The sequence below is a fragment of the Lampris incognitus genome, chromosome 7, assembly GCF_029633865.1.
Source record: "Lampris incognitus isolate fLamInc1 chromosome 7, fLamInc1.hap2, whole genome shotgun sequence".
NCBI classification, from domain to species: Eukaryota; Metazoa; Chordata; class Actinopteri; order Lampriformes; family Lampridae; genus Lampris; species Lampris incognitus.
This window is the reverse complement of record NC_079217.1, coordinates 14,210,883-14,271,830: the sequence shown is the minus strand read 5'-3', so window position 1 is coordinate 14,271,830 and position 60,948 is coordinate 14,210,883. Positions and strand designations below refer to the sequence as shown.

At 43.5% G+C, this 60,948-nt stretch overlaps 5 protein-coding genes across 5 annotated transcripts in view; 4 read left to right on the top strand and 1 right to left on the bottom strand.

Moving 5' to 3' along the window:
- The first annotated feature begins 255 nt into the window (after positions 1-255).
- On the top strand, positions 256-7,755 carry LOC130115912 (uncharacterized). The gene is made up of 8 exons (XM_056283770.1): positions 256-364; positions 471-526; positions 956-1,046; positions 3,274-3,945; positions 4,073-5,392; positions 6,062-7,075; positions 7,292-7,534; positions 7,751-7,755. Exons 1-8 carry the CDS (start codon positions 256-258, stop codon positions 7,753-7,755), a joined length of 3,510 nt encoding a protein of 1,169 aa, XP_056139745.1.
- Positions 7,756-8,306: 551 nt separating this feature from the next.
- Positions 8,307-18,624, top strand: LOC130115921 (breast cancer type 2 susceptibility protein homolog). Its single transcript, XM_056283789.1, has 14 exons — positions 8,307-8,794; positions 8,875-9,065; positions 9,298-9,485; positions 9,606-9,776; positions 10,008-10,362; positions 11,215-11,370; positions 11,454-11,601; positions 11,693-11,805; positions 11,965-12,166; positions 12,338-12,504; positions 12,611-12,749; positions 12,831-13,084; positions 17,555-17,695; positions 17,852-18,624. Exons 1-14 carry the CDS (start codon positions 8,392-8,394, stop codon positions 18,197-18,199), a joined length of 2,976 nt encoding a protein of 991 aa, XP_056139764.1. The 5' UTR covers positions 8,307-8,391; the 3' UTR covers positions 18,200-18,624.
- A 1,794-nt stretch (positions 18,625-20,418) lies between these two features.
- On the top strand, positions 20,419-35,736 carry n4bp2l2 (NEDD4 binding protein 2-like 2). Its single transcript, XM_056283810.1, has 6 exons — positions 20,419-20,679; positions 20,881-21,866; positions 31,655-31,779; positions 32,897-32,985; positions 33,092-33,168; positions 33,303-35,736. Exons 1-6 carry the CDS (start codon positions 20,677-20,679, stop codon positions 33,481-33,483), a joined length of 1,461 nt encoding a protein of 486 aa, XP_056139785.1. The 5' UTR covers positions 20,419-20,676; the 3' UTR covers positions 33,484-35,736.
- A 3,948-nt stretch (positions 35,737-39,684) lies between these two features.
- On the top strand, positions 39,685-53,838 carry trmt9b (tRNA methyltransferase 9B). Its single transcript, XM_056283769.1, has 4 exons — positions 39,685-39,919; positions 51,892-52,093; positions 52,331-52,504; positions 52,880-53,838. The coding sequence occupies exons 2-4, from the start codon at positions 51,940-51,942 to the stop codon at positions 53,836-53,838; spliced, it is 1,287 nt and encodes a 428-aa protein (XP_056139744.1). The 5' UTR covers positions 39,685-39,919; positions 51,892-51,939.
- Positions 53,839-60,783: 6,945 nt separating this feature from the next.
- hdac12 (histone deacetylase 12) overlaps positions 60,784-60,948 on the bottom strand; it is a 3,761-nt gene continuing 3,596 nt past the window's right edge. The window contains exon 7 of the mRNA XM_056283820.1: positions 60,784-60,948. This exon is cut by the window's right edge and continues 40 nt beyond it. Coding sequence (XP_056139795.1) covers positions 60,789-60,948 — 160 coding nt within the window. The 3' untranslated portion in view covers positions 60,784-60,788.

Genomic DNA, 60,948 nt, shown 5'->3' with positions numbered 1-60,948 from the left:
TAGGTAAGATGGTTTTTCTGTGGGTTGTTTTTCTCAAATATTGAATTATGTATTGATTATTTCACATTTGAAATGTAATTTGGTTTATTGGTTTTATCTTCACAGAGCTGCTTGATACCCCGAAACATTCAGTATGTGCATTTAATTTACTTCTGATATTTGTGAATTTTGATTCAGCATGTGAAGTGCTAATACTTCAATGTTTAATAATGAATGACCATGAAGCGTGCTCTGCCAATTCTTTATTTTATCTCCATGATAAAGTTTTCCCAGTACATAGCTGAACGACTTGGGGCTGACATTAATTCTGATGTCTCATGGACCAGTTCACTGAATACCCCAGTTTCAACCACCCTTATTTTGAGTATGCACATACTTAATACCTTGATATTTAATGTGACGTCATGGATGATTTCCTTGATCTGAGAGCACTTGTTCTGTTGAATGACTTTTTAATCTCTGCTATACAGACAGAGCAGAGGACCGTCCCTGCCCAGTGAGCCCAATTGCAGGCAAACATGTTTTTGTGAGTAAAATATGCAGCTTTTCAAGAAATGCTAAAGTCATACTTTTCTAAAAAAAAAAAAGCTATCATGCTATTATTGAGAGAAGAGTAGAATTTCAGGCTTTGCTGCAAAATTGGATCTTCTGCCAGGGTATTTTCTGATCAATAGCTATGAATTAATAGCTGACTGAATTCTTTATATTCGTCTTTGGTTTAAATTACATTTCGTGAGCTATCAAAACGATGTGCCGTATTTTAGAAGGTTAGTTTTTTTTTTCCTGTTAACCATTACAATCCCTCTGTCAAGTTGTATATTGTTTGAAAGTATGCAGTTAAGGTCTTTGTTTGAGAACAGCAGTAATGTTTTGACCTTGGTGTTAGGTTAGGGTTTCACTGGAGTACCAAATGGAATCAAACCTGGAAAGTAACCATTTTATTTCTTGATCTTAGACTGTGCGGAAGCTTTTCCCCTCCCTTTCAAACACATCTCGGATTGCTGATCCATCTCTTGAAAAGAGTGATGAGCCGACTATTCAACAAGGTAGAGAGCGAGTTGTTCCTTGTAATGTGTTAAATGTCTGAGATGGACAGATCTGGCAAACCCAAATGTGTAGTGAGGATGAACTGGGAACGTCTGGCGGAGGCCCCTGTCCATGAGGTCTTCAACTCCCACCTCCGGAAGAAGTGCTTGTGTATCCCAAGGGAGGCTGGGGACATGGAGTCCGAGTGGGCCATGTTCAAAGCCTCTATTGCAGATGCGGCAGGCAGGAGCTGTGGTCATAAGGTCATCGGTGCCTGTCGAGGTGGCAACCTTAGAACTCGCTGGTGGATACTGGCGGTGAGGGAGGCTGTCAGGCTGAAGAAGGAGGCCTTTGGGCTTGGTTGGCCCAGGGGTCTCCTGAAGCAGCAGACAGGTACCGGGAGGCCAGAAGGGCTGCGGCTTCAGTGGTCACAGAATCAAAAACTCGGATGTGGGAGGAGTTCAACAAGGCTATGGGGCAGGACTTTTGGTTGGCCTCAAGGAAGTTCTGGCAAACCATCCGGCGACCCAGGAAGGGGAAGCAGGGCTTGACTCAGGCTGTGTTCAGCCGGGGAAGGGAACTGTTGACCTGGACTGGAGATGTTGTCAAGCGGTGGAAAGAACACTTTGAGGAGCTCCTGAACCCACCTAACAGGTCCTCAGTGGAGGAGGTCGAGTCTGAAGACTCAGGGGAAGCCCCACCCATATCCCTGGTGCCGGGTGTGGATGAGATTCACCCTGAGATGCTGAAGGCTCTGGACATTGTTGGGCTGTCTTGGCTGACACGCCTCTTCAGTGTCACGTGGAAGTTGGGGACAGTACCTGTGGAGTGGCAGACTGGGGTAGTGGTTCCCATATTTAAAAAGGGGGACCGGAGGGTGTGCTCCAATTATCGGGCATCACAATGCTCAGCCTCCCTGGGAAAGTCTACTCTATGGTGCTGGAATGGAGGCTCCAACCAATTGTTGAACCTCGGATCCAGGAGGAACAATTAGGATTCCAATCTGGCCGTGGAACAACGAACCAACTCTTTACCCTTGCAGAAGTGCTGAGGGGGCCATGGGAGTTTGACCAGCCAGTCTACATGTGCTTTGTGGACTTGGAGAAGGCTTATAACCGTGTACACCTGGGCACTCTGTGGAGGGTACTGCGGGAGTACCGGGTACCAGGGCAGTTGCTACAAGCCATCCGGTCCTTGTATAACCAAAGTGAGAGCTGTGTGCGCATTCTTGGCACAAAGTCAAACACATTTTCGGTGGGTGTCGGACTCCACCAAGGTTGTCCCTTGTCTCCCATTCTGTTTGTCATGGATAGGATCTCAAGGCGCAGCCAAGGTGAGGTGTGTGGCTGTTTTGGGAACCTTAGAATTGCATCTCTGCTCCGCCTCCAGCGTGCACTGGGGCGGTTTGCAGCTGAGTGTGAAATGGTCGGGATGAGAGTCAGCACCTCCAAGTCTGAGGCCACGGTTCTCTACTGGAAAATGGTTGATTGCTCCCTCCGGGTTGGGGATGAGTTGTTGCCTCAAGTGAAGGAGTTCAATTATCTCAGGGTCTTGTTCATGAGTGAGGGTGGGGTGGAGCGGGGATTTGACAGGCGGATTGGTGCAGCATCAGCAGTGGTGGCAGACGTTGTGTTGGACCGTTGTGGTGGAGAGGAAGCTGGGCCGGAGGGCAAAGCTCTCAATTTACCAGTCAATCTTTGTTCCGACCCTCACCTATTGTTGTGAGCTTTGGGTGGTGACCAAAAGGGTGAGATCGTTGATACAAGTGGCTGAAATGAGTTTCCTCCGTACAGTGTCTGGGCTCAGCCTTAGAGATGGGGTGAGGAGCTGAGACATCTAGAGGGAGCTCAGAGTAGAGCTGCTGCTCCTTCGTGTCGAAAGGAGTCAGTTGAGGTGGTTCAGGAATCTGAGGATGCCTCCTGGGCACCTTCTTTTGTAGGTTTTCCGGGCATGGCCAGGTGGGAGGAGACCCCGGAGTAAACCCAGAACTCGCTGGAGGGACTACATGTCCAATCTAGCCTGGGAACACCTTGGGATCCCCCAGGAGGAGCTGGAGGGCGTTGCTGGGGAGAGGGACATCTGGAGTGCCCTACTTAGCTTGCTGCCACCGCAACCCCACCCCAGAGAAGTGGATGATGATGAATGAATGAATATTACTATCATAAGTTGAATTCACATTGCTCCAGTGGGAACACAAAACATTTTATAGCTTAAAATAATGTTGATTGTTTCTCTGAAACTCAACAGCTGTGGATTGCCTTCATCCCGGTCACAGCAGAAGATCCCTGGACCCTCTGCAGTCTCCACTGGACCAGAATGACAGCAGCTGGAGGCAGACACTACCAGATGCAACTGGCAATGGAGAAATTTGTATCACAGAGGCAAGTGTCCTTGCAGGAACTGAAAATGTCCCCTCCATATTCTTTACCAAGAGTAGTTCAACCTTGAGGAGAGTGAAAACCAAGGACAGAATCAAAAGGAAGCAAAACATCTTAACCAAAGAAAAAAATGACTGTTCACTAAATGTGACAACAAAAAATGTTGACTCGGGTGGAAGAATAGGCGATGAGGAACATAGAGAGGTTCCATCTTCCCCTCACATAGGAAGCAAGGACAACACTGAAGATACCGCAGTCACTCACTGGTCTCCACTGAGGTCATCTAACATTTCACAGTGTGATTTGGAGACATCTTGCAATGTTTATGATCCCACTAAACGGTTGGAACCCAACCTTAAAACAGATCAACCAACATGTGAAGGTGACCCCCACCAACTTAGCAGTCCATCAGTGAAAATCTCTGACTCTACGTTTACTAAGAAAACGAGATTTGTATATACCATTGAGAGTCCCAGTCCTCGGCTAAATGGAAAAAATATGCTAACTGAGAATCTCCAATCAATTCTGAATCCAGTTTCTGGTAAGACATTTTGATATTATTCAATGCACAACAAATCAAACTCATTATCAAAATCAGAGAGATGATTAATTAATCATTAATTTGAAGAAAAGGATTTTTACTTGTTTGTCCTTGTGCTTTCTCTCAGGACAAGAGTGTAATGTGAAGCAGAGTGAAAAGGCCTCAGATGAGGTGCAGCGTCATCATGTCAATGAAAAAATGTGTAATCGGGGGAACAAGAGTTCCCAGCAGGGAAATGGGGCAGAAAAAACTCAAGTTTCCTCATTGCCATCTGAAGGCCAGGATCTTGACATGTCTCAGCTTTGCAGGGCTTTTGCACAAGATATCACTCAAATATCAGATGTGAGTACATCAGAAGAACATACAGCCGAAGATTTCTTCTCCCCATCAGTGTGTCTGTCAGCAATGAAACAAAGAAACAAAAAACTGTTAAACAAGCAAAAATCATTTCAGAGAGTAACTAACCTTCAACTGGATTGTAATGTCATAAGTAACAAAGGACATGTTACCGCCCCTCAGCCAAAGTCCTCCAATCTAGAAAGCACAGTAAGTGGGTTCCAATCTACTGCTGTTGTCACTCACGTTACGAGCTCATCACCTGTTCTCAGCACAGAAAAAGACACTGAAAGTAAACCTTCCTCTGACTGTAAAACTGAAATCAGCGAGGTCACTCTTTTACAGATGTCAACAAAGGATAAGGGAAGCACACATTTGAATGACATTATGGAGGAAAATGTAGCTGATGTTTATCTGTCCAGCAGCATTGGCAAGCAAAGCCAGATGTTAGGCCCTGGTGCGGGGAGTAACCCATACTTGGAAAAGACACCCAAAGCCCCACACCCACCTGTAAGTGCAACGGCAATAGTCAATGGAAAACGTGCAGAACATAACAGTCGAGTTCATATCGGTGACCCACAGCAAATAACTGTTCATTCTCCTTCCCTCTGTGTATCTGGATTAGACAGTTTAGACAAAACCAAGTGTCTCTTAAAAGAGATTGGGGGTGAAAGCCCTTTGGGTGCTCAACAAGCCAAATGTATCCGTAACACTAAAAAAGATACTGGCATGACTCATGATAAGTCAGCAGAAAACATGCTCACTAATTTGACTAATCCTCACTCAAGTAAAGAGGGCGGTGATGTCCAATGCACCTTGACAGCTTCACAGCAAGCTGATGTCACAGAGCTCTGCAGGTTCTTGGAAGAAGCAGGTAGCGAATTTTTACTTACACAGTTCAAACCCGAAAAGCCAAAGCTACAGTCTCCTGATACCATACCCCACCCTCAGGGAGTAGACAAAGAACTGGACCATGATTTTCTCACAGTTGCAGATTTTGATGACAGTTTTAGCACTGATGCTGGAGAGCAATTGGCTGAGATGATGGCATCTGACAAAATGACATTACCTCCCCAGAACAATAAAAACAGCAAGACACCCACAAACATAAGTAAATCTGCTGACACTTCACTTTTCAATGGTGGTGGTTTTAAAAATCCATTGGCTTTTCTTGATGCAGTTTCTGTCCTTGGAGACACATCATTGACAGAAAAGCCACTCTCTGCCTCATTGTGCAAAACATCAAGGAATGTTGATTCCAGTGTGATCGGTCAGTTGAGCAGTAACAGCGGATTCTGTACAGCAAGTGGAAAGAAAGTACATGTATTTGATGATGCACTCAAAAAAGCAAAATATCTCTGGAAAGAATGTGATGCATTTAGGGATAACAGCATTTTAGGTGCAAGTATTCTCGCCAGCCCAGCTCAGGCTCCACATCGACAAAATGGGGGATTTCAGACAGCCAGTGGAAAAGGAGTAGAAATTTCAGTCACAGCACTACAGAAAGGAAGAGCCCTCTTTAGTGACAATAAACTGGACCTTGATATTCTCACAGATATAGATTTTAAGGAAAGTTTTAGCTCTGTTGCTGGAAAGTACTTTGCTAAGACAATGTCTGACAAAATGACCGTACCTTCCCAGAATAAAAATTGCATGACACTGACAAACCTATCACTCTGCAGTGCAATGCAAAAAGAAAATGCCTCAGCTGGAGATGTATGTTCCATTTCTAATCTTCCCTCTGAATGCATAACTGGTGTTGAGTCTTCTGAACCTACAGATTCTTTTGCCAAGAATGGACATCCTGAAACACACAACAAACTAGAGGGAAAAAAAGAGTTTATATCTGACATTGGATTTAAAACTGCTGGAGGAGATGCTTTAAGAGTTTCTGAGAATTGTCTGACCAAAGCGAGGGCTTCTTTTGCTGATTTAGAGGAATGTCCAGTGAACTTCTCAGACAAGCCAAGAAAGACTTTACCTGACAAACAAAGAGCAATTGGTCAATTGAGCAATAATAGTGGTTTCTGTACAGCAAAAGGAAAGAGAGTATCCATGTCTAAAGATGCACTTAAAAAGGCAAGGTCTCTCTGGAAGGAATTTGATGCATTTGAGGACAACAAACAGAAAAATGAAAGTTTAGGACCGAGTCATCCCACCAATCCAAATCTCTGTCCACCTCGACAAAACGAAGGATTTAAGACAGCCAGTGGAAAAGGAGTTGCAATTTCGGTTACAGCCTTACAAAAAGGAAAAGCCCTCTTCAGTAATTGTGATATAGATGAGAATAAAAAGGGAGTAACAACACATCCCAAGTTTCCATTTCATCAGACATCCCCAGTAGCATTTTCAGCAGAGCCATCACAGAAAGGAGTCTCTGTTTTCATGGACATCAATACAGAAATCCCAGTAGCTGCAGAAGTAAAGGATAGAATCCTCATGGATGTAGAGCCAGGAGATGCTCAAAATAATAGAGAGATAATTGGTTGTACTTTCCAAACCACAAGGGGAATAGAAGTCCATGTCTTGGAAAGAAATCTTTTGAAAACAAAAAAACTGTTGAATGAACTTCCTGATGGGGAATATGCTAATTCTCCAACTACTCTCAGGCCCTACTCAGGAAGGTCATTTGACGTTAATAGATCTGATCTGGCACAGGTTAAGACCCTGGAAACACTCAACCTGAACTCAGATCTTAAAAGCATTGATGGGGAAAAACCACAAATTCAAGAAACTAGCCCTCGAGCCATGAAATCTCTTCCCTGTCTTCCTAAGACTAACTGTGCAAGAGATGGTGAAAAAGCTCTTGAAAAAGTAGATGTTATTAGTTGCTGTGCTGTTATAGCAAAAAATAATGGCATGTTATTGTCAGAAAATGTTTCAAAAGAAACCTTTGACCTAAAAGAAGGTTCAGTTAAGTCAAGAGAGAAGGATCTTCATCAGTGTCCTGCAAAGAAAAAGCCAGTAAGTGTTTCTGCATCTATCTGCAACCATCTTGTGCCTGTCGGAGTTGGTGGACCGCAGGACAATGGCATGAGCCAGACCCAGACCAGCAGCTGTGACATGAATAATTTCTTGAGCTCAGATAAGTCTTCCATGCTAAGCTTTGGATCATTTGGCCTTGGTGGCGTCACTGTCACCCAACAGCAGTATTTTGCACAGGAAGCGATGGACTGCACAAAGGCATTGTTAGAGGATGAAAATCTAGGTGACTATAGTATTGCCATGGCTTCAGACAGGATGCCAACACAAGGTAATACTGACCGTGAAAAAAGATCTGTTGAGACAGAAGAAAGAGTGAGAAAACGAAGAGTAGAGGATGATGATGTGACTGGTAAGTTGCAAAGTTTCAATTTTTGTAATATTTGATCATAATGATAAACTACAATAGAATTTCACGTGCTTTCACATAACTTAAGAAAAGTACAGGATTATGGCAAAAATTGTGATTCTGACTTATTCCCCTTAGAGTGATCACAATTTAAAAAAAAAAAACCTTCAATTCATAATATAGGCCAAAGAGGTGTTAATGCACTTGCTACAATTGTTGATATGTAAGTGTTATTGTTAAATATGAAAACTAAATTTGTGATCTAGGATTATATATCATTAACTGCGCAGACCTAATACTTCTGCACTAGTATTTAAATGACCATTGTTTCCCAATATTTCAGACCAACCTCCTTTAAAAAGACTGTTACTGGCAAATAGTACACGACGTTCAGCACTCCTCCCTGTAAAGAGTTGTGTGCAAGGTAAAGCACTTTCAGTGTGACGAATAACTTGCTGTGCACGTTTGTTTTGTAATTGGAGAAGTTACCTTTTGAATTATTTTTTTGTTGATGTAAGGTGTATTGCACAAAAGGAACATTTCCAAGTATAGCGTCCCTCTTCCAAACATTTCTGGGCCATACAAGTAAGCCCCCCTTGAAACATTTAGTCTCAATTTATCAGGTAGTTTTCAGTTTTATTATTTACCTGATATTGCTCTGTATCATTTGATCTTACAGCAATGAAAAGACCAACATAGATACCAGAGCACAAAAGACAGAACTGCTGCTGGCAATACCACATTTATTCCGAGGAAAGGGCAGAACATCAAATCCCAAGATGGCATCGTTTGTCCCCTCATTACAAAAGAATACAAAAATGGCAACACCCAAGATCAGTATACCACAGGATAAGGGAAGAACATCTGCAGTGTTTGTCCCTCCTTTCAAAAAACAAAGAACTTGTGTCCCAGTGACCTCTGCTTCACCTCTAACCAAAAAGGATTACCTGCCCCATCTCTCAGAAACACCCAACAAAACCAACACATATGTCTCACCCATTATAAAAACAAAAAGCCCTACACAAATAATTGGTGGTAACAGGGACGAAAAAATTCAGGAATGGAATGCTGAGCCAACAAAAAGTGATGTTAAATCTGGTCCAAACCATTCTTTTGATCATGGAACTGAAGACTTTAATGCAAAGAAATCAGATGCGGAACATATGTTACTTGGAAGCCATGGTATGAGTTTTGCATGAGGTCAAAATAATCTTGCGTAACATGACTGATTGGGTCGACTAAATTGATTGGTTGCTTTACAGACATCTTTCAGGATCTCCAGAGCTTGCAGCTTGCACAGGACATGCAGGATATGAGAATCCAGAAGAAGAGGCGTCAGACCATTCGGCCTCTACCAGGGAACTTTTTCCTTGCAAAAACCTCAGGGGTTGAAAGGATTCACCTGATGGACGCTGTGAACAAACAGCCCCCTACAAAACACACAAAAAAACAAGTAAGGGTTACATTTCAACCAGGTTTTTCAGCGTTAACTGTTTGTAGGAGACATTTAAACCCCCCTGTTTGCCCTGTAAACATTGACACTTTAACATTCTTGCTACAGTTAATTTTGTTTATGCACTTTTTTGTTGCACTTACTTGAAGATAGGATCTGTTTTATGTAAACTATTCCCAGATTTTTGATTTTGTTATGTATATTGGGGTTTTTGTTTGTTTGTTTTTTTTAGCTCTATGAATATGGAGTCCACCAGCATGTATCTGACATCACCAGTGAGAACGCAGAATCTTTTCGCTTCAACTGCCAGCAGTTCTTTAAACTGGAAGCGCTCACAGACAGAGGTGTTGTTCAGTTAGCGGATGGAGGGTGGCTGATCTCTAGGAATGATGGGACGATGGGGAAAGAAGAGTTCTATAAGTATGATTCTACTAATGACTGTTAAATATGAGTTTGTGATTATTGTGGAACAACCACGTGTCCTGTTGTTTGTTGAAGCAACCAAGTGTCTTGTTGTGTTGTAACATACATGGTCCACAGAGCGTTATGTGACACACCAGGTGTGGATCCTAAACTGATCAGTCAGGAATGGGTTTACAATCACTACCGTTGGATAGTGTGGAAGCAGGCCTCCATGGAAAGGTGTTTTCCAGCAACACTGGGTGGCCTCTGTCTCACTCCAGAGCAAATCCTCCTTCAACTTAAATACAGGTTTGTCTCTTTACATCTTAGTATATTACTGTAGGGGTGTAAGTTACTTGACTTTTAAGTCATCTTATGATGTAGCACTCTTCTTTGACCTCAGTGTAAAGGTTACGAGGACAGTATTATTATTATTAGTAGTAGTAGTAGCAGTAGTATTAGTTATTTGATATTTAGTTATGTTTGTATCAGTGTTTCTTCAATAAATATGACCTGTTATCTGATTGTGTATTTTGCCAGATATGATGTAGAGGTGGACCACAGCCGCAGGCCAGCTCTGAGAAAGATCATGGAAAGGGATGACACAGCAGCCAAAACCATTGTTCTCTGTGTCTGTGGTGTTGTTTCCTGGGGTCAGGACCCAACCACCCAGACACCACGAGCCGTTGATACCAAAGTTGAATCTCCAGTTGGAATTATAATGTTAACAGACGGGTGGTACTCTATCAAAGCCCAGCTGGACGTTCCATTGACTGCCATGCTTCACAAGGGCCGTCTTGCAATTGGTGGGAAGTTCATCATCCATGGAGCTGAGCTGGTGGGATCCCAAGATGCCTGCTCACCTCTGGAAGCACCTGAAGCCCTCATGTTAAAGGTACCAAGAGGTTTAAAGCAAACCAAACAACCTACGATACCTATCTTTATGTTCTGTGTATGGTGTGGAGCATGATATCAAATACAGTGCTAGTAAGAGCATTGTCATGATCTGCAGAACCAAAGAGGGCCGTTATCTAAAATTTAATAATCTTGGGGTATGTAATAAGGTGAAATATCTTGAACGTTATATTACTGAACAAATGACAGACGATGACGATATTTATATGCAATGCCTCATGATGTATGCACAAGCAAACACTGTCACGCAAGTTTGGTATGTGTTCAGTTAGTGTGAAGATGTCTGTGTTCAGAGCATATTGTACACCACTTTATACTGCATACCTGTGGTCAAACTACAAAAAAAGCAAGCTTACAGAGACTTCGAGTAGCTTATAATGATGCAATGAGAATACTACTAAGAAGACCTAGATGGTGTAGTGCAAGTGAAATGTTTGTGGCTGTAGGAGTCAATACTTTTCAGGCTCTTCTAAGGAATCTCATGTATAAATTTATTTGCCGACTCAATGACTCTGATAATGTAATCATCATGAGTTTAAATAATATAAGATTCAGTGCCACACCACATGCTACCAATCCCAGCAGTGGGCCCATTGGTATAGCTGCCTCTGGGTAAGACACTGATTTGTTCCTTTTATGTTATTTTATTGTGTTTATTACTCTATATATTGTCTTGGGTTTACCTTTTACCAATGGTTATTATCTTTTATTGCTTCATTTATTTATTTATTTTTTACCATGTCTTTGTCTGTTGTGGACTCTGAGTCTGCAATAAAGTTTTCAGGTGAGCTCAAACCAAGGGTTAAAAATTAGTCTCGTCCTTTATTTTTAGATTTGTGCCAATAGCACCCGACCAGCACGCTGGAATACTAAACTTGGGTTTCATCGGGATCCCCGTCCATTCCTGCTTCCTGTCTCCTCTCTGTACGACACTGGAGGGCCTGTTGGGTGTGTGGACATTGTTGTGTTGAGAAGCTACCCAATACAGGTGCCCTTTTATTAATTAACCTATCGTCTTGGCAGATACTTTTTCGATGGTTTCTGAATGTAAAGATACTGTTTATTTCCCAGTGGATGGAGAAGAAACCTGACGGAGGCTTTGTGTTCCGTTGTACCCGTGCAGAGGAGAGAGAAGCTAGACGCTACGATGACAGCAAGCAAAAAGCTATGGAGCTCCTATTTGCAAAGATTCAGGCTGTTGTTGAAAAAGAGGAGAAAGGTAGGGCTTAGGTTTTAAATTGATTTTGACTGACGCTGTTTCAAAAGGAATTAATTTAGACATATTGTGATTTTTTTTTTTTTTCTTCCAGATACCAACAAACTTCGAGGTCAAAGACGGTCGCTCAGTCATCAAGACATTAAGAGTCTTCAGGATGGAGAAGAGCTATACCAAGCAATAGAGAATGACCCAGTTTATGTGGAGGTAATAAGATGTTGTAATTAAACACAATGGGTTTTCCAGTTAACAGGGCTACTTGCACACATAATTCTACATTGATATATAATTGTCCAAAATTGTCAGGTTCAAGGTTTTTCAGTGACAGGAATTTTACTTGCTTGTTTGTTTCTTGTCCCGCCCCAGGCTCATTTGAGTGAACAGCAGCTGGAGACCCTACATACCTACACACACACTTTAGCAGAGAAAAGGCAGGCTGAACTGCAAGAGAGATACCGCTGTGCCTTTGAGAATGCACAGGAGGACCCGGGTAGCTGTCTGAAACGAAAAGTTACTCCTGTGTGGAGGCTAAGCATTGTTGACTCCAGAGACCAGCTAAGCAGCAATGGTATGCCTGGCCATTTCCTTAGTGCTATTTTAGTTTTAACTTTTCTACGTGTATTGTGGCTTTAATCAGGTATGTAATAAGGGTAAAGTAGAAGAGTAGTTAAGATACTCTTCCATGCATCTGTTTTGTATTGGTTTGAAATCTTTTTTTCTTTTTCTTTTTTGCTCTCAGTTTACCTTTTAAATATCTGGAGACCATCAGCAGATCTGCAGTCTTTGCTGAAAGAGGGTGGTCGATACAGGGTCTATAACCTCACCACATCTAAAGGAAATAAACTAACTGTTGCTTCAGCTCTTCATCTTACTGCCACTAAGAAAACACAGTTTCAGGACGTACAGGTGGTGTAACATTGTTGGTACACTCATGTATCAAGCATATATATGTATAAGGTCATGGATGTAAACATATTAAATCATTTGATGTTTCTTTCTTTTATTTCATCAGACTACACAGGAATGGTTGTCTTTGCATTTTCAACCCAGGATATCGATCAACCTTCGGGATCTCCGAAATCCAGAATTCCACCCAGTTTGTGGAGAGGTTGATCTTGTAGGATATGTCATCTCTATCATAGATGGACAGGGTTGGTTACTTTTTTGTAATTGTTGTCTTTATGTTATTAGTCATACTTAAGGTGCAACTGACAATCCGCTTTCCACCATAGGTTCCTCTCCTGCATTTTACCTGGCTGATGGGGATTTGAATATTGTGAAGGTTCGCTGTTTCAATCCCCTGTCTCAGTATTGCCTGGAAGACCTTGTAAAGCCATTTGCACTGTTGGCTCTAAGCAACCTGCAGCTAAGGGCTTGTTCCTCTCTGATTCCTGTCTTGTATGCTGGAGATCGGGTCCTCATCTCTTCAAACCCCAAGGAAGTGCACTTACAGGAATCACTCACCCACCTCAGAAATTTGGTCCAGGTAAAATATAGTCCACAACTCAAAAAAACTGCTGTTACATTTGTTATTGCAAGTCATGTTTACTTACCAGTCATGTGAGGCAAGTTGTAAGAGCTTCCATGTTAAAATTAACTGTCACTGTTACAAATTTAGTGTCCTGCGATCCATTGTTAGTGAATTTGAACATACCCATCTAAATTTTCTGGATTCAAATAAGTCAAGTTAGATTTTCCGAGTAGTGATTTGTGTTGCTTGTATGCTCAACATGAAGCAACAAGGACATGAACATCGAAAGAAAGTTGAATCAGTTCATCTGCATACAACCTTTATTGACAAATATGTTTCATCACTCCTCTAATAATTAATTATTGTTATAATTGTTATTATCTAAGTGACCTCTTCAGTCTAAACTGACTGTAGGTATCCCCACCCTTATACAGTTGCATAAAGACCGAAACCAATGATCAGTTTAATATGCAAATATGGGCATAACCATTAACTAGAGTTTCAATGGCCATGTGTACTCTTCATAGAGGATTTGGGGATGTTTGCAATCACAGCATTGTAAGATGGTGACAGATGTACTCTTAGGCCCCCCCCTTCGGTTCAGGGGTGGTTCTTCCCTCTTCACATAGATGGCCTCTTTGACTCCTCATTCAAACCAGTGTTCCTGCCTATCAAGGATGTACACATCCTCATCCTTGAAAGAGTGGCCACTGGCCTGTAGATTGGTGTAGACTGCGGAGTCCTGGCCTGACGCGTTAGCTCTTCTGTGTTGTGCCATCCTCTTGGCCAGCATGTTTAGTTTCCCCGATGTACAAGTCACGGCAATCCTGGCACTTCACAGCATTGCTGTTTGTGCCGGGGGACCCGATCCTTGGGGTGGACCAGTTTCTGGTGCAGTGTGTTTTGGGGTTTGAAAGCAACTGAGATGTGGTGTTTGGAAAATACGCGTCTCAATTTTTCTGACACTCCTGCCACATAGGGAATCACCACTGGTTTACGCTTAGGCAGCTGTTGTCCTTCTCTCTTCGATCGGCTGGTGCACATGAATACATTGTTTAAAACAGAATATTTATCTTTTAATATCTAATCACATTTATATATATTGTTTCCATCATGAAACCTACAACCGGCCCCCTTGACATTGTTCTTGCTGCCCTCCTGAAGGATGCCTTTGAAATCGCCGGTCCCAGCATCCCATTATCAACAGCTCTCTGGCCACTGGTACTGTTCCAACCTGTTTCAAGAATGCAGTGGTCCAGCCCCTCTTGAAAAAACTCCTAACTTGGACTCCACCTTGCCTGTAACTACGGACCTATTTCTTTTCTTTGGGGAGGGGGAGGGGGGGTTCCCCCTTTTTCTCTCCAATTATACCTGGCCAATTACCCCACTCTTCCAAGCCATCTTCCGAGCCACTGCTCCACGCTTTCTGCCAAGCCCGGGAGGGCTGCAGACTACCACATGCCTCCTCTGATACATGTGGCGTTGCAGCCGCTTCTATTCACCCAACAGTGAGGCATTTCGCCAGGGGGACGTAGCGCGTGGGATGATCACACTATTCCCCCCAGTTGCCCCTCCCCCCTCAACAGGCGCCCCGACCGACCAGAGGAAGCGCTAGTGCAGTGACCAGGACACATACCCACAGCCGGCTTCCCACCCACAGACACGGCCAATTGTGTCTGTAGGGACGCCCGACCAAACCGGAGGCAACATGGGGATTCGAACCAGTGATCCCCGTGTTGATAGGCAATGGAATAGACCACTACGCTACCCGGATGCCCGCCCGCAGTCGAAACTTAAGCTCAGGGCTGACTGCGCCTTTGTGGTTGCAGCTGCTAGACTGTGGAATAGCATTCCACTCCATATCAGATCTGCCCCCTCCATCGACTCTTAAGTCCAGACTCAAAACTTAGTTTTATTCACCAGCGTTTGAGTCCTGCTGATGTGGCTGGTTTCTGGCTTGTGCCTATGTCCATGTGTTGTCTATTTCTGCCTATGAGCTATGTGCTTTGTTTATGTCGGTGTTTCTTGTATTTGTGTTTTTAGCTACCTGCTCTGGTCTGTTCAGCACTTTAGTCAATGTGGGTTGTTTTGAAATGTGCGTTATAAATAATTTGACTTGATTTCATATATCAGGGCTCTACACTAACCCCCCCCCCCCAAGAAGTACTTGTGCAACTAAATGAAAAAAAATTAGGTGCACAAAGACATTTAGGACAGTGACACATGTTCGAGTAACACAGAGTTTATTAACAATTACATATTTTTACTGCATGTGTGTGTGTGTGTGTGCATGTGCGCACTCCTCTCCTTGTGTGCAGTTATGATGTGAAAACCAGTGGAGGACTATGAAAGTGGAAGACCCTAGTATCTAGACACAGGCCTTAAAATATTGAAAACATTGACAGGGCTTTTTAAACCACTGAAATGTTGGAAAAACGGCTTGCAAGAGCTTTTTAAAACATTTGAAAGTGTTTTTCATAGGGGTGGGATGATTCACAAATTTCACAGTTCGATACGTCTCACGAGTCAGGGATCACAATTTCGATTTCATACGATACAGCTGATGCCTTGGTAAGCAAAATACAAAACACCATTCCGGTTCTCTATTTTTCATTTATTTTAAGAATTTGGCCCAACATTTTGGCATTATCAAGGCATGTATTCAAACGTAATGCAAGTGCAAAAGTTCTAACAACATTTTGTGCCATCTTTTCTTGTTTTATAACACAGTTGCTTTAATAAAACCAGGCGTAAATACAAAATGAGAAAATGTCAACATAAAATGAAAGTGCCTTTTTGACATTTCCCATGAAATGGCTTGGGAAGGGGCTCATACACCAATTAGTGCTCAAGTGAAAATAAAGTATAACAACTAAATCATATAATTTCTACTTCCTCAGGATGTTCAGTTGAAGCCAATGTCAAGTTCTTTTGTAAGAAGATCAATTTATCCACATTGTCAGATGAGAGACGAGATCTGCTTGCGCTGACTAGATCACCGGCTGTAGAGAAAACTCTTTCGCTTGGCACAGATGTCCTAGGGACAGACAGGTAGCGTTGTGCCAGCTTGGCAAGATGAGGGAATCTGTATTCATTTGCCTTCCACTAGTCAAGTGGATCTGAATCGACTTGAATGCATGGTGTTACCTTGTACGAAGCCATCTCCTCTTCCACAATCTTTGACAAAGGCTGTGCAGTTACTTGTGCTGTTAAGAGCTCACCAAACAGCTTGGCCATTGCTGACTTCTTCTGGGGGGGGGGGGGGGAAGACACCTTTCCAGGCTGTGATTCTTGGTCTGCTGTTGATGAACTAGGCATTTCTGCATCTTGGTGCAGACTCTGCAAAATAAAGAGAATACCAGTACTTGTATTTAGCACATTATTGAAAATAACAAGCATCTGAGTAAAAAAGGCTGTCTTTGGTATAAAAGATTAATTCTTTTAAATTTAGTGAAACTATATTAAACAATATAGTGATCGGGTGTGGGGCTACCTGCTCTTCAGCTTCTCTGACGAGATCGAAGTAGACTTTGTTGCGCATGGCTTCCTGCAGATACGGAAGTGACTTGAAGTGATGATCGAGGGCTGTGGTCAGGTTGAGGAAGCCGCTGAGACCCGTGTTGGTGTATCGCCCATCCAGGTCACTGCCAATGGCTGCTTTCACATCTCTGATTGTGCTACAATCCTCTTCTGTCGGTGCCATTGCTTTTAATATCTTCTGTAGCAGGAGAATCGTGGTAACTGAGGGGGCTGTTTCTGTGCTCATGAGGGACGTCACCATCTTCAGTGGTTTGAGGACCTGAATGAGCCCCAAATACACCTCATTATCTATCAAGATGCCAAAATGCTTCACATTCTTTTTGATGGTCTTATCCATCATATGGCAGCCTGCTGCTCCATGTACCTTTCCAGCATGTCATACACACTGTGTCCCATCTGGTTACAACATCATGTATTAGTTTGTGGTTAGGAATTCCTAACATGTCCTGCTTGGTTTTCAACACATGTGCAGCTGTGGTACTTCCCAAGTAGCCGGGATACCTGGTTGAGGGAGATGGCATTTTTTGCAGCAAGATTGAGGACATGGGCAAAACACCCAGTCTTGCGGTTCCAATCCAGCTGCTCCCTCGACTGCATTGTTTTTCATATTATCAGTGGTGACTGGGATTGACGCATTGGACTTCACCAATTTAGGCTAGGCCTTCTCCCCAACATCAGTGTTTGACCTCACTAATGCTCTTGTGGCTGAATGGGAGTGAATACCTGCAGTTTTGGAGTTGAACTGTAGTATTACCGTCACCATGTTTCCCACTGTTTGAATGTCTAATACTGCCTCTCTTACTACTTTTCCACTGTCTGGACTGAAACAACATACCATGCAACCACCAAACAAATGCAGCAAATATGTTTTTCGTTTGGTGAGCAATAACAAAAGCCCGAAAAGAAAGCATACACTCAGTATTCTTCAACCCTTCTTTTGGGTAGGGTCAGGTGAACTTCTTTAAGACTGCTGAAGAGAGGCTTTTGAACTTCAGCCAGTGTGACAGGCTGAGCTCCACCTCCCCAGCTCTGCAACCAAAGACTCCAGTTTGCAGAACAGATGGAGGACACAATGTCAAGACCTGTGTGAGTTTTCATGTATTCAATTTCTGCATATGTGTAAGTATTTGAGAGATGGAGAAACTATTGTTTCCTGAAAGATTATTTGACAGGAGGCGAAGTCAGCTTTCAATTACCACTTTATATCAACTATTACAATTGTGGTATTTCTGACTCTTACAGGTGCCATCTCGACAGTCATTCAGAAGCTTTGGGTCAGTCACGCTGTCGAGCAGGGACACTCCTCCAGCCAACTCCTCAATAGACACAGACCACAAGAGCTTGAAAAGAAGAAGGGCGCTGGACTTCTTGTCTCGTATCCCTTCTCCTCCACCACTCTCCTCCCTGGCCACAGTACATTGCCCAAGGTTAAAGAAGAAATTCAATCCCCCTCGGAAGTCTTGCAAACCTAGCACTTTAAAAACAGTTCAAACTCCAGTTTGCCAAACAGTGGATTCACCTGTTGATCAGTGGGTTAACGATGAAGAGCTGGCTATGATAGACACTCAAGCATTACATGGTGAAAACTGAGGTTTAGGTAACCTGGGATTAACGTCTTATTACTTTTAAAAACATGTTCTATAACTGACTCGGGAGTTCTTGGAGCTGATATTCTGTTTTTCTGTTGGTTTTGTTTTCAGGTTTTTGTAAGTCTCACTTGATTAAACAGAGGCTAAGTCAATTTGTCTGTTCTTCCATGCTGTTCTATCTTCTACCTCCTTTTCAATTTGGTCTGCCTTTTTTATCTACTATTCATAATTTTTATTTTTTGACGCAATTACTTTAAAGTGTAACTTCTCCCTCAGGCCTGAGCCTTACTCCACCCACTGCATACATTTTGAAGAATCCTAAAAAGGGGGGAGCGGGGTGAGACAGGAGTAGCTGTGTAGATCTGCTAGAAGGGCCCGGCGCGCATCCGGAGTCAGCGGCGCACACCGCCCGTTACCCCCCACCGGCCCGCAAAGACGCCTCGACCGCCCCTACGCGGATGTGCCGCAGACGGGAGCTGGAGAGGGAGTGCAAGTGTGTAGAAGTCCCAACTGGTCGGTTCTGTCAGCGTTGGCCTCGCAAGGTTCAGGGCTGCTAGAGGGCGTGTTGAGCCATTTTCACTGAAATGCCAGTGCTTATAAATGTAGTAAGAAATGTCAATATTAACATTCGCATTGATGTTTGATTACCGTACGGTCATAATTTAGTTTATAGCTAAAAAAAAGAAAAGAAGACACGTTTTAGTGTTAAATGCCTCTTAAATTAAAGATGTGACCAAAATATTTACCAACAAGCTCTGTGGTTGCTAATAGAGAGTTTTGGAGGAAATTGGCATTGTTTAAAACTACAATTCTGCAGATCATTACATTTGTCTGACCTTCTGGTGTCTTTATATAGTCTCTTAATTGCAGCTGTTTCAGTAATCCAGGCCGAAAGATTCATTCCAAACGTTCTAGGCTGTAGCTATACGAGTTGGGAGTGTGCGTTTGTGAAGGTCTGCTAATCCGCTTCACCTGTCATATCTGCGTACTTGCTGGTGCTTCTTCTTCTCTCTTGGTTTGCCGGCGGATCGCAAACAACTTTAAGGTGCATACAGCCACCTACTGTGCAAGAGTGTAACGTCATCTTACCCTCTTACGTTCGACCCATCAACCTTGTCAAGTCAATTTTATTTGTATAGCCCAATATCACAAATTTGCCTCAACCTTCTGTCACTTAAGAAAGTAAAGGGTGCCTTCCTGGCGATTTTAATCCCCTCTCCCTCTCCTTCTGTTCCCAGTATCCCCATCAGATTCCACTTGTCCCGCCCCTCGGACTTCATCCTGTAACCTTTCTCTTCCCACTTCATACATGTTACAGTGTAATATTACAGGTTCAGCGTTTTCTTTAACGCCACAGTTCTCACACTTATCAGAGTCCCTTTCCTCATTATAAACAAAGTGCCATTTACATCTGTGTGATCCAATCTTAGACTTGTTACGATGATTTCCTCCCTTCTGTTCCTTTCTTTATAGTTCTTTGTTTCTTTATAGTTTTTTTTTTTTTTTTTTTACATGGTGATGCTGGTCACGTGGCTTGGGTCCTGGGCTGTTCCGGTGGCGTCTGAACGCATCCTGCGCATCATCCATCCATCCATGAGCCATCCATTATCTGAACCGCTTATCCTGCTCTCAGGGTCGCGGGGATGCTGGAGCCTATCATATTCTTCATAAATTTTTATAATTCTGTTATCCTCTTTCAATGCTGTATTCTGTAAACTGTGTAAACACAACATCCATTGCACGTTGTCCGTCTTGGGAGAGAGATCCCTCCTTTGTTGCTCTCCCTGAGGTTTCTTCCTATTTTTTCTCCCTGTTAAAGGTTTTTTTTTATTTTTTAGGGAGTTGTTCCTTATCCGATGAGAGGATCTAAGGACAGGGCGTTGTGTTGCTGTAAAGCCCCTTCAGGCAAATTTGTAATTTGTGATATTGGGCTATACAAATAAAATTGACTTGACTCTTTTATGACAGACTTTTGTATTTTGTAATACCCCATTCCTTTCTGGTCTTCCTCCCACCTTTTCTGCCATATCGCCATTCCTTTCCTCTTAATCACTGCTTTTCCTTCTCCTTTTCCAAGTGGAACTGATACTGTTACGTCATTAAAAGACGTCACTACCTACCTTTGGCATTTGACTATGTTGAGGAAGTGACCGTGTCGAGGAAGTAAAACACTGTGCCCTGTCTTTTTTTTATCCCTGGGAAAGACCTACGGCGAGGAAATCTATTAAAACGAGCAAACACAAACGTGCTGACGATTTGAACTTTAAGGCCCTAGAAAGTTTCTATACACTTGGACAGAGATCCCAACGCTTGCAATGCAGATGACTAATCGGTAGGTGGCGCCCAAACAAGTTTTAGTAGCGCCGAAGAAGACGAACGTCATTTCTGTAAACAATGTGTGGTGCGAGTTCTACGCCGGGTTCTTTTGGCTGTTTTTAAAGTCCACTTTTGTCGTTAAATGTCACTTACTGAAGAGGCATGGTGAGTCTAGAATAATTAAATTACTCCTGTTTTATTGAAATTGTAATACAATTTCGGCTATATCTTATTTCAGCCATATCTTCGTTAGCTTAGCGTTTGCATATAGTTACCTAGGTATTACTTGGTTAAACACATGTGGTGGCTTTTCTTTAAATTGACGAGGTGCTAATGGGGATCTTTATCTTCTTCTCTGTTACGTAGACGTCGCGTTGTGATTCACCCCGTCCTCCTCCACACGAGGCAAGACCTCGTGTTGAAGGTCCACGGAAAAGTAAGGACTGCCGAGGAGATTGTAAAGATGACTCTACTGACACGAAGCAGACGCATAACGTGAATTCTGCTATGGGTCGCGTCTTAAAGCAGGTCGGATCCACCAGCTCCGTCTTTATCGGACCCGCGTTTTGCCCCAAAGTCACAGTCGCGGAGTCGCGCATCGAGGAGACGTTAAATGAGTTCTACAAAGAGCTCGAGGAGATCGACTCAGTGGACGGTACTCCTGGGAGCCCGCGAGGCGTTTCAGCCGCCGTTACGCCGCGCGGATCTCTCGAGACAAACACGGTGAAACAAACTTGCAACGCAGCCGTGGAGGAAAGGAGTCGCACGACTGGGTCGTCAGACAAACATGTTTACAAGATCAGCGCCGAACACCCGTCTCGACCGCACTGGTATCGAAATGAGCCATACCGTCCTAGACGACCGACGGCTCCCGCCCTGCATCACTGGGTTCACGCGCCGCCATTCAAAAGGCCGCCTGAGCCAAGGTTTTACACGCCCCCCTACTGCGCCCCGCCACCCCCGTTTCCCTGCGCGCACCCTGGTCCACCCAGGTTTGCCCCGCGTGTCAATCACAACGGGGGTTATTCTGACCCAACACAACGCCATGAAGAAAACGTGGACTTGCCACCAAGCCCCATGATTCCTCCCCCCTTTGAAAGAAGCAGCTTTTCTCATGGATTTAAAGGACATTCTCACAGGGAGGAGTGGGACTGTAACCACGGCAACGAGTCAAATAATGTAAATGTTGACTGGTCTCAGCTCGGCCGCGATTGTGATTGGCGTCAAAGACAGGATCTGTGTCAGAACGATGGTCAGCAGCAGCGATCTAGTGAGGAGTATGTCTGCGGTCCCTCCTTGGCCCTCATCTTGATGAGAGGATTGCCAGGGTCTGGAAAATCAACACTGGCAAGGTAAGTACCTTCATATTTTTTCAGATTAAAAACATTGTCACGAAAAAGTTTGTTACTTTGAATCTTCCTCCGGCTGCTCCCGTTAGGCCAGGGGTGTCACACTCCAGGCCTCGAGGGCCGCAGTGTCTGCAGGTATTTGTTGCAACCGTGCACTACACCACCTGATTTAACTGATTAGCTCACCTGCTGGATCAAGGAGGGAAAGGAACTAGTTTAATCAGGTGGTGTAGTGCATGGTTGCAACAAATACCTGCAGACACTGCGGCCCTCGAGGCCTGGAGTTTGACACCCCTGCGTTAGGCCCTCACAGCAGATCATCCGTTTCCATCTCCTCCTGTCCTCTGTGTCTTCCTCTGTCACGCCAACCACCTGCATGTCCTCTCTCATCACATGCATAAAGCTCTTTGGCCTTCCTCTTTTCCTCTCGCCTGCCAGCTCCGGCTCCAGCTTCAGCATCCCTGTCCCAATAAACCCATCATCTGTCCTCCAAACACATACAACACCTAAGTAATTACTTAATGCAGCTTACCTCTTGCACATTTTGATGAATGGACGAAAATCCTAAAACCAGAGAAAAAATGTAATGTTAAGCTAGTTGTAACGTAAGCTAACTATTTGCTGGCACTCAAGGTTTAACAGTTAACCTTGCTAACTTGGAAAAAACCCGCATTCACTTAATCAAGAACAAAGGCTAAAAGTTGTATGATTAACAACTGATTATTAAAATTGACACATTTGTCATAATGACTTTCTTACCAGTGATGTATTGAGAAAATCCTGTTGTTTCTGTAGGTAATTCCATCCCAAAAATGTTGGCACACAAAAGCGCCTCTTTTCGTATTATCTGCTGCGCATCATTTATTTTGACCACGCATGCGTACCTGTGCACCAGTTATGTGGACCTCTGTGTAAAGGTTTGCATGATTAAACTGTGATGCATTCAGGCAGTTGTGATAGCCTAGTTTGGTTAACATATTTGTTTCAGAACCTATTAAGTATGATTGGTCTTGGATGGGCTAGGCCCACCTGATTTTCTCTGTGCCCACCCACACTGTGATGTCTGCCTACGCCACAGGTACTCGCATAGTTGAAATGAAATTTGTCCTCCACAATTAACCCTTCCTATACACTAGGAGCAGTGGGCGGGGACCAACTCCAGTTCCAAATACCGTTAGCTATTAGCGTAAGTCTATAACATTTTACAACCTGAACCCAAGAATCAGAGATACAAAACAAGCTTATTGCTGTTATAACAATACTGTTAATGATGTAGTTGTAAGAGTAGGCTTAACAGTGTAATTCTCTGACATATTTCTGACAATGAACGAACTGTAGTAAATTGAACAAGGTAGGGCAATTATAATAATAGCAGCACACAATTCAGCAGCACACACTTATATAGAATAAAATTAACTGCAATAGAACAAGGTAGGTGGCACAATTAGCGCAGTTATAATAACATCAGCACAGCACACATTTTAATAAATGAACAGTTTCTTTCCAAACAGTCAAATAAAAATAGATAAATTAAAAGCTACTCATTTGTAATTTGGGATGGCGAAGGCATCCGCTGCTTATCCAAGCTGTCGTGCAATGTTAACTCCTGTATGGCTCACATCTACTACTTTGGTTTCCAGTACAGCAGAGTTCCCACTCCTGAGTTATAAAGTGACAGGTGACAGCTATGTATGCCTCCAGACTCACCGAGGTCCAAATGTCCATTGTGAAACTTAAGGCAGTTGAATTTTCAACGAGAGTTAAAATTTGGTCTTGCACATTGCTCTACTTCAGAGACAAGGGCGTGTGAAATACAGTGTTTGGGTAGAGTGTAGTCAAGCTGCATCTTCTTTATTAATTTTCTGACGCTTTCGCCTTCGACTATGTTAATGGGTCTCATATCCAATACCAATGAACTCTACTATGGAATCTGTTATGTCTCTGTTTCTTTTCTCTGTTATTGTTTTTTGGAACTGTAGGGTCTGTTGTGTAGTTTTGGGTGTGGTTGGTTGAGCATGTTGATGGCTGCAATGCCTGGGACCTATGGACGAAGCTTTTTATGCCAATAATTGTCTTAGCCCCAGATGTTCCCACATTACTCTGTATGTTTTATTTGAACTACTCACATCAGTTGCAACTATTTTCCAAGCAAAGTAAGTGCACGTTTTTATCAAGTGTAACGGTACTCAGTACCATTACACTTGGTAAAAGCTGTCTCCTACACCATTTCTGCAGTAGTTGCCCAGCCGTCCGGCAACTCTTCACTACCATCAAAGCACTTGCTAATCTGTCAGACATTCAGGTACTAGCCCTGACTGAAACCTGGATATGTCCAGAAAACACTGCCACACCGGCCGCACTCTCTGTTGACTCTGCTTTCTCACACACGACCCATTCTGTTGGGCGTGGAGGTGGTATGGGTATCCTCATTTCCAAAGACTGGAAATTCACTAAGCTTCCTCTGCTAAGCAACAACTCCATCCAGCTATCAATTTTCCAAGCCACTTATCCTAATCAGGGTCGCGGGATAAGCAACAACTCCTCCTTTGAATACCATACAATCATGGTTACTGCTCCTATTTATGGTTGCCATATACCGCCCACCAGGGTGTCAACTGGGGAACTTTGTCGTCATGTTACCCTCAGCCATTCCTGATGATGACACACCACTGATTGTCATGGAAGACATGAATATCCATACTGACAAAACCCAAGCGACTGACTTCCTGTTTCTTCTGTCCTCTTTTGACCTCAAACAGGTCCCCACCCCTCCCACACACAAAGTGGGCAATACTCTTGATCTGATTTTGACTTGGAACTGCTCCACAGCAAATCTGACTGTCACCCCCTACATCTGTCAGACCACTCCTTACTGGAACATCCTCATGTTCCTCCATAAATGGTCTCCATCTGCTGAAATATCTGGTCCCTTACACTGACCCAGCTTTCCAATGAGGTTTTGGCTTCCATGCCTCCTCATAATGAATTCTCTTCGATCCCTGTCAGTGAGGCTACAGACACAATGTTCCTCACTAGTCTCCTCTCTTAACAATTTCTGCCCTCCAGGATCCAAACCTGCTTGTAACATCCCCCCTAGTCCATGGCTCACTGAGGTCATCAGAGAGCAAAGGGCGGAGCTCAGAGCAGTAGAGAGAAAATGGCATAAAACCAGAGAGTCCACTGACCTCAGTGACTATCAGTGTCTCCTAGCATAATTCTCCTCCAGCTTAAGAACAGCTAAGACCATTTACAATCAGAACGTCTGTGGCGCCACTGATGGTCAAAAAATGTTTTTTAGCTTTTAACTCACTCCTCAATCTGCCTCCTCCTCCGACCTCCACTCTGCTCATTCCAGACATGTTCACCTCATACTTTACTGATAAGGTTTCTGCCATCAGTAACCAGTTCTCTGAGCCTGACCAACTCTGTCTGCTGCTGCCAGCAAACAGTGCTTCACTCACCTCATTCTCCCCTCTAACTGAGGAGGAAGTCTCCAAGCTTCTGCTGGACTCTTGTCCCACTAACTGTCCACTGGACCCGAAACCATCCAAACTCCTACAGACCATTTCCCCTGCACTTAACCCTGCAGTCACACACATCATCAACTCCTTGCTTACAACGGGTGTGTTCTCCACTGCATTTAAGCAAGCTCGGGTCACCGTGCTGCTCAAAAAACCTACACTCAACCCAGCCCAGGTTGAACACTACAGATTGGTTTCACTCTTACCCTTCTTATCAAAAATACTTGAGCACACGGTCTTTAACCAAGTCACTGAATTCCTTTCTGAGAACAATCTGTATAATCCAAATCAGTCTGGCTTTAAGTAGGGTCACTCTACCAAGACTGCACTCCTGTCAGTAATAGAATCACTGCATTTGGCTAGAGCTGCTGGCCAGTCCTCACCTTTATTGCTGCTACATCTGCCACCTGCCTTTGAGACGGTTAGCCACCAAATCTTTCTCTCCACACTTACTGAGCTTGGTATCTCAGGATCGGTCCTCCGCTGGTTCATGTCCTACCTCACAGGGAGATCTTTTAGAGTAGGCCTAGTCAACTAGGCCAAATCCGGCCCGAGGATTATTTTTTTCCGGCCCTTTGGTCAATTTTTATTAGAACACTAAAAATTATAATGCATTTTCCCGCGAAGAAAAATCTGTTTTTGGGCAAGAATGCGCTCCCATTCAATCTCCTCCAATGGGAGACTCCTTTGTCCTGCCCCTAACTGCTCCCGACACTCCTTATGTGCACACCACCAGCTGCCAACCTATTGAGTATGCTGCGCTAACCTGTTTGCTGCTGCTAACTAGCAAACAAAATAACCTCAAAATGTTGCTGTCCACATTGAAAAAGAGGAAGGTTGACAATGAAAATCGCCAGTTTAATAACGAATGGATAAATGTATATAGGGCAGTAATTTCATGCATAATGACTGCCCTATTTTGTATGTTACATAAACACATTGTTAATAAACTTTTGATACACAGTATTAGGGGTGTTTAGTGTTGTTTTTCATGTTCACATTAAGTGCTAAGATCCAAAAATTACTCTGAAAAAAGTTTGGCCCCCTTACCATTTACATTTGAATAAGTTGGCCCTCATAAGAAAGTAGTTGACAATATACATCTCCTCACTTGGTACAATCATACCATTGTTATGCTGATGATACCCAGCTCTTCCTATCATTCCTATCAGATGACCTCACAGTCTCGGCACAGATATCGTCATGCCTTGCTGCTAACTCTGCATGGATGAAAGAATGCCACCTTCAGCTTAACCTATCTAACACTGGGCTCCTTGTCATCCCAGCCAATCCATCCTTACAACAACAGATCAATATCCAGCTCGGATCAACCCAACTCATGCCCACAATTTCTGCCCAAAACCTGGGTGTCACGATTGATGACCAACTAATCATTAAGGTTCACGTGGCCTCAATTGCTCAGTCGTGCCTATTTGCCCTGTACAACATCAGGAAATATAGACCCTACCTGCCTGAGCATTCAGCACAACTCCTGGTACAAGCTCTTGTAATATCACTCATTGACTACTGCAGCTCTTTACTGGCAGGTCTCTCAGAATGCACTTTCAAACCTCCGTAAATGATCCAGAACACGGCGGCGCATCTGGTCTTCAACCAACCCAAAACAGCACATGTCACTGCACTGTTCATATCGCTCCACTGGCTCCCAGTAGCTGCCCACATCAAATTCAAAACCCTGATCCTTGCTTACAAAATAGATTCAGATTCATACAACTTTATTTATCCCAGAAGGGCAGTTCAGTTCCACAATCTACGCAGACCATACACAAAATCACAGACAAACGGCAATCAGCAGTATGTCAGAGACAATAGACAGATCAGTACATGGGCAAAGATACACAATGGCACCCTTGTGTGGCCATGCATACAGACTCACGAGGACCAGGTGAAGGATAAAACTTCACTTAAGTTGAAAGAATAAATAAATAAATGAAGCATCCTAAAATGCATTGCACGTTACATTCCACCACTACATTCAGTGAACGTATAGGCCCACAAGCCATGTGAAAAACAGACAAGGTATAAACCAACTATTGTGGTTTAAAACAAAATAAAGCATTCATTTAAAATTACTACTCTCGACATTAAACAGCCTGATAGCAGAAGGAATGGAGGACTTAGAATAGCGATTTGTTTTCCTAGGGTGCACTTTATAGTGCTGGCCTGAGGGCATTACAGTGAATTCACTGGACAGGATATGGTCAGATTGGCTACTAATTCCTTTTCTTTCTAGGCCACACATTTCTCCCAGAGGGAGCACAAGTCTCTGCTGGGCTCCGCTTATCTTGGAGCAGACTTTAACGATACTGTTTAGGCTATTCCTGCCCTTCACAGACAGCTTTGGGTTTATCACTGTTTCTCCTAAAATCAGTGACAAGTTCCTTAGTTTTTGATACATTGTCAAGAAAGTTATCATCACACCAATCAACAAAGGCAGGTAGGGCACAACTGTGATCTGACTCCAAGCCCTGAAGAAGAGACAAAAGTGCGATGCCGTCTCTATACAAAATAAAAAGCAGGGGTGAAAGAACGCAATCCTGGGGTGAGCCTGTGTTTGAGACCAGGACATTGGACATAACACCATTAACTAAAACCTGCTGGATTCTGTCTATTAAAAAGTTTAAAAGCAACGTTAAAAGCTGATCAGGTAAATTAAAATAACAAGCAAGCCGCTCGATCAAAATGTGAGGTTGCATCTTGTTAAAAGCCGAAGAGAAGCCAGCAAATAAAAGTCTCACACGAGAAATGGGTTTCTCCCTGTGCTTATGTACTCAGTCGAGGATAAAGAGTTTTGCATCCTCCACACCCTTGCCAACATGATAAGCAAACTGCAAGGGGTCTAGTTTGCCATCAAATAGGGAGACAACCTCATCTTATAAAATTTTCTCAAAAGTTTTTCATTGCAAGTGATGTAAGTGCAACAGGTCTGAACTCATTTAGTTCTCTGGAATTTTTTGATTTTGGAATAGGGATTATTCTGTCAATCTGGAAGTTTTCCAGATTGACAGTAACTGGCAATAATCGGCACACATCTGAAAGAGTTTAGTAAAGACCTCACTGAGCTGGTCAGTACAGTAGTGCAGAGTGCACCTGCAGATGGCATTGGGGCCAGCAGCCTTCCTTATGTTAATTTTCTTAAATAAGGCTGTGACACGTTCTTGAGATATCACAATATTATTCTGCGGTACAAGGGACTCCCTCAACCTGGAAACATTACGAGTAAAATCAGACCTTTCAAAGCGAGAGAAAAAAGAATTAAAATTGTTTGACAGATCAGCATCCTCCACTCCATTAACACTGATAGGTTGCTTGGTCTCACTTGCATATTAGTTAATGGAGGCCATTGATTTGATCCCTTGCCAGGCTGCTCTAAGGTCACTGCTATACTGCATTTCTATTTTTTCCTATACTTCATTTTGGCCTTAGCTATTTCATTCCTCACTTCTTTAGAGACAGCCTTTTTCTCGACAGGATCGCCAGTGTAAAAGATCCTTTTCTTTTTGTTAATAACGGATTTAAGCTCTGTAGTTATCCAAGGTTTGTTATTTGGGTAAGTAACAACCTTTTTAGTTGGGATAACTGAGTCAGCGCAGAATGTGATGTAAGACCAGATAGTGTCAGAAAGTTCATCAATATCGTCACAAGCATCATAAAAACATTGCCAGTCAGTGCAATCAAAACATGCCTGAAGAGAGGAGACACTGTCCTCTGACCAAGTCTTTACTTTTTTCTCCCCACACTCAAGACACCTGAAGGAGGGTTTGTACATGGGCATAAGATACACACTGTTATGGTACGATGCACCAAAGGAAGACATAGGCAAGGACTTGTAAGCGCCACACACTGAACCATAACACAGGTCTATCATAGTGTTCTTTTGTGTGGTGGCACAAGTCACATACTGTTTGTATGTCCTCAGAGTCTTGTTTAAAATATAGTGGTTAAAATTTCCAAGGATAAATTTGGGGGCATCCGGGCTGATTGAATCGAGCCTGTGTATTACGTCGGCAAACAGTTGTGCAGCGGCAGATGCATTAGCTTACGGATGAATGTACACTATTGTCAAGAACAGCTGTTGAAATTCACGAGGCAAGTAGGTAGTAAGGGCGGAGTGAGATTGACAACAGTTCAATGTCAGGGGAACATACTATCTTCTCCCGAACCACAACGGCGTTACAGTACCTCTGGTTGACGAAAAAACACACTCCCCCTCCTCAACTCTTCCCGGTAATCTCCTGTGACCGGTCCAGCCGGAATGGGCTACCAAACCCACTTATCCTCAGGTCCTCATCCCGGTCCATTTCGCTGAGCCATGTTTCAGTAAAGGCTATGTCCGATCAGACTTCAACCTAGTTTTTTGGCACGCACTTGTGTTGTTGTCTCCTGACTAGATCCTTGCTTGTGTTGTGTTAACTCTCAGATGCACCCTGATTCACTTTTTGACACCCACGCCGGAAGGCGGACCTGGGTACAGCAGTAAAACGGCAGTGCAATGGCGGTGCTGCGACTCCGGATGCACGCCGGGTCCTTCTCGCAGATTTCCCTAGCTACGGCATCCACTGGGAGGGCCTCTGCTCCTCACGGGATAACCCCCCCCCCCTTTGGATAAAAGCATCTGCTAAATGAAATTGTAACATTGTAATCACCCAGTGTCTGTTCTAGCTCCTCTCTGAACTGCACACAACAGTCTTCCTTCTTCAACTTCCACCATTTGATCCTTGGTTCTGCCTTCACTCTCTTCCTCTTCTTGATCTTCAAAATCATCCTACAGACCACCATCTGATGCTGCCTAGCTATCTTCTTCACTCTTATACGTCATCCTGTCTTCCTCCTTCTTCTTGAAATATGTATTCACCACAGCCATTTCTATCCTTTTCACAAAATTCACCACCATCTGGCCTCATTCCTCTCCTTGACACCATCACCTCCTCATCACCTCTGTTCCCTTCACCAACATGCCCATTGAAGTCCGCTCCAATCACTACTCTCTCCTTGGGTACCCTCTCCACCACTTCAGCCAACTCACTCCAGAATTCTTTCTCTTCCATCTCACACCCAACTTGAGGGGCATATGCGCTGACAACATTCATCATCACACCTTCAATTTCCAGCTTCATACTCATCACTCTGTCAGACACTGTCTTTGCCCCCAACACACTCATGACATACTCTTCTTTAAGGATTACCCCTACCCCATTTCTCCTCCAATATACACCATGGTAGAAGATTTTGAACCCACCTCTGATGCTGCTGGCCTTACTCCCCTTCCACCTGGTCTCTTGCACACACAGTATATCTACTTTCCTTCTCTCCATCTTATCAGCCAGCTGTTTCCCTTAACCAGTCATAGTGCCAACGTTCAAAGTTCCAACTCTGACCTCCACACTCCTACCCTTCCTCCTCTCCTGCTGCCTCTGGACATGCCTTCCCCCTCTCCTTCACCTAACAGTAGCACATTTTCCACCAGCACCTTGTTGGCTAACAGTCCTGGTGGTGGTCTTCGGTAACCCGGGTCTCAACCAATCTGATATGGAAATCTGATTTATGATCCACATATTTGATTTGGAAAATATGCGGATAATAAATCAGTTTCGGGGGTCCGCGGTGGCGTAGCGGTCTAAGCGTCGGCTTGGTGTCGATGCAGTTGCCCACTGGGGACTGGGGTTCGCGCCCCGGTCTCGTCAGATCCGACTATGGCCGGACTCGATGAAGCAGCAATCATTGGCAACGCTGTCTTCGGGAGGGGGGCGGAGTCGGATTGTGTTCGTCATGTGAATGCGTCTCTGTGTGTGTCGGAAAAACAGTGGTTCGGCTTGGATTCGCCTTGTCACGAAAGTGGGGAGGCGCTTTCCTTCGAGACTGCCGGCCGGAGAGATGCAGTTGGCGAACGCATGCAATACGAGGGTGGGTGTTTGAATTAAAAATAGGGATCAATTGGCCACTAAATTGGGAGAAAAAAGGGGAAAATCAGAAATAAATTTATAAAAAAAAAATAATAAATAAATAAAAAATAAATCAGTTTCAATATGGTATGCTTTTTCAAATGTCAAACCATATCTGTGGTAGTCTACCTATTTTTTTCATGCAAACAAGACCTCATTAGTATCCCTTTTTTTTCCAAACACAAATTCAAAAGGGCTTTATTGGCATGGGACACATACATATAGTACATTGCCAAAGCAAGTGTGAAATAAAACAAAAAATATACATACAATAACTAAGAGATATAATCTTTTTTCTTTCTCACAGGAAGTTGCTTTCCACTGGCCAGAATGGATTAATACTAAGCACAGATGACTACTTTACCCATGTTGATGGATACTTCTACGACCCAAGCTTGCTTAGCGAGGCTCATAATTGGAACCAAAGCCGAGGTATTGTTTCCTCTCTATATTTCCATGCATAAACTTAGTTGCTGTAGGTAGGAATTCTTTTTTATTTTAAAATGCGTTGTCGTGAGTTAATTAATTTCCTTATCAGTCATTAACGATATTCTTAGTCAAATTAGCGGCACTATACAAGTTTCAAATAAACCATTAACACAAATTGAACCTTTCATATTCTTGCACCATTCACTGTGTTTACATGCACAGTTAAGTTGAGCTACAGTTATAGCTCGATTAGGCCATGTAATTGGACTACTGTCGTTGTCCCAGTATACAAGAACCGGGGAGAATCAATTTATTGATGGAAGTATGTCTGACCCCGGTATGGTAGGTGGTGATATGCCCCCTTTCAGCTGGTTGCTATTGGACCTTCTTCTGGTGGACCTATTGCATCACATACCAAACAATCAATCAATCAACAAGTGACAAACAAGTTTGCAAGCCATGAACTTGAGGATATTCAACTCCTTTAGCTGACACAACATAAAGTTTGTCTCCTCGTCTGTCCAGAAATGTGTGGTTCTCGCTCTAGCACTCACCATGTTGATACTGTTGATACTACGTTGTTCGACTTCTGGGTGAAAGACTGACGTGGGAACTATGGATCGTGCGCATAAGGCCTAGGCCAGTTCAGGGCCGATTGAAGCGTATACATGCCAGAGTAAATCGATCCCCTGCCGCATTATCTAGGTGTGTTAGTCCGACTTCGAGAAATTCAATTTAGTACAATTTCAGTCGGACTAACACATTTACATGTATTTTAAAAGTTCAGTTTTAGTCGGACTAACACAATAAATCGACTTTTTCTAACATGTAAACATAGTGATTGTATAGGTGGGATTTTCTTCCTTCTTTTCTTCAAATAACATGAGGTGCTTTTGAACAATCACCACTTGCCAAAGGCACTTAATAGCATTCATTATTATGAATGGTTGTAATTAGATGACTACCAAGCAAAGGAACAATGAAAAAAGAAGAAACATTCTCACTGATTTGAATTAAGGGATCAAAAAGGAAAATGAGTTTTATCTTTTTAAGTATTGATTTTTCGTGTTGTGCAGGAACTTGGATCAGCCTTTTTTCACGCATGTCTATCCTATTTCAGCTAAAGAGGCTATGCATAAAGGGCAATCTCCAGTAATTATTGACAATACAAACATCGAAGCTTGGGAAATGAAGCCATATGTCCAAATGGTGGGTATTGCTGATACACCTCAGAGAGTCTTTAACTGCTATATTAGCTCCAGTGATTCTGAACCACTTGCATAGGGCCTAAGGAAAGTTTGAAACATTTATGCAGGGCATGGAGACAGGATACAACATCTACTTTCATGAACCCGAGACCAGTTGGAAATTCAACCCCTTTGAGTTGGAGAAGTATGTTTTTGTTTTTGTTTTTTAAGCCATGATTTTTGCAATTTAAATTTAACATGCCATGACAGTGTACACCCTCAGAAACCAGTCTCTCAGAACATCACATTGTAACACTAACCCTTAAATGTGCCCTTCAGGAAGAACAAGCACGGTGTGCCTCAGGGGAAACTGGCCCAGATGATGAGTCGGTTCTCTTATCCAATATCTGTGGACATTGTCATGGGTTCGCAAGAGCCTCATCACGTGACCATGAGACATCAGCCAAAGCATCGGCATCAGCACAGTCATAATCAGGGAGATTTCAACCAGTGTTTCTAGAAGTGTTAACCATGTAGATGTTGTTTAACAATATCTGCTTGATTTCATTATAAATGAAATTCAATGGATAGGTGGATGAAAGTGTACATTTATGTAAAAGAAACATAATTTTTTTTATGCTGTTTGATTATAATTTTTTTTACAACCTGCATCTTTGAGAATCTTGCAAAAAAAAAAAATTGGCATTCTTTTTTATTTTATTGACTGACAGTTTTTCTGCACCTAATTAACTAAATTATTTTCTGAAGTATTCTTGTTCAACAACTTGTGTCTTCTGCACAATATAAAGAAAAAACAAAACGAAGCAAAACCGATAGTTTAGGGTTTGGGTTGGGTAACCCTTACTTGCAGTTACCCTATATCAGCAGAAGGACTGTATCATTTTGCTTTTGTAAAAAGAAAATTTACAGTTTGGCTTTACTGTTTGATGACATCAAGATTATACTTGATATAAAGGAAACATAAAATATGTGGTTTCTACTTAAAACCTATGAGGGGCACCATAACACAACTTTATCCCACAGCTTCCACAAGGAGTCCTTCGAAATGTTTCCCTTCCACATTCAGCCGTGGATTTGCAGATGCTATTTCAAGCTGTTTAGTGAGCAAGCTCTCGGCTCATCTGATTTATTGTGTGATCCGCCATTTGTTTAAATGCTGCCAGTGTGTAAAAACTTCATATTCTCCCAGTTTGGTCAAAGTTGTGCATTGGTCTTTTCCACTGGGTATGTTAACATCCGTCCGGGCGGTGTGGCGGTCTATTCCGTTGCCTACCAACACAGGGATCGCCGGGTCGAATCCCTGTGTTTACATCCGGCTTGGTAGGGTGTCCCTACAGACACAATTGGCCGTGTCTGCGGATGGGAAGCCAGATGTGGGTATGTGTCCTGGTCACTGCACTAGCGCCTCCTCTGGGCGGCATGGTGGCGCAGTGGTTAGTACGGTCGCCTCACAGCAAGAAGGTACTGGGTTCGAGCCCCGGGGTAATCCAACCTTGGGGGGATCGTCCCGGGTCATCCTCTGTGTGGAGTTTGCATGTTCTCCTCGTGTCTACGTGGGTTTCCTCCGGGAGCTCCGGTTTCCTCCCACAGTCCAAAGACATGTAGGTCAGGTGAATCAGCCGTACTAAATTGCCCCTAGGTATGAATATGTGTGGGTGTGTGTGTGTGTATGTCGGCCCTGTGTGATGGCCTGTCCAGGGTGTCTCCCCACTTACCGCCCAATGACTGCTGGGATAGGCTTTGGCATCCCCGCAACCCTGAGAGCAGGATAAGCGGTTCGGATAATGGATGGATGGATATTAACATCCACACAACCAATAACTCCCGTGAACATCCCCAACAACGTGGCTGTGTGTTTCTCAATCAGAATCATATTTATTGCCAAGCAGTTCAAGAACATACAAGGAATGATTTTTTTTACTTTTCATTTTGTCAACCAGTAGATATGCAACAGAGCTGAAGTCCTGAAGAAATATTAGCAATAATAAGTTAGAATAAAACAGTAAACATACACAGTACTCTGCCTTAGTAAACACAGTTAGGTCTCATGATACCACAGACCAAAACTTTATTAGCCCACAACAAAACACTGGACCAAACGGATAGATACCACCTACTTAATAAAAAGCTCTGCTATAGAGCAACAACAACCTTAACGTCTTGCTCAGAGGAGCCATGGCTGGTCACATTCATTATTGTATACCACAGGAAACTGCGTTGTGTGCCGGTATATTCCCCCGGTGTTCATTAAACCAGCAAGAAACGCTGCTGTTTTGTTGGCTTTGACTGACAAAGTCCATCTTTCAGCACCGCCATGTCTTGTTGATTTGTTTGAGAACTTTGGATTACTTGTTTCCTGACCTCATACTGGTTTTACTGACCGAATTGTGTCTTGGTTTGGGCTGCAGGAAGATACAATGCAGCATGCTCGCTTGTTCAGGGATACTACCGAGTAAAAAATGGAGCCGTTTGCATTGTGTGGTCAGTTTGCTGATGTGAATATAATAACTGTCCATATGATTAATAGTGTGTTCTGATAAGAAACCACAGCTTATTGCAAGCTCTTGTAATTTTCCACCTTTGGGTTTTTGATGAGAGTGAAATTCAAAACAGCACACACACACACACACACAAACATATTTGTATGAAAATAAACCCTGATCCTTGATTTCATACTTGAGGTAAATACTATGAATATGATTTGATTACTGTCAATGGAACATATTTGTATAATTATTTTAAATTAAAGTAAATGAGTAAGATTTTCTGCTTGTGTGTTTCAGTCCAGGGTGCACCGACTTGTTGGAGAGCTTTTTGATCCACTATGACGTACTTTGTTAAAATATGCCTTCATTGACGCTGAACCTCATCTCCACTTAATAACAGAGAAATGTGAGACATCATTCTAGATGGAATTCAGTAAAACCAAATTGAAACCTGACTATATCTTAATGTTGATCTATGAATGTCCCATAGTTCAAAGAGGCTGGAGGCTCTTATGGGACTTAAGCTGGGGGACACACTACAAGGCCTTTCCTTGTCATTGCAAAGAAGGGAAAGACGGCACCGCCCATTTACTGACCGGCATTGACAGTTTTCTAGTGTTTCTCTGGTGTTGGAGACACGCATAACAATGACTATGTCCCCGAGGAGCACCAGAAAAGACTGGACACACACACACTATACTTGTGAGGACACTTCATTGACCATATTCATTCCCTAGCTCCTAACCCTAAACTTAACCATTATCCCTGACCTTAACCCAGTTCCAACCTTAATCCTAGACCCAAGTGCTAACCCTGAAATAGACCCTTGAAGAAGTGAGGACCGTCCAAAAAGTCCTCACTTTGAAATTATGCCCTCACTCATTTACAAACATCTCTCTCTCTCTCCCCCTCTCTCTCTCTATTTTTTTTGAGTGATAGTGGTTGTAAATATCAGTATATTTAAAGTACATTATTTGATATGTTTGAGTTGTGATATGAATGGTAATAAAGCTTAAGTCACAACTGGTGTGTAGGGAGGGATTTGGGAAAGGCCCCTGGCTGTCCCTCAGCAACACACTAAACCCCTAAGTGGGTTTCTACCAGGTCATTAATAACATTCACCTCTTGTATCAGGCACTCCAGCCGTCTGTCTTACACAAGGCCTGTCATATATTCATGGCAATACTTTAGATTTGGGCCGGCATGGTGGCGCAGTGGTTAGCGTGGTCGCCTCACAGTAAGAAGGTCCTGGGTTCGAGCCCCAGGGTAGTCCTCCCACAGTTCAAAGACGTAGGTCAGGTGAATCATCCATACTAAATTGTTCCTTGGTATGACTGTGTGTGTGTGTGTCGGCCCTGTGTGACAGTCTGGCAGCCTGTCCAGGGTGTCTCCCCACCTGCCGCCCAATGACTGCTGGGATAGGCTCCAGCATCCCTGCGACCCTGAGAGCAGGATAAGCGGTTAAGAAAATGGATGGACTTTGGATTTAGTTATTACTACAAGCCTTGCCATTGAGAATTCTGCTGTCCTCGATACTGCCATTTACTGTGCCTTTTCACTGCCATGACATGGTGCACACAGCAACAGGGAGAGTGCACTATTATGAAGCCGTGTCTCACCAGCTGACAGAGAAATGTATGTCTTGCAAAGAAATACTCTTTTTTGCTATCCTCACATATACACTCAATAAAGGGCTCAGTTGCCAAACTGAAATGATTAATTTGTGCTTGAATTCCCAATACAATCATCTGAGGACAAACTTTAAAACTGTCTGGTTATGAGGTGGTTTTACATTTCTAAGGATAAAAGCACAACCTGACATGATTGAGTCTATGCTTTTTTAAATTTGTATCAATTTAAGAAATAAATGGAACAATGCAATGAAACCTTGGGTCCTGCCATTCATGTGGATCTTACTTTGACAGGTGCCCCCTACCTAAACATTCTTACAGACCAAGTGCACGAGGGTGACCTACACGATATTAGGCAGGCGGTTTTAATGTCTTGGCTGATCGGTGTATGACTATGTGTGGTGGACCCCAGGATGACTAGCCAATGCTTTTGCTGGTGCTAACAGGGGTCCTAATAAAGGAATAAAGAATATAAATGCAGTCCATTTAACATTTCACCCTCTGCAGACACCATACTCCTTCCTCTATGGTAGATCTTGCTACATTGAGTAGTGTTGCTGCTCAGTTAAAGTCCTCTAGCTCTCACCTTGACCCTATCCCAACCCGTTTATATCCGTGTTTAGCTCATTACCTGAGGAGGTTCTTGCTCTTGTCAGTTACTCCTTTCAGGTGTATTTTCTCCCTACCACCTTCGAGACTGCAGGGGTGAGACCCCTTCATCAGGAGAGCACCCTCGACTCTTCTTCCCAGGGTAACTAAACACCTACTTTTAACCCTCTTGTTCTTAGTAAGATCACTGAAAATCTGGTGCTTGTGGAAACTCAATGTTTTCCTTGGGGTGAATGCTACTCGTGAAATTCTACGCTTTTGTTTTAGAAGACATCGCAGCGCTGAGACGTCTCTCGTATGTATGGTTAATGACTTTTTGCTTATTATTGCTGATACCAAGAATTTTTTTTGCTCTGGTAGTTAGACCTGAGCGCAGCCTTTGATACAATTGGACACATGGACACCATGGACACCATTTGACACAAGGCCTATTGTCTTTGGCAGACTGTGCTAAATTTGTTCAGAAACTGATAACATGTATACATGAAAGCTTATTTCCAGAAATATGGAAAAAGAAATTTCACTGTGTGTATGTAGCTACTGATTAGGTGGTAGAATGCGGGTTTTTTGTTGTTGTTGTCAAGATCAAGATATGTACATGTTAGAGCCAAATTCTAAGTATCTGTTAATGCATGCTTGCAACAGATATTTGGCAAATGGATGAACAAGTTGAAGAGTTTTTCACTTGCTGTTCTGACTAACAGGCCTTATTAATTCGCCTCATATTGGATAGAATAACTGTCTCCTATGTAATAAACTGTGCTACAGAACAGAAAGCAACAACAATGGCAGCAATACATGTGGATGTTACCAAAATCACAGGTGTCTGTCAAACGCTATGCTTCGCCTGGAGGTGCTAAATGAATGTCCTTGGGGATCTGACATCAGTCATTTTCATACACCGCCAGCGTTACTGCAGAGAAGCCAACAGTGCAGACTGCAATCACACTGGACACCTCCAAGAGTTAATGTTTGTAATAGCATGTAAGGCAGGATCTTGCTTAAAGGTTCATATGTGCCTTTTATTAGGATATTAGTGACATATTAAGCTGCACAGCTCACGCAATTGATGGAGACCACTGCACAGCCCAGGAGGCCCAGGATCAATACCAGCCCATAGAAAGGCCCTGAACACACCCATGTCCCCTCACTGTAGGTTGAGCTGGAGATAAGTGTCAGCTTAATTGGTAAAATGCTTGTGTAAATGAATGTCAAACACGAACCACAAATCACTAACCAGGAATTCAGGAGTCCAAAGAGGTCACCCGGTTCATTCCATTGACTCCATGGACCACGGGAAGCAGGCTTAGAAAATAGTGACATCAAATGTTGAGACAGAGCATCTCCCACCCAGCACCTTCACTACTCCCAAGAGAGAGGACATGAGGCACACCAAGCAGTAGGCCTGACTCGTAGGTCTGCTTTGGATTTCAATGGGAGGACTTCATAGATGACCTTTTCACGTATCGCTTTTCACTGTGTTCTTTTATGTAATAACGTATGTAATAAATAGTCTGGCTATATTGCGTTACGGTTTTCATCTCATGGGAGATGCTCAAGTACAGCGGTGAGTAAAATGAACAGAAGTGACAGCTGAGGTCTGAACCGCCAGGGGATTAAAACCAGGACAAGGGGCACCGCACCAGGCATTACCTAACGAAGCCGTAGTCCCGTGATAATTGTTGAGTAATTTAATGAGGCGCAAATGCCGCACAAACAGCAACTGCACGCGGTGGCATACCCATTAAGTTGTGCCGTGCACCTGCAGTGGACGCTAGACGCGTGAGGAGAGCGTGCGCGTCCCTTAATCGTCGCCGATTTGCAGTCACGATGTTTAGTGTCGTGGCCACGTGAGGCCGCCAGCCAATCACATTGGCGATCCGCAGCTGCAAAGCGCGTCTTCCTCACGCGCTGACTCCCAAATCCCAACGCATGTCAAGTCCGGATCATCATACGTGTCCGGCTACCGTCCGGACCAACACACCGACTTTGGACAAAAAAAAGGGGGGAAAAATAACGTGCCGGTGCTCCCGGTTAATGGCCGCCGTTGTGTAGCGTAACAATGTTGCCGACAACACGGTCTGCGCCACTCTGCCGAGCGAGCGGTTGTGGATCTGACGGTCCGTCGGTGATGCAGATTGAGGACATGTGGAAAGGCAACTTTCCCGCGAGGACTTGAGGAGGGTCGAGTGATTTTGCAGAAGGAAAGGTACGTGGGTTTGACATCTTCGCTGTTAGTTAACATTACCTCCGGTGTGCTGGCAGATGGGTAGTTTACAAGGCGAAGCTCGGGGCAGTGTTGTCCCAAACGCTGCTGAGTTCAGCCGTCTCGGTGTCGTGAATTTGGCTCCCCTCGTCTTCGGTGCAACTTTGGCGTGACGACAAAGCGACGCTCGTCACGCGTCGGCTTTTAACGGGAGGCAATTTATTTTGACGCGTCAACGCCATTAATTAAGCTCCCTGCAACGAGAGGAGTCGAAGTTAAAGTGCGGTGCACCAGATGTTGGCATCCTAAACTGGAGTACCCCCCCCCCCAAGAGGGACAGACCGCCTGGTTCCCTGCGGTGTGTGTAACTCGGACCGTGGTTGTTGGCAGTTTGGCAGAACGGCTGCAAAGCCTCCTCTGCTGCCAGCAGCCTGTCCGCAACACTGTTGCAGACCCACCTCCACGAGCTGCGTGACTCTACACAACGATAGATGCATATGTGTGTGTAATTTAGGCCCATCGTATCAAGGTTAAAGCGGTAACGTCGGATGTGTTGACGACTGGTTACTCGTGTCTGTGTGGGCATTGTGGCCAGCGCTTATCAGCACCCGTTGGGTTGTACTGTATAGTGTAGCGAATTCGGGGGACAACGCAACCACAGGAACTGCCGCGGCCGGGACGCGAACCCGTATCGTCCGCACCGCAGGAGGCATCGCTAACCGCTGGACTAAAGGGTCAGACCCGCGAGCCAGCGGCCAGCGTGTCTTCTTATCCGTGCACGTTACAATAGGAACCACGTAGACTTAATTTCAATGTGTTAACGGTGGACGACGACGAAACCGAACGTGGCCGCAGCAAACTTTAAATATCACCCGAGCTCGTCTTTGAATTGTCGAGAGCAGAGAGTAATCTCGGTTTCCGGAAATGACCCGTCATATACATGAATTCCAGCGCCAGTTATCCAATGAAGGCAACGCTTGGCGCTTCACAGCTGTTAATGTGGGCTGGCCGCTGTTTTGAATGGAGAGCGGAAGCAAGTGGAATTGTGTACTCAAAACACTATACTGAGGCAAATAATGATGTTACATAAGGGCTGTTGTTTATTCTGCTGCCATGGGAGTCCAGAAATAGGTCTATGGAAAGATGGGATGCAGAATAATAATTAACTGACACTGTTATCTCTCAAGTGTCTTAGACCTGTTATTCCGAAAGGGCTCACCTGTAATATCTGCAAACAGTTTCAAGCAACAAAAAAAAAAAAGATGTTTGCATTTTGTCTCGCTTTCATTTAGTAGCAGCAAACACAGCTTGACCAGGATCATTGTTGTCCAAGGTGAAGTGTTCTGTGGTATCTGACTCCGGACAGTGGTGCTCATACAGACTGCGGACAGTAGACTTTATATTCAGGGGCGGCGCTCTGATGTCTTTCAGGGTAGTCGGGGAGAATTTTGATAAGCTGTGGCTTACTGTCTGTCTGCCATGTCTCCTCCATTAAAGACTGGAACCGGGATGAGAGAGGTCTTTGACCATAAATGAAGCTAGACGAGTGCACCAACTGTTTCTTTATTCTAAAGGTCTATCAGATGATGCTTAATTACATCATTTGCACATGAGCACTATCGGCAACTTTAACTGGTAATATTGAACTTTTTCATGAAAGCAAACGTCCGTTTCGTTACTATCCATCACTGACTATGCTAAGACAATAATTCAGCTCGCTCTCAATTCATGAAAGCTTTTGCCTCTGAAAGCATTAGCATTAAAAAACAAAAAACCAAAACAGTCTCGGTCCAACTCTTTCCGTGAAAAAATGTCAAGGGGCTGGACATAGGAAGGGCATAGGAACTGGCGCGTTTGACATCACAGAGTTTGCACCTTCTTATCCTGCTCTCAGAGTCGCAGAGATGCTGGAGCCTATCCAAGCAGTCATTGGGCGGCAGGCGGTGAGAAAACCTGGACAGGCCGCCAGGCCATCGCAGGGCTGAGAGAGACAAACACACACACACACACACACACACACACACACACACACACACACACACACACACACACACACACACACACACACACACACACCCCTAGGGATAATTTAGTATGGCCAATTCACCTGACCTACATGTCTTAGGACTGTGGGAGGGAACCGGAGCACCCCCCGGAGGAAACCCACAGGATAAGCGAAGGAAGCAGGATAAGCGATTGGAAAATAGATGGATGAATGAATCCCCTTCTGCTGGTGGGTCAACTGTTCAGTACAGAGGGGCTTTTACTCTCTTACAAAGAATTTTTATCTACATATAATTTCCCAGTAACCCCCAAGGAATTTGCAATAGTTTTTGATGCCATTCCAACTAGCACCCTAATGCTTTTGAGAAATGTAGCTAATCCTGTACCCAGATACCCTTCTCTCCCTGATCCCGCTGACTCTCCAGTAGTTTAAGATTTGCTTTTTATTGCTTCCCCAAAATAATAATAGAGCGATACATGCCCTTTTTCAAAGAAATGTTGTCTCTTTCCCATGTGTCACGGCATATTGGAACCAGTTTGTAAATTACATACACTGGAAGAAGGTCTGGATGCTTCCACATATGTACCTAATCATGAACAAGATTAACGAGGTGTCAACTTAAAATCATCATAAATATTATCCCGCCAATCACTACATGCAGAAATTTAAAAGAGTTGTAAACACGAATTGTTCTTTCTGTGATGAACATCCAGAAACAGTGTTGCACCTGTTTTGGCACTGTTCTCACACCAAGAAATTCTGGCAAGCCCTTTGCAGATTTGTCATTGATAATCTTTTCAAAGACTTTGTTTTATTATGGGAGAATGTAGTCTTGGGTTTCCATAAACACCCAAAAAAGGTAACAAATATTTTTTCATTATAAATCTGTTAATGATAGTGGCAAAACATTTTATTCACAAAGGCAAATTGTTTTCTTGAAAGAAATTGAACAATATGTAAAACTAATTTCTTCTATGAACAGAAAGGCTGTCAAAACTTTCAATTTATGTAAGTCTTTTAATATCTTTATGTAATGTACCCCTGGCTGCTTTGTTATGTATGTTCGTTTTGTATACTGTCCCCCATATACTAAATCCATTGTGGTTAGCACGGTCACCTCACAGCAAGAAGGTCCTGGGTTCTGGGTCAAGCCCTGCTTCCCCTTCCTGAGTCATGGGATGGTTTGCCAGAACTACCTTAAAGCCAACCGAAAGTCCTCCTCCATAGCGTCGCTGAACTCCTGCCACACCTGAGTTTTTGCTTCCGCAACCGCCGAAGCTGCAGCTCTTCTGGCCTCCCGGTACCTGTCTGCTGCTTCAGGAAACCCCTGGGCCAACCAAGCCCGAAAGGCCTCCTTCTTCAGGCTCGAACCTAGGACCTTCTTGCTCTGAGGTGACCGTGCTAACTACTGCTCCACCGTGCCGCCATTCTTGACAGTAGTTTTAATTATGTATTATAAGCTGCTTAGAATTGGTGTTAGGAAGTTGAACAGGTTATAATTCCTCTCTAATATCTATTTTGGAACCACCACAGCTTCATAATATTTTCACCACTCGCTTCAAAAGCAAAGCCCAAAACATCATTAACGACACCAGCCACCCTGCTCATGTTCTGTTCTCGCTCCTTCCATCTAAAAAACTTTACTGGAGCATCAAATCACACACCACCCATCTCAATAATAGTTTCTTTCCACAGGAAGTCAGGTTGCTGAAAATCTGACGCACCCATATGCACATTACATTGTTCTGTTGTTGTGTACTTTTCTATATCGTGTATGTCATGTATGAATTCATGTGTACATAGTCTGCATAGGTCTGTAGTGTTGTTAGTGGGATGGTGTGTCCTTGTGTCCTTTGTGTTAAGGCAGAGAGAGCCAGAGCTCAAGAATTTCATTTTATTCCATACACATGACAAGTTGAATTTGAACTTAATATTGCGGTGAAACCATCAACAACATTCTCCTTCTAACAACTGTGTTGATTCAAGCGTCTCGCCAAAATCAAAACTTTACAACAACATTTGAACACATCATGATAAGGCTCCAGCATCCCCGCGACCCTGAGAGCAGGATAAGCGGTTAGGATAATGGATGGATGGATGGATGATAAGGCTCTATTCAGGAAGAAATTTTCGTTTGTGTTTTGCTTCATAGCCAGAGCATCCTTGTTTCTGTAGAGAAGTAGAAAATAAATTGATTTGATTTGGTCAAAAGGCTCCAGGTGGCTAAAAATTCACAAGTTATTATTACCAGGCTCGCCCTATTGGGGGGAAAAAAAGTCACACTAAAAGAAATTGAACTATTAGCCTAAGTATTTGTGTGTTTCATTCACTGTGTGCCCAGGATACCACCTGCTCTAGATGGGAGAAGCTACAGAGCTTCTGCCATAACGTCTGAGAGTGAAATTAACTCTGTGTGTGTGTAGTGGGGGGGGGGGGGGGGGGGACCAGCTGTGGAGCAGCAGTGGACCGCAGCTCTGTTTTGCTCACATTTCAGAGAATGTAATTAGTGTTTTCCTCATTAATGATGTATTATTTCACCACCCACGACCCATCCGCTATTAATCAGAGTGCCTGGCTAAAGCTAGCTAGCTAATGGCAAGCAGCTGGCTAGACTGTTTCAATCCAGTGACTAATAAACAATACATCCATTTGAAGGTAGAACGAGGAGGATTTTCCTAAAAATCCATGTATAGACTCATAAAAATAATCCCCTTCAATCATCACTTATGAGCCACTAGAGGTGTGTGGCAGTGTCTGTATCTGCAGAGAGCCTGTCCTCTGCCTGTGTTTTCTTATTTTTCTTATTTTGCTCTGTATGGAACATTGCTGGATTCTTTTGATTTGAGTTATCTTTATTTAAAACATGTAAAAACAAAACAACGACAAAACATAAAAAACAACAACAATGAAATGAACAATGACCCTATACAACTTACTCGATAAACAAATTCTCATAAACAACACAAATTAAATATTACATGTCCAAAAAGGAAGTATACACATTTATTCCTACCCCTTCTGCACTAACTCAATCTTTATCTTATATAACAATTTATGTTTATAAACAATTATCCCAATTCTATGTACTACCTAAATATCACCAGTGTCAATAATATAACCCCCCCCCCTTTTTTTTCTCCCCAATCGTATCCGGCCAATCACCTGCTGCTCCACCCCCGCTGCCAATCCAGGGAGGGCTGCAGACTACCACATGCAGAGTTGTTCCTTATCCAATTCGAGGGTCTAAGGACTGGATGTTGTGTTGCTGTAAAGCCGCTTGAGGCAAATTTGTAATTTGTGATATTGGGCTATACAAATAAAATTGACTTGACTTGAGCTGACAGTGACGAGTTTTGCAAGGGGGATGTAGCACATGGGAGGATCACGCTATTCCCCCCAGACCCCCCCCCCCCGAACAGGCGCTGCGACCGACCAGAGGAGGCGGCAGTGCAGCAACCAGGACACATACTCACATCCAGCTTTTCACCCTCAGACACAGCCAATTGTGTCTGTAGGGACGCCTGACCAAGCCGGCGGTAACACAGGGATTCGAACCGCCGATCCCCGTGTTGGTAGGCAACGGAATAGACTGCCACACTACCTGGACGCACAATACTACTAGAAAACTTAAACAGATATCACAACCCTTCCTCATCCCTATACCTCTTAAAAATACATTTTTTGTACATCTTTTTGAACTGAATAATGTTTGTACTTTTCTTGCGTTCCAAATCCAAACTATTCCACAAATTCACCCCACAGATCGAAATACACATATTCTTTATAGTTGTATGAATACAAGAGTTTCTTAAAATTAAACTTTCCTCTCAGCTTATACCCCTTCCCCCTGAACATTTTGTTGTATATTACCCAGTTGTAAATTATGTCCTTTATACATTATTTGTGCTGTGTTATATATATAAAAACATAGAATCCAGGTGCCAGGTCAAGATCGTAAGAACGTATCCAAGAGGAAGTTATGACGATGGTGGACACAGCACCGAAAAGACGCAAATATAGTGAGGTGAAATGCCAAGTGGACAAAGCTCATTCCAGAACTGGGTTTGGTTTCACCTAATGGCGAGCACTGAAGGAGAGGGTGGAATTGGCCTGTACACTGGGATGTGTTCTGGCAACTGCAGTCAGGGGGTGCACGCTTCTGGTATCATTGAGCCGGGGAGGAGGGGCCAACTTTGAATGTTGTGTTTACAAACTGCTGTCGCTAAGTCCTACTCAGTCTACCTTTAAATTTGTCCTTACCTTAGACTCAGGGTTTGCAGGCCTACTCTGGTTTGATGAAGGTGGTGCAGTGCCCTCTTGTTGGTCGATCTGTGCTTTGCTTAACCAGTGCAATATATTTGCGAGGTTCTGCCATCAAGCCATTTGTAACTGAGGGGATAGATGGACCAGTACCACCGATTTATTTCAAGTTCAGTGCAGTTTATCGTTTGCTACGCGATAGTTTAAAACAAATAAATAAAAAAATAAAAATAAAATCCCCTTCATCTCAGAGGCGTACCTGCGTGGGAAGATCTCTGTTTGTCCCAAACATATTTTCTATCATCTCGAGCTCTGGAGAAAAAGCTTTACGAATAAGAATGGCCATATGATAAACTCCAAACTCAGCTGAAGAAAGTTGCTCACCAAACAACACTTAATGTATTGTAATGTAATATCGAGAGTTCCCGAGTTTATTAAAAAACCTGTATTGTTGGGTTTCATTTGGAGGCAGAACTGCATGGCAATGTTATAAAGAGAGGTGGGCCTAAAATGGAACCTTGAGGGGCTCACATGGCTTAGTATTTGAGAAAGAAGAAAAACTGCCTATATTAACAGAAAAAGTCATGTTCAGATAAGAGACAGGTAGTAAACTTGCAAACAAGCAGATTAGATGGGTAGCAGATATGATTAAAAAATATATATAAAATATTGCTCTAAACACAACATGCCGCAGTGTTGTGTTTTTGAAAACCTAGCTCCTCACCAAAATTGTAGAAGCTGTGGTTCAGCTTCAACAGAAGCATGTTTTTCAGAATTGCTGGAATAAAGTCTTGCTTTTGGCAGTAAAATGTCCATTTCTTGGAAGAGTTCAGCCTTTTTCGGGACAAGCAATCTCAATTATAAGAAAATTCAACATCCCTTTATGAGGACACATGGAACAACATCAGGATGGTGCCACAGACAGTATCCTCGGTTCTGCGCTCTTGTACTTTTTCTGTTTTTGCTTATTTGTTTAGATTCCAGCACCCACTCACTGATCACTGACAGCAAGGAAGAACTTTTAAGTCTTCAACTGTCCACTGGACAAACTGAACAGACTTTTTCACCGACTTTAATTGAACTTTTTTTTATTATTATTATTTGTTTTTCTCCCCAATTCTATCCGGCCAATTACCCTACTCTTCCAAGCTGTCCCGGTCGCTGCTCCACCCCCTCTGCTGATCCGGGGAGGGCTGCAGACTACCACATGCATCCTCCAATACATGTGGAGTCGCCAACCGCTTCTTTTCACCTGACAGTGAGGAGTTTCACCAGGGGGACATAGTGCGTGAGAGGATCATGCTATTCCCCCCCAGTTCCCCCTCCCCCCTGAACAGGTGCCCTGACCGACCAGAGAAGGCCCTAATGCAGCGACCAGGACACATACCCACATCCAGCATCCCACCCGCAGACACAGCCAATTGTGTCTGTAGGGACGCCCAACCAAGCTGGAGGTAACACGGAGATTCAAACCGGTGATCCCTGTCTTGGTAGGCAACAGACTAGACCGCTACACTACCCGGACGCCCTTAATTGAAAGTTTTAAAGAAAGTCTTGCCAAGGTCTTTATCGGTACAGGCCTGTGTGGATTATGACGAAGATGCCAAAGGGGTAAGCGAGCTGGAGCACTCGTTAAACTGCGACAGTGGGGATTTAGAACCGCCCTCCCATCAACCCACCTGGCAAATGCCCGCTGTCTGGCCAACAAGATGGACGAACTGCTACTTCTTAAATGGAAAAAAACTCGGAAGACTTTTCCAGATCTGTCGCCCTGTGCCTCACTGAAACCTGGCTTAGTGAACATATATTGGACAGTACACTTCATCTACTGCAGTTCCAACTCCTCTGGGCAGACCACAATATGGAGCTATCGGGGGAAAAACGGGGTGGTGGCATGTGCTTCTACATAAACGAAGGTTGGTGTACAGATATCAGTTTTGAAGAAATCACGCAGCCCTCACTTAGAGACCCTTTTCATTGACTGTAAACCATTTTATTAACCGCTGGAATTTTCATCAATTATTCTGGTCAGTGTCTATATCCCACCCCAGACCTGTGTTAAAGAGGCATTAAAACACCTGGCTGATCAAATTGCAAGCATGGAGTACAAATATCCAGACTCCCTACTCATTATCCTTGGGGATTTTAAGAGAGCAAACCTCAGCCACGAACTGCCAAAATAAAGACGGCATGTTAAATGCCCCACCAGAGACAAAAACACTCTGGATCACTGCTGCACAATATTAAAGGATGCCTACGCTCTGTCCCCTTGCAGTCCTGGGCCTCTCTGATCGGTCTGATTCATCTTATCCCAACCTACAGGCAGAAACTAAAATCGGCAAAGCCTGTGGTTAAAACTGTGAGGAAATGGACCAATGAGTCAAAACTGGAGCTCCAGGCCTGCCTTGACTGCACTGACTGGAGTGTTTTTTAGGCAGCGTCTACAGACCTGGATGAACTTACTGACACTGTGACATCTTACATCAGCTTTTTTTGAGGACGTGTGTGCCCACCAAAACCTTCTGTACCTTTTAACAACAATAAGCCCTGGTTCTAAGCTAAACTGAGGTCGAAGAGGAGGCTTACAGGAGTGGTGATAGGATCCGGTATAACAAAGCCAGAAATACACTCACAAAGGAGATCAGAGTGGCAAAAAAGTGCTACTCTGAAAAGTTGAAAAATGGGTTTTCTGCCAACAACCCATCATCAGTCTGGAGCGGTTTGAAAGACATTACCAACTACAGAAGACTGTCCCCCCACACTGTAGGGGACCATCAACTGGCTGACGACCTAAATGGGTTTTACTGCCGGTTTGAAAAGCTAACTTTCACACCCCTCTGCCTCTCTGGCCACAATACACAACCAACTGCACTCCCTGCAAGCCACTCCCACTCCCCACCGAACCCCCAAGCGCACTCAGGATCTGTGTTGAGGACATGCACCAGCTCTTCCAGAGACGGAAGACCAGGAAGGCAGCAGGCCCGGATGGCATGTCACCCTCCTGTCTTAAAGTCTGTGCTGACCAGCTGTCCCCCACTGTCGCACTGATCTTCAACAGATCACTGGAGCTGTGTGAAGTCCCCTCCAGCTTCAAGAGCTCCGCTATCATCCTGATCCCCAAGAATCCCCCCATCACAGGATTAAATGACTACAGGCCCATTGCCCTAATGTCTGTAGTCATGAAATCCTTGGAGAGACTGGTGTTGGTCCACCTGAAGGAAGTCACAGGCCCCCTGCTCGACCCCCTGCAGTTTGCCTACTGAGCAAACAGGTCAGTGGATGATGCAGTCAACATGGGATTGCACTACATCTTCCAACACCTCGACTCCCCAGGGACATACGCAAGGGTCCTGTTTGTGGACTTCAGCTCAGTGTTCAACACCACTGTGCCAGATATCCTCCTCTCCAAACTCACCCAGCTCACTGTACCAGCCCCCCCATCTGCCAGTAGATTAAAAACTTCCTGACAGACAGGAGGCAGCAGTGAGGCTGGGGAAAACCACATCCAGCACCCGGGCAGTCAGCACTGGTGCCCCCCAGGGATGTGTGCTCTCCCCTCTACTCTTCTAATAATAATAATAAATGAAATTTATATAGAGCTTTTCTAACACTCAAAGTCGCTTTACAATAAACGGTGGTGAAACAAGACAATAGATAAACATAACTCTGGCATACAGGGGTGGAGGGGGGGGCTATGAGAGGGAGAAGCGGCAGCCACACACGATGCCAACAGTACTCTCCAACTTAAACAGATACAAAGGGGCAAGAAAACAAAAAACAACAGCACTGTAGACGTTGATTTTCTGTAGGGGTTTACTCCTGTTGCCTATTCCTCTCCCGAGGCATCCACTAGGGCTAGGCAGTGGCACTATTTAACCCATAGCTGGGGGCTGGTTCGTGGGCATCAGGGAATAGCCACACACCGGTGGGCCTGCCTACTGCACGTCTAGGGGCCAGACCTCCTCCGAGTCCGTTGTAGTTCAGCCAGGGTCCGAGGTATACCCAGTTACCGTGTGTCTTCACAAGGAGGCACTATATAGGGCTTGCTGTTAGAGTATGTACTGGCAGGGAAAGACTTACGTGCTCAGCTCTCCTGTTTGCATTTCTGCTAGCCAGGGGTGAAGGTTGAGAGTGAGACATGATAGGCACAGAACACTACACCAACAAACTAGATGCTTCACAACAACCCCACTTCTTACAGAAGAATGTCAGGCACGCCCTCTACACACCTTCTCCCTCTACACAAATGACTGCACCTCAGATGACCCGTGTGTTTAACTCCTGAAGTTTAGACGACACAACCGTCATTGGCCTTATCCGGGATGGTGACGAGTCTGCATATAGATGGGAGGTTGATCAGCTGGCCCTCTGATGTTACCATAACAACCTGTAGCTGAACACACTCAAAACAGTGGTGATGATAGTGGACCAGGAGGAGCCCTCCAACACTGCCCCCCTCACCATACTCAACAGCATGGTGTCTACCATGAAAACCTACAGCTTTATGGGTTCCACAATCTCCCAGGACCTAAGGTGGGCATCCAACATGGACACAATCATCAAAAAGGCCCAGCAGAGGATGTACTTTCTCTGCCAGCTCAAGAAATTCAGCCTGCCTCGGGAACTGTTGATTCAGTTCTACACTGCAATAATCCAGTCTGTCCCCTGCACATCCATCACTTTCTGGTTTGGTTTAGCCACCAAACAGGACAGGGACAGACTACAACGGACAGTTAGGTCTGCAGAGAAAATCATTGGTGCCAACCTGCCCTCCATTCAAGGACTTGTACATATCCAGACTCAGGAAATGGGCAGGCGACATCACTTCAGACCCATCACACCTTGGTTAAAACCTGTTCCAACTCCTCCCCTCTGGCAGGCGCTACAGAGCACTGCACCCCAAAACAACCAGATATAAAAACAGTTTCTTTCCACGGGCTGTCATTCAAATTAACGCTTAACACTGTCAATAAATCCAACCATTTTGTATATACTGTACTGCACATTGTACGTATACTGGTACAGTGTGTCCTGTACATCTACCTCAGGCATGTATGTGAGGAACCTGCTAACATCTATTTCAGCATCTATGCACCATTGCACCTTATCACCTCTTATTTTGCCTGTATATAGTCAATCATTGTGTATATATCCGAAGATTGTTGTGTTGTTATTCTATGTTAAGTAAACTGAGAGAGCCACGAAACTGGAGTCAAATTCCATGTATGTAAAAATCTACATGGCCAGTAAACATGATTCTGATGAGAGCAGTGTGTTGTTTTTCCATCACCCACTCTGAAGTGGGTAGTACTTCTTTTCTTTCATCTTGTAAGTAATTTATGTATCCTGCTCTGGTTTATTCAGCAGTTTCAATTGTTCTTAATTGTGTTATGTTGCAGCAGATGATGATAGATGACAAATTGTTTACAACTAATCCCTGACATGGCTTGTCCTTGTCATGGACCAGCAACGTAGATGAGACATGACAAGGTAGAGGCTGATTTGACCATCGCCACAGTGGTTGAAGTATTATCCAGATGCAGTGTTAAATATCACATTGCTGTCTGGGGCGAGAGTCATTCCTGTGTCTCTGCTCATTTGGAGACGTCCTTTTAATGTTATTCGGTCTTCAACAGCAAGCTGACAGCAATGAAGTATTTGATCTATTAACAGTTCGGACATGAACAGACAGATGTGTTTGTACCGGCAGGCATGACGCTGTAGGAGGCCGCTTTATGAAGCAGCTGGGAAAAGCATAATGGAGGAGGCAGCAAACCAGCTTGAGAGAGACCATGTGCACAGTGTGTATGAGAAGATTGCTCCATATTTCAATGACAGCCGTTACAAAGCCTGGCCCAAGGTACGCCAGTTCCTTCTGGACCAGCCTCCAGGGAGCATCATCGTTGATGTGGGTAGGTACCATTTCAGATGGACATTTACTACTAAGCAGGTACTGGTAGCCTATTTAACGCATGAGTATACTGAGTATTTGTCATTTTTCTTCTTGTCATCCATATGTTTAATGCAGACAACTGGCACTTATGTACCGAACACCTCCAAGCTATTTATAGACTGGCCTTCCTTGGGTGGAATTTCTTATATTTGATTATATAAAATAATCAAATTAGGACTGATTTTTTTCCTTTTAGGCTGTGGTAATGGCAAATATCTCCACATCAATAAAGAGGTGTTCAAGCTGGGATGCGATGTTTGCCGCCCCCTGGTGGACTTTGCCTGGAGTCAAGGACATGAGGTCCAGATGTGTGACAGCCTCCATCTGCCTTATCGGGACAACTGCTTTGATGCTGTGCTCTCAATTGCAGGTAATGGATCCACTTTGCTTGAGGCATGTGTTTTTAACGTTTAACATCTCTCTCTATATGTATAAACCACAGCTTTTTAGTCTGTCATGTGCTTCAAAGTAAATTCATAGTGATGACAAAGAATCTGTTTACTGAGTGATAAAACATATTTTGATTTATTTCATTGAGCATGTTTCCTACCCAACAGTGATGCACCTTGGGGGTATTGTTCTACTCAAATATAAATATTGTCAAATTATAGTATTGAAGATGGCAGCAGACACACACACCAGTAGATTATGCTGTGAGCCACTTGCAATGTTCATGATGTGATTTTGTGACTCAGAACTTGCCTTCAAATACTGACTGACAGATAATGTAAATGTTTTCTTGTAGTCATTCATCATTTGTCCACCAAAGAGCGCCGAATTCGAGCAATAAAGGAGATGGCACGCACTCTGCGTGTGGGAGGACGCATTATGATCTATGTATGGGCCATGGAACAAAAGCATCGTAAATTTGAGAAGCAGGACATCTTTGTTCCCTGGAACCCCAATCCCCATTCCCCCTCCAGCTTCAACAGGGAGCACACCAAATCCAGGAGGAGGGGTGCCACGCAAAGTGTGGGTGAAGTCATAGACAGCACTGACAAGCACAGGAAGGTGAAAAGCACATCTTCCATGACTGTAAAAAAAGACATAGCAGGCACCACACGGCAGCAGAAAACCCAGAGACTGTGGTTCTTCTCTAGGTCCCTGGATTCTGTGTTTGACTTTGGAAGCTTAGCCATCTCCTGGTCATCCTACAGAGAACTGAGCACTTTATCATCTCCTACAGGAGAAATCCAAGGAAACAAGGGTGGCCAACATGGGAGAGGACGAGGCCTTATCAAGCAGGTCTCCAGCTTCTTTTCCCCCCCGTCTATAATAAATTCGGAGGAGGATGTCTTTGACTCGGTCACGGAGGGACCAAGGGGACAGAAGGAAGCTGGAGGCAACAGTACCACCACCAAATATGGAAACCAGGATGTCTCTGCAGCCACATTCCAGGAGTGTGGTTCTCTGGCACTGCCAGATCTGGTTCCCTGCCAGAAGGAGTATCTTGAGCAGCCTGATGAAAGAGAGAATAATAAAGATGCGCAGGGAAATGGGCAAGAACAAGAAAGCACACAGAATCCTCAGGAGAGTGATGGGCAGATGGAAGGCTCCTGCCTAAGGTACTATCACGTCTTTAGGGAGGGGGAACTTGCAGAGCTGATCAAGAATCATGTACAGGAGCTTCATGTCACACACACCTACTTTGACCATGCCAACTGGTGTGTCGTGGCAGAGAAAATTCAGGTTTGGAAAACATAACTCATAGTTTCTTGAATTTTTTCAACTTTTTAAAGATTTTTTCTTTTTTTTAAAGTTATACTTTGCATTTCCACTGCCTCGCATTTTAGCGTTGACTGACAGTCATTCGTTTTTAAAGTGCCATAATTCTACACTACACACACGGCCGTAGCCATTGTAGAAATCCTTCTCAGTACATTGAACTGTAAATTGCAGTAGAATAATTTTAGAAGAAAAAAAAATCACTTTTTAGCTGTCAGGTCAGACTGTTTTAGACACATTTTATGGATACCATATTCAGTTCTAAGCATTATAAACGTTATTTTAGAGGGAATATCGAGTTAACTACAGTGCTCGTGGAGAACCGTTGCATGATTAGAGTCGTCTACAATTGCAGTGTGTTGAGTTCATTTTAATACAAATTAAGCAAACAGTATCCAGAGATGTGTTTCTTCATGCTGACAAGATTTTAGCTTATGAAATTCCAATGCTGCTAACAGTGATTTTAACTATTTAAAAGAAAAAAGGGGAAAAAAAGGTTTTACCTGTATGTCATTCAGAATTTTAATGTTCTTCTCTTTGGACAAAACTTGGCACTAATAACATTCTTCCACTTGACATGTTTCAAAGTGTTGATGGTAGTGGACCGATCTTATCTCGTACCTTGTGTGTCTGCCTGTTTCAAAATTGCACCTGGCCATCAGCAATCGATGCGAGAAGGCAACCTTGCAGTACTCACTTGTTAATGTACCTCTTGGCAGAATTTTCCATCAACCATCTGTATATAATCCCTCATATTCATTACAGCTGTGTAATGGGGAGAATCTGGCGATACGATACGTTTCACGATACGGGGATAATGATTCAGTGTATTGCGATACTGTAAGAAAGGCGATATATTGCAATTTCATAGGCCTGTGTTATTTGTGCTTGTGCTACTTCCCGTCTGAGTTTACGTTGTTGGGTTGGAGTGGAAGAGTCAAATGGCTGAAGATGGATTACAACACTTACCTAGTGGTCGTGGGGTAACAGACAACACAAAATGTTTGTCACAAACCTTTACATATAAACAATTAAAAATCAATATAGTGGTTTTGAGAATCGATACAGAATTACAAAAGATAATCTCGTGATACTTGAGTATATCGATGTTTTCTTACACCCCTAATATTCATGCTTGGTGGGTAAAAAGAACATTGCCGTTCAGAATTCCAGAAGCGTATCTTCATAAGTATTTGTGCAATTTGTTTCTTGTACCCCGTTCTACCCAGGTTTCTGAAAGAAAGCATTCCCAGTGTTTCTGCTCGATGTCTATTTGTGAACGGTGGATTTATGTCTTGTGTTGACGTTTGTAGCTGAACCGTACCAGAAGAAGTAATGTTTTGGCACTGCCTCATATACTGTGAATAAACATTGCACTGTACTGCAAGTATGTCACTGCTTGCTACTTGATGTCAGTGAATGACAAATAAAACTTGACAAATACTCTTAATCCGTACTCATTGTACCAAAGAAGATGAGTACACCTTTCAGCACAGCATCTCTGGACCAACTGTGTGTGTTCTTAAATGAAAGTGGTACGTTTTATTATTTTATGTTACCTGATGTAACCACTGTCTTTTGTTCTGAATAAATTTTATTAAAGACAAGTTCTCTTTTTTTTTATCATTTATTTGTCCTTGTATTAATTGTTTATCTTGTTCAGTACATCAGCAGGGCTTGACACTAACGCTTGTCCAGGAAAGCAAACGTTATGTTTGGATAAATGGAAAGTCTTGTCCAATCGGAAGAGCAAAAAAAAAAAAAGAGGCTATAGAATACCGTCTCGAGCTCCTTGTGGGTGCGTTTGTCATCAGCTAGCGAGCCTCCACTATTTACTACTGTGGCCTGTATTCGATGTACTCCCATCACTACATTACAAGCCTGTGTTGCCTGTTGTGTTTAGACTTGTGGATAAAGACGTTCCTCCAGCCTCCTAAACCTGGCCAAGTACCAGAGAAGGGTCTCCAAAAGAGGCAGAGGAAGTTCACAACAAACGGGCTTGATTAATGTCTTCCCATGGCTCCATTATGGGAAAAACAAGAGACTCATGTTTTCTTCCCCCCGTTGAGAGTTTCCTGGCAAGGCAGGCAGACCATTATTTACGTGCAGTCAATAATCTAATTAAAGGTGAATAATAGAATTAAGGTGAGATTGGTTGAGGCGTCTACATGTATTTGCAATAATGCTATCTCTTCAGTAAGAGTTTACAAGACATGGATCGTCAAATTAGGGAATGGAAGTTACATTGCGTGCGATCTAGCCCCATATGTGACCTCAGCCCTATGTAACCTTCTGTCACATAAGCCTACTACAGGCCGCTGTAATTCCATTGTAATTCTGTTATCCTCTTTCAAGGTTGTATTCTGTAAATTGTGTAAACAACATCCATTGCACGTTGTCCGTCTTGGGAGAGAGATCTCTCCTCTGTTGCTCTCCCTGAGGTTTCTTCCTATTTTTTCTCCCTGTTAAAGGGTTTTTTTTGTTTAGGGAGTTGTTCCTTATCTGATGAGAGGGTCTAAGGACAGGATGTTGTGTTGCTGTAATGCTCCCTGAGGCAAATTTGTAATTTGTGATACTGGGCTATACAAAAAATTGGCTTGACTTATTAGAAATAAATCAAAAATCTAATTTTCACCAGTTTTCAATTAGCAATAGCATCTTTGAAGGTATGCTCTCTTAAGATCTTTGCAGACCTGCCAGTGGAGTAAAATGTTTAGCTGGGGTGAAACAATTGTTTGAATCCAAATTTTCGACAACTTGTGCTCCTGTTTTGAGTTCAGCTCCATCTGCTGCACCACTTTGCAGCACAGACTTGAAATATTGGACTGAAACATGAGTTTCGCCCTGGCTACATGTCCCACTGGTGGGACTGCAGAGACATTTGGGATCATGGAAAAAAATGTCCTTATTGTTGATTGCCAGCTATGATAAGCTTATGTGGCCAAATCTCAGGGTAACAGAAGGTCAAAGAACCAAGGTCACATATTGGGCTACTTGCGATCCCGCTTCGTACATTGTGTTTGAGACTTTGTTTTTTTTCATGCATCCAAAAATTAGGATATTTGGCTCCTCTATTTTATTCCTCTAATTCAGGGGTTCTCAAACTTTTTCACACCAAGGACCACTTGATCATAAATTTTTTTTCTGTGGACCACCTAACCAGCCGGCCAACACCCCCCCTCCCCCCCAAAAAAACCTTTTAAAACAGTCTATATTAGGCTTACAATAGCATATTATGTTCTATATTACAAATTATGTCTGCAGAATATTACAGTACAAAATATGTAATAAATAGGCTACTAGCAAAATTAGGCTAGGCTTCTACCATATACCTTGACCTTGATTTTTGTGAGTTGTATGTGTAATTACTGTTTCATATTAATTTTGTTCAGAGCTATTGCCTTTGGCTGTGATGTGATGAATAAAACATGGGAATTTATTTGAAATACCACTGTCAGGGTAAACTCAATGTGAATTCATCATTAAAAGAGTGAACTATTAATGTTAATTTAACAAAAATTCGTTTTAATAGGAATCAAATCTTTGTACTGGCTCTTGTGAAGCTATGAAATTACACATTTCAAATAAGCATAACAGCTTTACAGGTAGTAGCAGTCAACAACTAATGGGAGGAATGCTGTTGCATCACTGACTCAATGTCTGGCTCCACACTAGAGAGTTTCAGTCTCATACAGGGGGCTACATCGATCTTGTTCCTCTGCTTGGTTTTCAAACCAACCAGTGTGGAGAACCCAACTTCACAGTTGTAGGTGGTTGAAAACGGCATTAACACTTGCAAAGCAGACTCAGCCAGCTCAGGATGTTCAGGTTGGACGAGAACCCAGAAGTCTGTCAAGCATTTTTCTCTGAACGCCATTCTCAGTGTTCCATCTGATGCAATGTCCACAAGACTATCCGCCTTCCGTGCTGATAGTTTGGAACTGACGCGCTCAATGGGAGGTTGGTCTCCAAATGGATTTCTGATCCATTCAAGGTCCACATCCAATTCTGGAAAGTATCTTCCCAATTGCGTGTGAATGCCTTGCAAATGTTCCTTGAAGGCTGCAAGTGTGTTGCTATCCAGAACCTCTTCAGCTTCGAGGACAATATCGGCTAGAGTTGGGAAACAGTCAAACTCCTGGCGATCAAGACGCGCGCACCACAGATCCATTTTGATGCGAGTGGCTTTAACTTTGTCCTGCACTGTAAAAACCGTGACCGCTTTTCCTTGCAGTGCTAAATTCAGGTTATTAAGCGTGCTGAACACATCAGCAAGAAAGGCTAGTTTTGCGAGCCATTGAAAGTCATGCATTCTGCCATAAAGTTCATCAGTTTGATACAAAAACAGCTTGACTTCATCGCGCAGTTCAAAGAGGCGGGTGAGAACCTGACCACGCGATAGCCAGCGAACTTCTGTGTGGACAAGAAGTCTTGTGTGCTCACTCCCCATTTCTTCACACAGAACTTTTAAAAGACGTGAGTTCAGTGCCTTGCTTTTAATTAAGTTGACAATTTTTACGGCCTCGTCCAAAACCTGTTTAAGACAGGGTGGCATTTTTTTTTACTGCCAATTGCTCTCTGTGGATACAGCAGTGCGTCGATGCGGCAGAGGGAGCGACAGCGCGTACACGCGTCACCAGGCCCTTGTGTTTGGCTGTCATCGCCGTGGCACCGTCAGTGCACACGCCAGCACACCTCTTCCAATCAATGTTATTCTGCACAATGAAGTTATTTAGGGACTCAAATATCGCCTCTCCTGTGGTGTAGGTTGGTAGGGATTGACAGAAAAGAAAATCATCGTGAACAGCACCCGCATGTATGTACCGCACAAAGCGGAGGAGAATAGCCTCGTTACCGATGTCCGTGGACTCGTCCAGTTGGAGAGAGAAAAAAAAGACTCTGACGCAGACGCGTCACCAGCTGATCTTGGACATTTGCAGCCATGGATGTTATTCGCCGCTTGACTGTATCATTGGACAGAGGTAGTTTGTAAAGTTCCTCACTCGCTTTCTCTCCTAGCATTATGCTGGCCATAACCTTTGCAGCTGGCTTAACCAAGGTCTCGCCGATTGAGTGAGGTTTGCCAGCTTTCGCAATGAGTAGGGACACCTTGTATGAGGCTTCGGTAGCTTCCGCGTTTTCCCCTGCGGCATAAAAACCTGTGTGGCTTCCTTTCTCGTGTGTCGCTCAAGCTCTTCACGTTTTCTCTCAAAACATTGCGCAGGTTTCGAGGTGTATTCCTTGTGTTTTGACTCGCTCGAGTTTGGCAGGTTTCATTGCTTCATTAGCTAATATGTCATAGCACACAACACAATGAGGTTTTGGATCCTCAGCATCTCCAGTCCAGAAAAAGCCAAATTGAATGTAATCGCTACTGTATTTACGTTTCACTTTTGCAGTGGCTTTTTCAGAGTGTTGTGCTAGCTAGCTCCTGCTGCAAACTGTTAGCACTATGGGACTCCATGCTAACACTGACGCGCTCAATGTGAGAAGGAAGTCTCTGCACCTTGTTGCTTACATTGTTCGTCGTTTCTCCGGATTTTCTCTTCAGCCACCGATCCATGATGTTTGTATTTTGAACGGTTCACTTCACTCTTTGTTAGATTCTACTTAATTTTCACAATAGTCAGGAGGTCTTTGATATGAAAATCCTGTTATTGGAATGGAAGCTAACTAGGTAACCTAGGTAACACAGGCTAACTGAAGAGACATGACTCAAAACGCAGGTTTGCATTAGACAAATTGAACAAAATTATTAGGCTTATTTAGGCTACATTTTGATTCACTTTTAATTTAGAAAACATTTAGAAAACAGCTGTACTCGTAACTGCATTGGAACGCAGATGGTGATTTGAGAAACACTATTTTTTGCAATCCTCCCGCGGACCACTTGGGGGCGCTCGGTCCGCGGACCACACTTTGAGTATCACTGCTCTAATTTAGTCTTTACTGTCGCTCAAGAGACCATGTACACCCGAACTGTTGAGGTGCATGGCTAATAGGATCAGTATGTAAAGATTAAGAAAATGAAGCTGCACACCCATTTTATCCTGAAGAAGGCAACTAAATCTGCTGAAATGTATGTTAATACGTATTTGCATTGGCGCTATGAATTTTTGTTCACTGCAGCTCACCATGTTGCCCTTTATAATTTCAGGGTCAGATGCCAGTACGAAATCCGAAATCTGGGTCAGGTTTCTTAACTCTGGTACATGTGCACAGCCAATTAATTCTCTGACAGAACTCCGGGTAAGATGTACGCAAGGCACAGTAAATAAAGTGATACCCCAAAAAAAGAAAAAAAAAAACCCAAAAAACCCAGCTCTTTTAATCACGTTATGCTCGTGTCAATTAATTAATTTGATTAAGAGTTTGATTGTGTTTACACAGCAGTTACAATAATCAAATTATTCCCTTAATCTGATTAAAATCGATTTTTTTTTTACTGGCATGTAAACACCGATTGTCTGGCATGTTAATTTGAATGTTGTATTCAATAAATCATGAACAATAAAAGTAGAACCATAAGTAGTTTTTAATGGGACAATATTTATTATTTTGGACAGGTAAGTGGTTGGGCAAGCCTTGATTAATATTCAGTGACAGACAAAAATGATGTCCTTTAATACTGAGATACGTAAAGCTCATACACATTATTAGTTCATAAATATACTGATACAGTATGTCGAGGTAGTTTGAAGACATTTCTTGACCAGAAACAACCAGTAGAGCTGTTAACTTCAATTTAGTCTTTAGTCTGTACTCTGTAAAGTGCAACTGATACTCATTCTCCAGAGCCAGAGGGAGGTAGTCTACAGCCCACATTCTCTCCATACCTGAAATAAATAGATCATTCCTATTTTAACCCAAGAGTCAAGTTAACAATTCAGATGTGTTTAACATTACTTATCTGATCATGTTTAGCAATATCACAGGGATTTCAGAGAATGTCTGGTCAAGCGATTCTTGACAAGAATTTCCTGTACCTGTGTTGCTGCTCTGTGGACGATGGAGTGCCTGAGGGCCAGTTTATCAATGTCTCTCGAGTAGCCGCCTCCTATAACGGAGGCTAAAGGAACACCCCTGGCC

Bases quoted from the DNA above. Each gene is read 5' to 3' on its own strand.
- n4bp2l2 (XM_056283810.1), top strand. The intron at 31,780-32,896 runs GTATTGTTTCCT...ATCCTATTTCAG, and splicing joins TAATTGGAACCAAAGCCGAG to CTAAAGAGGCTATGCATAAA. The intron at 32,986-33,091 runs GTGGGTATTGCT...ACATTTATGCAG, and splicing joins TGAAGCCATATGTCCAAATG to GGCATGGAGACAGGATACAA.
- LOC130115912 (XM_056283770.1), top strand. From the start codon at position 256: ATGATAAAGTTTTCCCAGTACATAGCTGAACGACTTGGGGCTGACATT. The intron at 527-955 runs GTGAGTAAAATA...TCTTGATCTTAG, and splicing joins TTGCAGGCAAACATGTTTTT to ACTGTGCGGAAGCTTTTCCC. The intron at 3,946-4,072 runs GTAAGACATTTT...GCTTTCTCTCAG, and splicing joins AATTCTGAATCCAGTTTCTG to GACAAGAGTGTAATGTGAAG.
- trmt9b (XM_056283769.1), top strand. From the start codon at position 51,940: ATGGAGGAGGCAGCAAACCAGCTTGAGAGAGACCATGTGCACAGTGTG. The intron at 52,094-52,330 runs GTAGGTACCATT...TTTTCCTTTTAG, and splicing joins GAGCATCATCGTTGATGTGG to GCTGTGGTAATGGCAAATAT. The intron at 52,505-52,879 runs GTAATGGATCCA...GTTTTCTTGTAG, and splicing joins TGCTGTGCTCTCAATTGCAG to TCATTCATCATTTGTCCACC.
- LOC130115921 (XM_056283789.1), top strand. From the start codon at position 8,392: ATGGCATCGTTTGTCCCCTCATTACAAAAGAATACAAAAATGGCAACA. The intron at 8,795-8,874 runs GTATGAGTTTTG...GTTGCTTTACAG, and splicing joins TATGTTACTTGGAAGCCATG to ACATCTTTCAGGATCTCCAG. The intron at 12,167-12,337 runs GTATGCCTGGCC...TTTTGCTCTCAG, and splicing joins AGACCAGCTAAGCAGCAATG to TTTACCTTTTAAATATCTGG.